This window comes from Salvelinus alpinus, chromosome 6 (assembly GCF_045679555.1).
Source record: "Salvelinus alpinus chromosome 6, SLU_Salpinus.1, whole genome shotgun sequence".
In the NCBI taxonomy this organism is placed as follows: Eukaryota; Metazoa; Chordata; class Actinopteri; order Salmoniformes; family Salmonidae; genus Salvelinus; species Salvelinus alpinus.
In genome coordinates this window covers 53,609,717-53,681,805 of record NC_092091.1, presented here as the reverse complement: position 1 = coordinate 53,681,805, position 72,089 = coordinate 53,609,717, and the positions used below count along the sequence as shown (strand labels likewise).

Here is a 72,089-nt window from a genome sequence, read left to right as displayed (position 1 = left end):
GGGGAATAGAGAGATGGAATAAACCAACGCATCTGCTCCACAAAACAAGTCTCCCTTCAACTTCTACATTGTGATCGACCTCATTGGTATCATTTATCAAACCAGAAAAAAATACATTTCCTGAAGAAAATGTGTGTGCTTGCTTCATCTTTTTAGTTGTCTTAGATGTATAGTCTAGTTGGAAGTGTAGTTAACATAATTGGTTTAGATCGACAAGTCTAGTTGGTCTACATCGTCTCCATTAAAAGTAGTTACAAGCACAATACCAAACTGGCTGACATGGTCTGAGAGATCTTGTATATCTGTTGACACTTAACCCTGCGTCTAATCCTACCAGCACCACCACACCCGTATCGCTATGCCTCTCAAACATGCTCTCCCAAGGGCTACTTTCAAGAGATCCTCCACCTACGTCAGGAAGTCCAACTGTGGGAGTAGTGGAGCACAAAGCACAGTGGGGAAGCTGCTATCTGTCCCCTAACAGCACTCACACACACACACACACACACACTCACATGCACACACAAACACACAAATGCAGGAAGTGCAGCTTAAGGGCATCTTCTACTAGGGACACTCCTGTAGGCGCTAGAGGCACTCATACTCATGTAGGAACATGCTGTGAACACATGGTGAGGCTTGTGGGGGAATATGAACGTCCCCAAGCATTTCATGCAGTAGACCTACATAAAGAACATCACTCTCCCACCACTTCACGCCAAGACTATATGGATTTAGTACTTAATACTTTAGGATTTAGTCGCTGTTTTTCCTTTGTTTTATATCAGGTGGTACAACAGCTGATGAAACCAAAACATAGACATGTGAAGAAACTGGATCCGTGCTATTTCCTGATAGTTGCTGATTGAAAATACATTCTACACAGGACCCTCTAATCAGTAGGTTTGCATGGGCGGGAGTTTCGGCATTCTATGGTGACATCAACATGCGGTAAATTGGTTAATAGACCAAAAACAAAGAGAGTTCCAATAACAGCTATTTTTCAGATTTCCTCTCCCCACTCAGACCACTCCCAGACAGTCCTAGCTAAATTATTGCTTGAGAAATAGTGTTTTGTTAAAAAGCCATTTTTGCCTATTTTAATGGAAATCTGTTACAGCAAGGTTAGCCAGAAGTGATTTGATATTGACATAAAAACTACTGCATTAAAGTAATACTCCCACCTGTGTATCAGCTATTCAGTGGTAAACAGACATGGGCTTCATTCTCTGTAATTTTTGGGATAAGCACTGCTGTTTCCAAACAGCACCAAATAAAAAGACACCAAATGTACGCAAATCGCAACAGCCAATCAGACTCCAAAGGAGAGAGCGATACGATTGAGCTACATTGCCAGAAATCAAATTTATGAAAATGAAGGCATAAATGCATATATAAACGTATATAAATCACTGGGTAACCTTTCGATCAAAAAAAGGGAGAAATGACAGCCTGAACAATATATCTTTATCAAAGCCCATCAATACATCCTGTGACACAGACACACGCCAGTGTAGGTTGAAAGATATGCAAATTAGAATAGATAGTTGGATAGCAGGCGAGGAAGATGAATGCAAATGATAGAAGGGCTGTTATTGTATTGATGATCAAGGGTACGTTCGCAACGGATAAAATACATCTAAGAAATGTGTGTGTTGCGTGTGTGTGTGGGGCGATCATTTCCATGGACCCGTGAAAGTAAATGGTGGGAATTCTGTGTTACGGACTCCTCAATAATTCATAGGAAATATCATCATAAAGTCATCAAACACTTTCACCATTTCTTTTTATTTGAAAAAGAGAGTTTGTCACTTTACTGAGGTCTTGAGTCTCTGCCTTGATAAAAGTCAACAGAATGCATCTTACATAATCAAAATCCTTCGAGAAGAGGCCTGGCTCAATATCAATGTACACAAACTAGATATTGTGTCTCCAGTGTAAATCTCTGGGATTTTCCACCTCACACACTATATTTCATGAGCGACATACTTTCAGAGAAAGCTTTCAACTTTTAATGTACTCTGGAGCGAATATGAAAGCAATCTCTTTAGGATTGCAGGTTGCAATGTCAAGATGGGCTGTATGGAATACTGTATAAGAAAAGTTTATGACATGACTAGTAAGATGAAAGATCTATGTGCTTGACACTGAATTCGTAATACAAACATGCAAAGGTGTGCAGGTTTGCAAGTGCAGTTGATAAAATAAAAATATAAGATTTATCTGGACCACCCAGGGGCCCAGAATGTTTAAACCACATCTTAAGGATTGTGGGTTGTGTTGAATTCTATTCCTCCCTTCAGATGTGGTCCCTCATTGCTTTCGGATGAAATTGAAGAAAAAAAAGGAAACCAAATCATTATTAAACCACATATATTGTGTTTATTCCCATTGTTTCTTTTAAGAATGAACATAGGGGAATGGAATTAAGACAAAACAGGACCTTCTTGATCAGATAAACATTCTGAAAAACAGACCCCTGAATATAGGATAAACAGGATAGTTGAGAGGCTCAGGGAACTGTCTTTTAAAAGACAGGAAAGTGTTCATTCCATTGTCTGGGGAAACATTCTAAGGAGTGAGGCGACTCCAGTGGTGAATGAAAGTGGATATTTCCAATACATCTCTGCCAGCCCACCCCTTTTAAAGCGAAGAATCTCGCTTGAGAAGAAGAAAAACACATATTTTCTTATATAAAAAGGGACTTTGATTTCCACACCAGTGCTCCCCTCTGATTCTTGTTGTACGTCTCACGAAAATGGGTCTTATTTCGAAAAGGAAAAAAAGATTGTATACCTATGTTCCCTTTTGAATTTCAAATGTTTTTTCTTGTAAAAAATGTCCAAGAAAGACTGTTCATTATGAGTCAAACACGTGTATAGGCATATCAAGCTATGCTGCCTTGCTAGCTGCCATGGAACTAAATTGACAGGTATGTGAAATTTTCCACATCTGCCTTTTGGCAGTAAGGCCTGTCTGTATACCTTAATACTTAACCTGACAAGAGCACAGACACAGAACAGCCACAAGCTGTCGCGCGCACATGCACACGCTGCTCTGCCATGTAGTGAGTTGGTGGTAGGATATATTGCTAGGCTGTTACAGTAACAGTACCCTCCAAAGAGCCTCTGCATGCCAATTGCCTTATTTAGTGGTGTGATTCCAACCATGACTTGTGTGAGTTTGAAAGAACACTTCCATGGAATCACAGTAGCTGCTATCCAAGATGACATCAGGGCCCGTATCCACAAAGCTGCTCAATGTAGGCGTGCTGATCTAGGATCAGTTCTGCCTTTTAGATCAAAATGAATCATTTTATAAAGACAGACGGGGACCTGATCCTATATGGATAATCAAATTTGTCACGTGCGCCGAATACAACAGGTGAAATGCTTACTTACAGGCTCTAACCAACAGTGCAAAAAAGGTATTAGGTGAACAATAGGTAAGTAAAGAAAAAAAAACGTAAAAAAAAGTGAAAGATAACAGTAGCGAGGCTATATACTGTACAGTAGTGAGGCTATATACAGGCACCGGTTAGTCGGGCTGATTGAGGTAGTATGTACATGTAGATATGGTTAAAGTGACTATGCATATATGATAAACAGAGAGTAGCAGTAGCGTAAAAGAGGGGTTGGCGGGTGGTGGGACACAATGCAGATAGCCCGGTTAGCTAATGTGCGGGGGCACTGGTTGGTCGGGCCAATTGAGGTAGTATGTACATGAATGTATAGTTAAAGTGACTATGCATATATGATAAACAGAGAGTAGCAGCAGCGTAAAAGAGGGGTTGGGGGGGCACACAATGCAAATAGTCCAGGTAGCCATTTGATTACCTGTTCAGGAGTCTTATGGCTTGGGGGTAAAAACTGTTGAGAAGCCTTTTTGTCCTAGACTTGGGAATCCAGTACCGCTTGCCATGCGGTAGTAGAGAGAACAGTCTATGACTGGGGTGGCTGGGGTCTTTGACAATTTTTAGGGCCTTCCTCTGACACCGCCTGGTGGATGGCAGGCAGCTTAGCCCCAGTGATGTACTGGGCCGTACGCACTACCCTCTGTAGTGCCATGCGGTCGGAGGCCGAGCAATTGCCGTACCAGGCAGTGATGCAACCAGTCAGGATGATCTCAATGTTGCAGCTGTAGAATCTTTTGAGTATCTGAGGACCCATGCCAAATCTTTTTAGTTTCCCGAGGGGGAATAGGCTTTGTCGTGCCCTCTTCACGACTTTCTTGGTGTGTTTGGACCATTCTAGTTTGTTGGTGATGTGGACACCAAGGAACTTGAAGCTCTCAACCTGCTCCACTCTGGGATACGATCGCAGATCTCTGAATTATGCATTCAATCAGTGGTGGAAAAAGTACCCAAACCTCATACTTGAGTAAAAGTAAAGGTACCTTAATAGAAAATGACTCAAGTAAAAGTGAGTCACCCAGTAAAATATTACTTGAGTAAAAGTCTAAAAGTATTTGGATTTAAATATTCTTAAGTATCAAAAGTAAAAGTAATTGCTAAAATATACTTAACTTCTTATGGCTGCAATCCCGTTAACGGTATGATATGACAACAGCCAGTGAAAGTGCAGGGCGCCAAATTCAAACAACAGAAATCTCATAATTAAAATTCCTCAAACATACATGTATCTTATACCATTTTAAAGGTAATCTTGTTGTTAATCCCACCAAAGTGTCCGATTTCAAATAGGCTTTACAGCGAAAGCACCACAAAGATTATGTTAGGTCACCGCAAAATCAAAGAAAAACACAGCCATTTTCCCAGCCAAAGACAGGAGTCACAAAAAGCAGAAATAGAGATAAAATTCATCACTAACCTTTGATGATCTTCATCAGATGACACTCATAGGACTTCATGTTACACATACATGTTTTGTTCGATAAAGTTCATATTTACATCCAAAAACCTCAGTTTAGATTGGCGCCATGTTCAGAAATGCCTCCAAAATATCCGGAGAAATTGCAGAGAGCCACGTCAAATAACATAAATACTCATCATAAACTTTGATGAAAGATACATGTTTTACATAGAATTAAAGATACACTTGTTCTTAATGCAACCGCTGTGTCAGATTTCAAAAAGCTTTAAGGCAAAAGCACAATATTCAATAATCTGAGAACAGCGTTCAGCCACAAAAGGAAGCCATACAGTTACCCGCCAAATTGTGCAGTCAACAAAACTCATAAATAGTGTTATAAATCTTCACTTACCTTTGCTGATCTTCGTCGGAAGGCACTCCCAGAACTCCCACTTCCACAAGAAATGTTTGTTTTGTTCGGTAATGTCCATCATTTATGTCCAAATAGCTATTTTTGTTAGCGTGTTTGGTAAACAAATCCAAAGTCAGGAAGCGCGTTCACTAAAAGCAGACGAAATGTCAAAAAGTACCGTAACAGTCAGTAGAAACATGTCAAACGATGTATTGAATCAATCTTTAGAATGTTTTTAACATAAATCTTGAATAACGTTCCAACCGGAGAATACCATTGACTTCAGATGTGCGATGGAACAGAGCTCCCTCTCATGTGAATGCGCATGGTCAGAGCATAGTCAGGTCATGGTAGACCTTACTAATTCCTGTCTCCTTCGGCCCCACTTCACAGTAGAGGCATCAAACAAGGTTCTACAGACTTGACATCTAGTGGAAGCCGTAGGAAGTGCAAACAGATCCATATCCCACTGTGTATTCAATAGGGGCTGGGTTGAAAATCGACCAACCTCAGATTTCCCACTTCCTGTTTGGATTTCTTCTCAGGTTTTTGCCTGCCATATGAGTTCTGCTATACTCACAGATATCATTCAAACAGTTTTAGAAACTTCAGAGTGTTTTCTATCCAATACTAATAATAATATGCATATATTAGCAACTGGAACTGAGGAGCAGGCAGTTTACTATGGGCACCTTTCATCCAAGCTACTCAATACTGCCCCTGCAGCCATAATAAGTTTCAAGTATCAAAAGTAAAAGTATAAATCATTTCAAATTCCTTATATAAAGCAAACCAGATGGCATCATTTTCTTGTTTTTTAAATTTACGGATAGCCAACACTCATACATAATTTACAAACGAAGCATGTGTTTAGTGATATCTCAAAAAACTACTTATGTAGTACTTTCAAGTATTTTTACTTAAGTACTTTACACCACTGCATTCAATTTAGAAGAAAATGTGTTTCTTATTTTTGTCACGCCCTGACCTTAGAGAGCCTTTTTATGTCTCTATTTGGTTTGGTCAGTGTGTGATTTGGGGTGGGCATTCTATGATTTTGTATTTCTATGTTTTGGCCGGGTATGGTTCTCAATCAGGGACAGCTGTCTATCGTTGTCTGATTGGGAACCATACTTAGGTAGCCCTTTCCACTCCTTTCAGTGTGGGAAGTTAACTTTGTTTGTGGCACATAGCCCTTAAGCTTCACGGTTGTTTTGTATTGTTTATTGTTTTTGTTGGCATAATTTCTTAATAAAAGGAATATGTACGCTCACCACGCTGCACCTTGGTCTTCTTCCAGCAACGGCCGTGACAATTTTGTTTTCTTTTTATCTCGCTAACCAAGAAGACATCTAACCTTTGAAATACACATTACATTTTCAGTTTTTCGTCTTTTTTTTTTTTAGAGAGTCTATCTAATATAATATTATGGAGTAAGTTTAGTGGCAAAAAAATACTTATCAAATACATTATAATTAATTCCACGTTGTGAAACAAGAAAATGGGGGAAAGTCCAAGGGGGGGCAATAATTCCTGGAGACACTAATGTAAAGGGCTCAAATGAAACATTCATATGACCAAAAACATATTCAAGCAAGAGCAGATGCTGGGGGGTGAAGTGTGGGAAGATGAGAGCGAACGGAAGGACGGAGAAATAGCTTTATTGTGCTTCATTACTTCTGCAATAACAACAACAGCTTCAATGACAGCAAGAGATAAACAAGATGGCCCTAGTACAATAAGTCTCTTCGCTACATTAGTAACCATGTCACTTTAGACTGCGGTAATGGCACTAATGTAATGAGTAACGCCATCAACCCTGCATCATCCCGTGGCTTCATTCTACCCTCTTCAGGGAATCACCACACAGAGAAATATTGAAATGATGTTTGAGGACAATTATACTGTCAATGCTAAGCATATAAAACCGAGAGACAGGGAGAGGCAAAGGAAAACTAAAAACATCTGATTACAACAAAATCGTCTTCAAAATGTAACAATGTCGAAGGAAATTGTATGTAAGTTGGAAAAGTAAGTAGAACAACCATAGAGTGTATCTTGTTCCAACCTTTTTCTGTGTAGTTACCTTTCTTTCAAAAAAGAATTCAACACAAACGCTTCCACCTCAGCTCATGGTCATGAACAGTGAACACCCAGCTGATACCAAGTGAGGCATGCCTAAACATTCAGTCTGTCAATTTACCTACTACTATGTACTAAAAGGAAAGGATGTAATAGCTTTACAGGGAGGTAATAGTACATGTCGATGCAAATATGTGGGCAATTAGCTTAAAGTCATGTCCGTCAGTCTGTCTGTCTGTCGATCTTGTAAATAGCTCTCTAAGTAAAGACAATTGAATAAGGAAGCTTATATGAGGAAGAGGCTGAGTCTGAAATGGCACCCTATTCCCTATATACTGCATTACTTTTGAACAGAGCCCTATGGGCCCTGGTCATGAGTAGCGCACTTAATAGGTAATAGGGTGCCATTTGAGATACAGACAGGGTTTGAAGTGAGTGGCGATTACGACTGAGTTAGTTTTGGTTTCATTTGGAGTGCAGACAAGTGAGTCGTCCGATTGTCGTGTGAGGGCTTCGAGGCAAGGCAAGTCATGGTGTTGGTTCTGCTTCTTGAATATCAATACACATTCACAAGTCTCTGAACTAAGGGGTAGACAGTAACAGCACAACAGTAGCCTAACCTCTGGCATTTCAAAACCAAAAAACATTATATTTCTGCTTGACCATGTGGAAAAACCGACCAAAGGTTATCATTTTTTTTCTTCAAATATTGTACTTTAACTGAGACTGCTTGCGGTGCCAGCTAGGTGGTATTTGCCTTTTTGGGACTATTTCATTGGTTCCACTGTGCCTGGCAAGCTCGATCGAGCAAACTGCAGCTAAATTATTTGGAAGAAAGTAGAGACACTACAGTCAGAATGTTTCTTCCACAGCTCGTCTGCTGTCCTTCCATAAAGTTGCATAAAGGATGCACATGGAAGATGCAAAGATGAGTCCTCTATCCTATTGTATGCCTCCTTACAAATCCATAGAGGAATGCCCAGACAAGTTTCACATGAGGGTTAGTCACGTCTGACTGGGTTCCGATTGGACGAGCGATTGACTAATATTCCCTTCCACATGCACGACTGCTCCTAGTAGGAAAGCATATGTTTGACTTTGGTTAGATATCTGCTTTGTTTTGACAGTCCCCCACGCCACTTTAACAATAGTTTAAATTCAAGGGAAACCCCAATAGCTAAATTCTGCAACACCATGGTAATGTAAATACTGTACCACAGAATGTTGACAGAGCATCCACAAGAAGTATTAGGGATGACAAAACGTGGTGGGGTGTAGTGGGGTGAACACTTTGCTGTTGTTTGAATCCCAGACCCATTTCTTTGTTGGAAAACTGCAGTAGCTAAATTCTGCTACACAATGGCAGTGGTGTAAATTACCAAAGTAAAAATACTTTAAAGTACTACTTAAGTCGTTTTGGGAGCGTCTGTTTTTTACTTTACTTTTTACATTTGACTACTTTTACTTCACTACATTCCTAAAGAAAAGAATGTACTTTTTACTCCTTACATTTTCCCTGACACCCAAAAGTACTTGTCGCATTTTGAATAGGAAAACGGTCCAATTCACACACTTATCAAGAGAACATTCCAGACACTGATCTGGCGGACTCACTAAACACAAATGCTTCATTAGTGTGGAGTCTTGGAGTGTACTCCTGGTTATTCTTAAATAAATAAATAAACAAGAAAAATGCCAACTGGTTTGCTTGGGCTCCCGAGTGGCGCAGCGGTCTAAGGCACTGCATCTCAGCGCTAGAGGCGTCACTACAGACACCCTGGTTTGAATCCAGGCTGTATCACAACCGGCCGTGATTGGGAGTCCCATAGGGCGGCGCACAATTGGCCCAGTGTCGTCTAGGTTTGGCCGGTGTATGCCGTCATTGTAAATAAGAATTTGTTCTTAACTGACTTGCCTAGTTAAATAAAGGTTCAGTTTAAAAATGTACTTTTTGTCACGTCCTGACCATAGTTCTTATGTGTGTTGCTTGTTTTAGTGTTGGTCAGGACGTGAGCTGGGTGGGCATTCTATGTTGTGTGTCTAGTTTGTCTGTTTCTGTGTTCAGCCTAATATGGTTCTCAATCAGAGGCAGCTGTCAATCGTTGTCCCTGATTGAGAATCATATATAGGTGGCTTGTTTTGTGTTGGGATTTTGTGGGTGGTTGTTTCCTGTCTTTGTGTTTTCTATGCACCAGCTAGGACTGTATCGGTTTGCCACATTTTGTTATTTTTGTATTTGTAGTGTTCACTGTTTATTCGTTTAATTAAACATGTTGAGCACTGGCTACGCTGCGTGTTGGTCTGATCCCTGTTACACCCCCTCTTCTAGTAAAGAGAGGGAAGGCTGCCGTTACAGAACCACCCACCAAACTCGGACCAAGCAGCGTAGCTACGGGCAGCAGCGGCAGCAGCAGCAGCAGCGGGACCAGGAGGAATGGACTTGGGAGGACGTGTTGAACGGAAAAGGTTGTTACACATGGGAGGAGATCCTGGCTGGAAGGGATCGCCTTCCATGGGAACAGGTGGAGGCAGCTAGGAGAGCGGAGGCAGCTGCGAAAGGGAACCGGCGTTATGAAGGTACGCGGCTAGCAAGGAAGCCCGAGAAAAAACACCAACAATTTCTTGGGGGGGGGGCTAAAGGGTAGTGTGGCGAAGTCAGGTAGGAGACCTGCGCCCACTTCCCATGCTTACCGTGGAGAGCGGGAGTACGGGCAGACACCGTGTTATGCGGAAGAGCGCACGGTGTCTCCTGTACGTGTGTATAGCCCGGTGCGGTACATTCCAGCTCCACGTATCGGCCGGGCTAGAGTGAGCATTGAGCCTGGTGCCATGAAGCCGGCTCAACGTATCTGGCCTCCAGTACGTCTCCTCGGGCCAGTGTACATGGCACCAGCCTTACGCATGGTGTCCCCGGTTCGCCAACACAGCCCAATGCGGGTTATTCCACCTCCCCGCACTGGGCGGGCTACGATGAGTATTCAACCAGGTAAGGTTGGGCAGGCTCGGTGCTCAAGGGAGCCAGTACGCCTACACGGTCCGGTATATCCGGCGCAACCTTCCCGCCCCAGCCCAGTACCACCAGTGCCTACACCACGCACCAGGCTTCCAGTGCGTCTCCAGAGCCCTGTTCCTCCTCCACGCACTCTCCCTGTGGTGCGTGTCTCCAGCCCAGTGCCTCCAGTTCCGGCACCACGCACCAAGCCTCCTGTGCGTCTCCAGAGCCCTGTACGCACTGTTCCTTCTCCCCGCACTCGCCCTGAGGTGCGTGCCCTCAGCCCGGTACCACCAGTGCCGGTACCACGCACCAGGCCTATAGTGCGCTTTGAGAATTCAGTGTGCCCTGTTCCTGCTCCCCGCACTAGCCTTAAGGTGCGTGTCTCCAACCCAGTACCTCCAGTGCCGGTACCACGCACCAGGCCTACTGTGCGCCTCAGCAGGTCAGAGTCGGCCGTCTGTCCAACGCTGCCTGCACTGCCTGCCTGCCCAGAGCCGTCTGCACTGCCTACCTGCCCAGCGCCATCTGCACTGCCTGCCTGCCCAGCGCCGTCTGCACTGCTTGCCTGCCCAGCGCCATCCGAGCCATCCGTCTGCCCAGCGCCATCCGAGCCATCCGTCTGCCCAGCGCCATCCGAGCCGCCCGTCTGCCCAGCGCCATCCGAGCCGCCCGTCTGTCCCGAGCCGTCAGAGCCGCCCGTCTGTCCCGAGCCGTCAGAGCCGCCCGTCTGTCCCGAGCCGCTAGAGCCGCCAGCCAGTCAGGAGCCGCCAGAGCCGCCAGCCAGTCAGGAGCCGCCAGAGCCGCCAGCCAGTCAGGAGCCGCCAGAGCCGCCAGCCAGTCAGGAGCCGCCAGAGCCGCCAGCCAGTCAGGAGCCGCCAGAGCCGCCAGCCAGTCAGGAGCCGCCAGAGCCGCCAGCCAGTCAGGAGCCGCCAGAGCCGCCAGCCAGTCAGGAGCCGCCAGAGCCGCCAGCCAGTCAGGAGCCGCCAGAGCCGCCAGCCAGTCAGGAGCCGCCAGAGCCGCCAACCAGTCAGGAGCCGCCAGAGCCGCCAGCCAGTCATGAGCTGCCCTCCAGTCATGAGCTGCCCTCCAGTCATGAGCTGCCCTCCAGTCATGAGCTGCCATCTGTCCGGAGCTGCCCTTCAGTCCGGAGCTACCTCTCTGTCCGGAGCTACCTCTCTGTCCTGAGCTACCTCTCTGTCCTGAGCTACCTCTCTGTCCTGAGCTACCTCTCTGTCCTGAGCTACCTCTCTGTCCTGAGCTACCTCTCTGTCCTGAGCTGTCTCCTCAATTTAGTGGGGACTTTGGTGAGGATGCCTAGGCCAAGGTCGGGGGCGAGGGTCGCCACTCAAAGGACGCTAAGGAGGGGGACAATGACACTGGTGGAGTGGTGGCCTCGTCCTGCGCCGGAGCCGCCACCGCGGACAGATGCCCACCCAGACCCTCCCCTTGAGTTTTAGGGGTGCGTTCGGAGTCCGCACCTCAGGAGGGGGGTACTGTCACGTCCTGACCATAGTTCTTATGTGTGTTGCTTGTTTTAGTGTTGGTCAGGACGTGAGCTGGGTGGGCATTCTATGTTGTGTGTCTAGTTTGTCTGTTTCTGTGTTGAGCCTAATATGGTTCTCAATCAGAGGCAGCTGTCAATCGTTGTCCCTGATTGAGAATCATATATACTGTAGGTGGCTTGTTTTGTGTTGGGATTTTGTGGGTGGTTGTTTCCTGTCTTTGTGTTTTCTATGCACCAGCTAGGACTGTATCGGTTTGCCACATTTTGTTATTTTTCTATTTGTAGTGTTCACTGTTTATTCGTTTAATTAAACATGTTGAGCTCTGGCTACGCTGCGTGTTGGTCTGATCCCTGTTACACCCCCTCTTCTAGTAAAGAGAGGGAAGGCTGCCGTTACACTTTTACCTTTGATACTTAAGTATATTTGAGCAATTACATTTACTTTTGATACTTAAGTATATTTAAAACTAAATACTTTTAGACTTTTACTGAAGTAGTATTTTAGTGGGTGACTTCTACTTTTGCCGGACAAATTTTCGATGAAGATATTTTTACTCTTACTCAAGTATGACAATTGGGTACTTTTTCCACAACTGCACAATGGTCATGTAAATACCACAGAATGTTGACACAGCATCAACAAGAAGAATTAGTAGGGACACCTAATAAAGAACATAAAACTATTTTATTTACAGGATCACTTTCCATTGACAATGACAAAGTCCATGTTGTGACGAAAGTCAACCAAAACTCCACCAGTTGGTCATAAATAACTAACACAAAACTGTTCACAATGTACAGAATTGAATGTATTGATTACACGTCTTAAATTGGAAGGGCCTGTGCTACTGTTATCACTGTGAAACACTGCAAGTTACACATATGCTGCTTGTCACTGTTCATATGCCGCTTGTAAATATACATGTAACTCATAACCACATAAAACACTTTTCAATCTAAGCAAACAGGATTTCCCAAGTGTATGTTTCTTCAATTTGGAATGTATTACAATAAAGTGTTTGAAATTCGATATTTTTGGTTGTGTAGATGTAAACATTCATGATAAGACCATAGACAGACCCTTGACATTAAGCTAAGACAGAATTTTGTACATTGATAGCTGATACCTAGATTAAACCTATTCAAAGCAAATTTTGAGGCCATTAATAAACTTAATCTGGGTACATGAAACTGGCCCATAAAAACAAACTTTAGAAGAGGTTATGCAGAAATACTTTGTACCACATGCATAAGCATCACATTACAACTTTATAAGCACTACATGAACATTCATAATATCTTATGCCAATGTTAAGTCACTACACAGCATTGGTCAACTGGGAGTTTGTTGCATACTGTATGCTGCCATTAGCACTGTGAAGGTGTTATGACTGATGACCCTGTGGTATATCTTTATTCAGTGCTTTTTACATTTAAGTGTTATCAAATCAGTTCATCTGGACAACTGCAAAGCAAAAAGACCTACCATTTGATAGAGGCACCATTAGTTATACATTAAACCTAAAACATTGTCTTCAGTAACAAATATACAAAGGACGACTGACGTCACAAAAAAAAAATTTCATAGCTGTATTTTGTTTCTTGTAGTATCAAACCATATCTTAATGAATACCAACACTGTATCAAAACAATTGGAGTACCGATGAAAAGCTTGATTTGCCATTGAATGATAAATACTATAGCTAAAACACATCATGACGACACGTAATGAAATACACAACGCAAATATAGTATTTCTTTACATTCTTGAATCATAACGTCTCTAAAGTTTCTTTACATTCTTTCATAAAGGCATAGAACATTCTATTGGCATTCTCCAGCAACACTACACCAGACATACCTCATTAGAAATATGTCAGAATGTTGACGTTATAGGACAACCTGTCCCTAATCTTAGACAATGCGTCTTTACAATGACATAAGAACAATAAGTGACACACAAGTAATACATCAGATTAGGTAAGTAATGTCATTGTAAGTGATATACAACTAATACGTACGCTTAAGTGGCATATAACTACAATGGTTTAACGTCACTATCTTTACATATTCTGGTAAGACCATGTTGACTTCACGTCTAGGGTAAGGAAACGTTGGAAAGAATCCTCGCGGAGAAGATGAATGGCAATCTCAAACTGAATCTAGTCTGATTTCACTGTAATATATGCATTTACATCACTATCAAATGGAAGGGTCACATTAGCTCATATCAAAACAAGCAAATGAAAGTGCGTGTCATGAAAAGAACATCTAGAAATGTCTTTGTTCAAAGTTATAACGCTCTTAATATCTTTTGATTAACCTGCTCACTGCCGTTACAACATCGTGCCTCTATATCACCATAGCATTTTCTATAACGACTCCAATCCTCACATTTCATTGCATAAATGCACTGCTTTAAAATGAGGTATCATGCTCAAGTATTACACTAACTAACTACATTCCATCACTTGTGATGCAACCTGTCACTGCGATGCAACCCCACTGATATTTGATAACGCTATTGAATGTGACTTGTTGTGCGTACAGTTTGTTACCTTACTACCGGCTGTTTTTTTTTTCTTCATCCACACAGCTGTTATTTTAATGTTATCTTTAAGTCAAGCTGAGGGCCACAGGTGGGTAGTCTGTCATCTGGGGGAAAAAAACATTACATTTCAATTCAAACTGTGACAAAATACAACACTTCACCGGCTACAAGGGCCTTGGGGGGGCCAAGGTAAGACCGGTGCATCAGGCTTTGAATTATCTTCGCCCCCTGAGGGAGTTGGCAGGAGACCCCCTAGAGACCCCATATCAGACAGCTATGGAACCTGAGCTATGGCATGTAATGTCTTTATACTGCGCTGGGCTGTTGGGTATAACACGGCTCGTTGGTCAGCGGAAGAAATATCCTAAACCAAATGTGGTTGTTCTCTTGGAGTGTCGAGCCAAAAAAGTCAAAGGCTGAAGAGACGCCTGGTGCTAGTGCCAGCACTTGATTTAAACCCAGAAGGATTACACACACACACACACACACACACACACACACACACACACACACACACACACACACACACACACACACACACACACACACACACACACACACACACACACACACACACACACACACACACACACACACACACAGAGGGGAGAAATACCATCCCTCTAATTGATGGCCCAAGGGTTTACCTGACATCTCGATTCTAAACACTGTGGTCATATCTAACCACTGTACTGTGGACGCACCCACACACACATTGTGATCATGAAAACTCTGCTCCGTGGGCGCACGCACGCACGCACGCACAAGCACACACATCTAAACACTGTGATCGTATAAAAACCTCATTGTGGCCATTTCTTTCAAAGCTACAGTACTATATGTAAGTACAATGCGGGAGGTGATATTATTCTCAATGGGAATATGAAGGCAAAATAATAGTAGGTGGGCAGCTAAAAAAAACGCTATTTTCATTCCATTCCACATCAGTTGTCCTTGCACTTGTTTTCTTATTTGAAAGCGTGTATCAACCACAAAGCTACCCAAACATAGAAAAACATGGACACTGCTTTAAAACATTAGCAGTAACAAATAGGCATCTATTTACGCTGTTCTAAGCATTCGGATTCAGATCAATGACGCCGCTTTAAATAAACAATTAGCTAGTTATTTATGTGCACAGTTGTGTAATCGTTAGTTTGCTTTGTTGCCAATGGTGGTCTAATGTTGACCATGTAGGACTATGGAGGAAAAACAATGTGCATACACACTAACACCTAACACGCGCACACACACAAACGTGCACTCTCACACGCACTCACACACAAGGACACACACTTGCACACGCACACACACGGGACTATGGGAAAAAGGTTGAGGGACCATTAGGTAATCAAACCAGATTCACTGCAGCGATGGAATGCCATCAAAACTCAATTAACAAAGATATTTCTTACTGGCGAGTTTAATCAACAGTGTTTTCCATTGGAAATCACTAAGTGGCTATAGAGGTTACAACTGGGGCATAATGGAGGGATAGACGGATACTTTGGTCATTCTATACATGATGTAACTACATGACATAAGACTTGACATGTAGAATCTGTGCAGTGCTTACGAAGACCATATGTATGCCATATGAAGCCTTTATAAGTTGTAGTTTGTTTAAACTAGGACAAGTCATTCTATACATTACGTAAGACTACAGCTAAAAGCCACAAATGGTAACTACGGACACACTACCTAAAGATATCGGTTGCTCCAGAAAACACAGGTCAATCAAATGTGCTGATGTTAGAGCGTCACATGATGATCTGGCACACGGTAGTCTAGCCTATACAGTTTACAATAGCATGACCCAGAAACTAACACGGCAAGCCCAGTGTTCCAATCATAGCTCCGTAAGCAAAAGATCAAAGGAGGGAATGTTTAGGTGTACTCCAAGGTGTCCGTGTATATTTTATGGGCCCCTCCATGACATGTTAATTGTAAATTTCCCACAGTGTTGAGTGTGTGTTTGTGTGTGTGTGTGTGTGTGTGTGTGTGTGTGTGTGTGTGTGTGTGTGTGTGTGTGTGTGTGTGTGTGTGTGTGTGTGTGTGTGTGTGTGTGTGTGTGTGTGTGTGTGTGTGTGTGTGTGTGTGATGAGAACGGATCATTCAGCTCAATGAGGACCGTGCATACAGAAGAACAGTCGTCAGCGAGGCATGTATTCTGCCTGTTTCCCCCCAGCACATCATTGTAAATGGAGTACTGGCCAACATTATTGCGTAAACAATACATTGATGACGTAGAATGCGGTCGCTGTTGTAGCTCTTCACATGAACTCTGTACATTGTTTCAAATGTATACGGTATTTCATAATATGCAATATGTTATATACAGTGAGCTCCAAAACTATTGGGACAGTGACACATTTGTTGTTGTTTTGGCTGTGTACGCCAGCACTTTGGATTTGAAATTATACAATGACAATGTTGTTAAAATGCAGTCTATCAGCTTTCATTTGGGGGTATTTTCATCTATATCAGGTGAATCGTTTAGAAATTATAGCACTTCTTGTACAGTACATACCCCCCCCCCCCATTTTAGGGGACCAAAAGCATTGGGAAAAATTTACTTAAGTTTAGTATTTGTAGTGCTGAGAGAATAACCGAAATGTAGATACTTTTTCCGTTTCTAAAACCACTAATTGACCAAAGTCAGTTAAATTATTTGAATTCCATTTATTTCTGAGGTTTTCTGTGAGCTCAATGTGCACATTCCACAGTTTCTCTAAAGATAAATAAGATCTAGCCTGAACTGTGCAATATAGTAGGGAGTTGTAGTTTCCAAAATGCCAATATTCTACATAGTTTAGCGCATAAAAGGTGGTAATTAACTACAATGACCATAAGCCATTGCTCAGCTACTTGTCCGCTCTGTTTCTTTTAAGCCTGCTACTGAAGACAGAGAAGAATGTGCAATCATGAGGGGATATAGAGTAGCTGTTGCTTCGGAGGTATCTACCTGAAAATAGATGATCTAAGTGATTGATAGTTGGTATTCAGCAGTCATAAAAGTATGCCTCATTTACTTTGAAGAACTACAAAATAGTGATTTTGTCAGACAGCATAGGCAGCAGCTCTATAGAGATGAGACTCTTTTGGTTGTGTTGTGTTTTGGTGGTGTTTCAGATTGTTTTGTGCCCAATGTAATGTATTGTGTCCTTTTGGAGTCACTATTATCGTCACTAAGAATACGTTTCTAAACACTTATACATGAATGTGGATGCTACCATGATTATGGATAATCCTGAATGAATCGTGAATAACGATGAGTGAGAAAGTTTAAGAGACGCACAAATATCATACCCCAAGACATGCTAGCCTCTCACCAATACAATAACAGGGGAGGTTAGCATTTTTGAGGGGTATGGTATTTGTGCATAATCAAACAGTGCTGTAATTTCTAAACAGTTCGCCCGATATGGATGGAAATACCCTCGAATTAAAGCTGACAGTCTGCACCTCAGTATGCTATATGAAGTCTTTATAAGTTGTGGTTTGTTTAAACTGGGACCAGTCATTCTATACATGACATAAGACTACAGCTAAAACCCACTGCTACAAATGGTAACTACGGACACACTACCTAAATATATAGGTTGCTCCAGAAAATGTTCTCTCTCTGGTATCTACTGTAGCAGAGATAATCTAAAAGTGCTGTAATGTCTAAACGGTTCACTCGATATGGATGAACATACCCTTAAATTAAAGCTGACAGTCTGCACGTTAACCTCATATCATTTAAAATCCAAAGTGCTGGTGTACAGAGCCAAAACAACAAACACATTTTCACTGTCCCAATACTTCTGAAGCTGAGTGTACAAAACATCAAGAACACCTTCCTAATATTGAATTGCCTCAATTCATCGGGGCATGGAATCTGGGTGTCTCAAGGTGTCGGAACGCATTCTACAGGGATGGTGGCTCATGTTGACTTCGATGCTTCCCACAGTTGTGTCAAGGTGGCTAGATGTCCTTTGGGTGGTGGACCATTCTTGATACACACGGGAAACGCTGAGCGTGAAAAACCCAGAAAAATCCTTCTTTAACCTTTCTCCTCCCTTTCATCTACACTGATTGAAGTGGATCAATAAGGGATCATATCTTTCACCTGGTCAGTCTATGTCATGGAAAGAGCAGGTATTCATAATGTTTTAAACACTCAGTAGCCATTGCATTCAGGATGTTACTTGACCAGGCATTTTTTGTAAATCTTATTTTCTTATGCATGTTTTTATATACAGTACACTTCAGTGATGTTCATAGTATTACAGACCGTACAACAATATGCTATCTGATGGTTATATTTGACAATTAATTCCTGCTTCTCATCTAAAATGTGTTTTCAGCGATATTCTCTGAACTCTTTGAAAAGTGTGTGTTTGCATGTGTGTGTATTGACAGGGACAGCATGTATGTATGTTTGCAATGTCTACCTGTCTTTGCATGTACTGTACCCAGTATATGTTACCACTCTATACATGCTTGCGTGTGTGAACACATGCCTGTGTGTTTGCTCATGCCTGACAGTGTGTGTCTGCATCCAGTATGGCCTCCTTTAGGAGAAGTCCTCAGCCTCAGCATTGGGGGCGCAGCCTGCCTTAGCCTTGGCCCCGTTCCCATTGCAACCAAGCCCGTTTTCCATTCTCTGGTTGACGTAGCTCTTCTTCCTGGCCTGGTTCTGGTTGTTTGTTCCGCCTACAGGGTCATACGCCACTACCACGGAGGTATCCATGCGGGACAGGGTGTACATGCTGCTCTGGCGGGCCGGGTGGAGGCGGGTGGCCCTCAGCTCCAGCTCATCATAGCTGGACACCTGGACGAAGGGGCACCAGCGGAATGCCCGCTTGAAGCCAGCCCGGAACCTGGGGGGAAAAAGGGGTGTATAGAGAGGGGGGGCGGGGGTGTGAATGACATTTGATTTTGCGAACGGGGTAGTGTTCAAGGCCACGCTGTTTGTAAAATGTTTTCCAACAGAAAAGGAAATTCTGTGTTCTTATTGGACGAGTTCAAGTAAGACAGCACCAGTGTCACTACATTTCAAAACGTTTTCTACCTACTGAACACAACCCAGGTTTCATATAATGATCTGATTTTCATAAAGGCAGCAGCAAACAAATGACATACCAATGTGTACAGTGCAGTGAGGTTGAAGAGTCGTATAATGACATAAAACCTCAACCGAAAGTACACAGCAACAAATAAACAATTAAAACAGGAAACTAAACCTAATCGACTGCAACATACACAGCCCTGTGTTCTCCATCAATTTAAAAGTCAACTAATGACCCAGATAATAAACAACAAAATACAGTACTTAAATAAATACATAAAATAAAACATTTGTAATATAGAGTCCTGTCCAGGGGTATACTTCAAACTCTACCAAAACGTGAGATTTTGGCTCGGACAAGGCTTACTTATAATAGCCAAGAAGGATTTACTTGTCGTTTTTATATATTCACATCATGAAGGGGGAAAAGCAACCACACATACCACACAGCACATCCTTCCTGAATAGCCTGATTGTGTCGATGGTAAGAGTGCTATGTGCTTTAGATAATTGCCTGTGTGTACCTAAGTGCACTGGGGAGCTTCATTCACAAGCTAGCGTTCATCAATGCTCAGAGTCTGGATTCAGAGCACTGAAGCTTCTTCAAGGAGGTCTTGCTCTGTGTTTAATATGGTTATGAGATTCCCGAGGCCGGGCAAAGGACAGACTAAGGCATAGAGCTTGTCAAGATGGATATACAACTTCTATGCTCTTTTCATGCCATTAGGATTCATTGACCATGGAAATACAGATACAGTATGTGTGTGTAGGTTTGTGGGAGGGTTTTTGTGTGCGTACACGAGGTGACACTGAGAGGGTCTTATATGACTACACCTGACGTCATACCTCCAGGTTCTGTACCTGCATTGTTCCTGTTTGCAGAAAGAATGAGTCACACAGGTACCGAACTACCCGCCTAAGCACCGAGTGGCTTAAAGAACATGTTCAGAAAGCATGCAATGGCAACCAATTGAAATTATGCTTTGATTTCCAGGTCTCTTTCAGCATTTCTCAGTGATGTCCTTGAAGTAACTTTACTTTCAAGCCTCAGTCCTAAAATACCTAATATGTTGTTGTTTTTTTGCATTTTCAAGAGGGCATGAACATCACAAAAGGACCTATTATCAGGGTTGCCATTGCCTGGACCTTTGTTGAAGCACATCTCTCGTGTGCTCTGTTCAGAGGATTACAGGATATTCCGATAGGAGATTCTGCACTTCAGTTGTTTTTCAAGGATTGTTATGAACCTATACAGAGGCAGGCCAACAGCATATTCTTTCCACGCCCTTTTCAACCATCGACCATGAAAATGTGTGTATGTGCCTCCGCCCGTGCATGCTCCCATTTCTGCTTGCCTAGCTGTCTGCACACGTGTGTATTCTCCTTACCTGCTGTTCAGGCAGCAGTAGATGATGGGATTGTACATGGTGGAGCTCATGGCCAGCCACATCACTGACAGGTAGACCTGTTGGATAGACTTCCACCTCATCAGAGCCTTGTTGAGCCCCGTCACGATGAAGTAGACGTGGTACGGCAGCCAGCAGAGGGCGAAGGTCACCACCACAATGATCATCATCTTGACCACCTGGAGGTGAGGGAGGGAGGCGGGGGGGGGGGGTAATATTAGTTCAATTCTCGTTCAACCCTGTGAGGCGAGCTGTCTGGACACTGTGTGGCGTCTGCTGATAAAGAGGCAAATTCCCCTGCCACTCGATCAGCCAGACAACTGAAGCTAATTAGGTTGTGAAGTGCGCTCTGCAGTTATTATTCAAGGGAGAGCAAAGAGAGCTGTCTCTCCTTCCTTTGGAGAAGATAAATGAAGCTTCAGCCTGTTTCCTTCTTCCACATCACCTAGCTGCATTAGCTTTAATGAGTGTGTGTGTGTGTGTGTGTGTGTGTGTGCTTTAGTGAGCCTGGTAAGAGCTGTATGTTACTGTAGACATAGAGTGGCAAGAAAAAGTATGAACCCTTTGTAAATACCTGAATTTCTGCATAAATTCGTCATAAAATTTGATCTGATCTTCATCTACATTTTACATTTTAGCAGACGCTCTTATCCAGAGCGACTTACAGTAGAGTGCATACATTTTTATTACATTTTTACATACTGAGACAAGGATATCCCTACCGGCCAAACCCTCCCTACCGGACAAACCCTCCCTAACCCGGACGACGCTATGCCAATTGTGCGTCGCCCCACGGATCTCCCGGTTGCGGCCGGCTGCAACAGAGCCTGGGCGCGAACCCAGCCCAGGCGCGAACCCAGAGACTCTGGTGGCGCAGCTAGCACTGCGATGCAGTGCCCTAGACCACTGCACCACCCGCCATCTACGTCACAACAATAGACGAACACAGTCTGCTTAAACTAATAACACACAAACAATTATACGTTTTCATGTCTTTATTGAACACATCGTGTAAACATTCACAGTGCAGGGTGGAAAAAGTATGTGAACCCTTGGATTTATTAACTGGTTGACCCTCCTTTGTCAGCAATCAGATCTGCACAACGGTCAGGAGGAATTTTGGACAATTCCCTTTACAGAACTGTTTCAGTTCAGCAATATTCTTGGGATGTCTGTTGTGAACTGCTCTCGAGGTCATGCCACAGCATCTCAAATTGGGTTGAGATCAGGACTGGGCCACTCCAGAACGCGTATTTTCTTCTGTTGAAGCCATTCTGTTGTTGATTTACTTCTGTGTTTTGGGTCGTTGTGCTGTTGCATCACCCAACTTCTGTTGAGCTTCAATTGGCGGACAGATAGCCTTACATTCTCCTGCAAAATGTCTTGATAAAGTTGGGAATTCATTTTTCAGTCGATGATAGCAAGCTGTCCAGGCCCTGAGGTAGTAAAGCAGCCCCAAACCATGATGCTCCCTCCACCATACTTTACAGTTGGGATGAGGTTTTGATGTTGGTGTGCTGTGCCTTTTTTTCTCCACACATAGTGTTGTGTGTTCCTTCCAAATAACTCAACTGTAGTTTCATCTGTCCACAGAACATTTTGCCAGTAGTGCTGTAGAACATCCAGGTGCACTTTTGCAAACTTCAGACGTGCAGCAATGTTTTTTTTGGATAGCAGTGGCTTCTTCCGTGGTGTCCTCCCATGAACACCTTTCTTGTTTGATGTTTTACGTATCGTAGACTCGTCAACAGAAATGTTAGCATGTTCCAGAGATTCCTGTAAGTCTTAAGCTGACACTAGGATTCTTCTTAACCTCATTGAACATTCTGCGCTGTGCTCTTGCAGTCATCTTTGCAGGACAGCCACTCCTAGGGAGAGTAGCAACAGTGCTGAACTTTCTCCATTTATAGACAATTTGTCTTACCTTGGACTGATGGACATCAAGGGTTACAAAAGAGATACTTTTGTAACCCTTTCCAGCTATGCAAGTCAACAATTCTTAATCTTAGGTCTTCTGCGATCTCTTTTGTTCGAGGCATGATTCACATCAGGCAATGCTTCTTGTGAATAGCAAACTCAAATTTGTGTTTTTATAGGGCAAGTCAGCTCTAACCAACATCTCCAATCTCGTCTCATTGATTGGACTCCAGGTTAGCTGACTCCTGACTCCAATTAGCTTTTGGAGAAGTCATTAGCCTTGGGGTTCACATATACCTTTTCTAACCTACACTGTGAATGTTGAAATTATGTGTTCAATATAGACAAGAACAATACAATAATTAGTGTGTTATTAGTTTAAGCAGACTGTGTGTCTATTGTTGTGATTTAGATGAAGATCAAATCAAATTTGATGACCAATTTATGCAGAAATCCAGGTAATTCCAAAGGGTTCACATACTTTTTCTTGACACTGTATATCAAAGTGTTGGTTAGATATCAAAATGCCTTTCTTGCTTTAAAAAAAAACACTCCAGATCCAGGTCCTTTGCTCAAAGATGAAGCAAAATACAAAAAAAAACACAAAAAAACGACCAATTTTAACGCCACACACAAATTAAGGTTTAAATTGGCCATTTAAACCTTAATTTTTCATCAGGGAGAAACTGGTGACAAAAACACAGTTTCTGAAAGACACATCAACAGCACGTTTGAAAAGGGAAGAAGTGAACTCCAGCGTTCAGTCTCTTATCACCAGTTGGTGGTATTTGTTAGTCTGCACCACAGTCCCAGAAGTATTTCAGAAACTGAAGACGTTTTTCAGGTTCGATCCTCTTCACAGTAAGGGGTGATCTTTGCTCCAGGTGGGCGTCAGATCCGACAGCCAGGAGAGAATAACAGAGCTTGTGTGTGTGTCTGTGTGTCCATTGCGGAAAGACTGCTATTATGATTGCACATATCTCTCTTCTCCTCAAAAGGACCTGTGGCCCCGAAGATTAAAGAAACGGAAGCTGACCATTCGGCCTACCGAGAGACTGGCAGGAAAGCTGAGAAAAGACTTCCGCTCCTTTTGTCTTCTTTGATCTTAGTTACCCTTTGAATCCCCAGGACATGGCTTCACTTCTGAAGAGAGAGCTTGGATTGTCCAAAATGTCACCATATTCCCTATATAGTAGTGCACTACTTTTGACCGGAGCCCTATGGGTTAGGTTAAATAGGGAGCAATTTGGGATTAAGCCCTTAGCTTAGGCTGCACAATGGTGTGGATGCTAGATGGTGGTAGGAGTTGTTAACGCAAAAGCAAATATGGTCATGTTCAAGGTTGAATGGACTTACTCAAAAACGGAATAACAGCAAGGAAAATCTACATCTAAAGACTTACTCGATCAGTGTTAATGCAAAATAGAAGGATGAGCAAATGTATGGTACAAAAGCAGCAATGTCACTGTCAAATTAAAAATAATACTGAAAACTGTTGAATATCAAAAGCATCTAGGTAGAAAGATTTCTTTATTCTGGAAATATACCCATCTTCCCTGTCCTGTTGCATTGTGGATACAGGTAGTGTACACACGACACACGCACTCTCTCTCTCAACCTTGCTGTCTCTCTCTCTCTCTCTCTGACAGCAACAAGTGGACGGTGGACGAGCATGGGAAAAGAGTCGGCTGTCTTCTCACAGTGGGTGATTCAACAGAAGGGATTTTCATAAAAGCTCAGAGGCTCAGAAGAGCAAAGTTCAGAGCACGCCACACGACTGAGCCCAGACAGGCAGAGAGCAAAAGAGCAAAAAGAAGTGAAGGAAAACAACCCGGAGAGAAAACGAAAATATAATGTTCCTCATCTCTATTTCTGGCAGCCAATATGGAGTGACAGAAAAGTTCACGGATGCCTGCGCAATAATTGAAACAAGGCAAGACAATCTTATATTTCTCATGTCCATGACGTGGATAGTACTTGTTTTCTTTCTGTCCTTGATTGGAACCAATGGCATAATTCCAAAAGTGCAAACCCTAACCTACTTGGCACTCTCGGCAATGCCCAATCAAGCTCTCAAAGTATTTAATTGAAAACAAATGCTACTTAAACCCAGGTCTGGCTGGCATATCGACGGTATTGTACAAAAGGACAGTACATGGAATGTGTTGTTTTCAGTGTTTCTTGGGAGGATACGGAAGCCATACTAGCATACCTAGTAAAATGCCAGTCACTGCCTGTGGCTACATGAGGTCATGTCCTATAATAACCAATAGAAACAATGGTCAGGTAGTCATGTCACAGACAAACTTGGTGTACCAAATGGCACCCTATTCCCTTTAAAGTCGACTACTTCTGACCAGTTGAGGACTGCTATAACGAGTGCGCTGAGGGGGGGAGTGTTTTAATAAATAAAAGTAACAATCCAAAACAAGAAACCACGAACAACGTACAGCAATGACACAGAAACAATAACGCCTGGGGACGGAACCAAAGGGAGTGACATTTATAGGGAAGGTAATCAGGGAAGTGATGGGTCCAGGTGAGTCTGATGATGCGCAGGTGCGCGTCACAATGGTGACAGGTGTGCACCATAACGAGCAGCCTGGTGACCTAGAGGCCAGAGAGGGAGCACACGTGACAACAGCAGATAAGTCAGGGTTTTTAAGTTTTAGTAAGATAAGCGGACAACTGCTATTTTCGATCACTTATCTCAGATTTTTCCAGGACAATCTGTTTTTTTTATCTGAAAGAAATGTTTAAGAAGTGTTACTCCTAGCAAATAACAGCAACACATGCCTTAAAGAAGCGTTTACACTTTAAATCTCAGGAAATGTAGATAAAAACAGACTCAATTATTTTCTCCTTTTCCATGTCAGTAAGTGAAGGGTGGTTGTTCTCTGACAAGGAGAAAAGACATGTCCTTGCTAGAGGACACTTGTTGCTAAAATGAATGGACAGCTCAACAAAACAAAAGCCTGTGGGTGGGAGAAAACTAGAGAGGTCGCAGAATGTGTTAGTAACACTACTGCTGGCCTGGTCAGCTAAGGCCATATGGATTCTGTTTTAGCATTAATTGGGGGGGGGGGGGGGGCGACTAGAGCGGTCACACAATGTGTTAGTAACACTACTGCTGGGCTGGTCAGCTAAGGCCATATGGATTCTGTCGGTCTGCGTTAAGTGTGTTGGTTCCCTGTTATTGATCTGTACGCCATGAAAATAAAGAGCTAGGGGATCTATTGACCACTGGGTAAAAGAGACACAGACACAGTCACAGCAACAAACACACACACACACACATGAGAATGCATACAAATGTGCACGCACGCAGACACACACAGCAGATCAAAACTAAATGGAAAGGACAGTATAACCCCGAACCAGCTGAATGAACCACGAATAAACCATCATCCATCCCAATGACTATCCTAGTAAAAAGCGAATTAACGGGCATCTCGCTCAACACTCGAGCACACACATTGAAGAGCAGTGGAGCTAGAGACTCAAAAACAAGCAAGAATAAATACAACCTAAAAGCCGAGCGGAGCTATCAAGAATGGATCAGGTATGCATTCATTCATAGGGAGAGCAGTGGGATGTATTTACTCATAAGTGTCACTCGCCGTAGGGGGGCAGGGAAGGAGCGATGTGTCCCGCAGAAAGAGTAACTGTCTGATTAGGTAGGTGATGAGGTGGGTTGATTACGCCCAATTTGCCAATTTTTTTTGCCCTCCGCATTTACGCAATCCGAAGCAACCGCCTGCTGTCAGCAATCATTAGTGTTGGTGGTGACTCAGTTATCTGGACCGTATGACCCCTTGCAGGTAGGCAGGCACACACACCCCATACAGGGTTTTGACAACCTGGTGGTTCTGTTTTTTCTTCCTGCTAGACCTGGGTTCAAATAGTATGTGTTAACTTTCAAATAAAGCACTTCAGGTGCACTTGTTTGAGTCTTGTACAATGGAACCAATAGTGTAGTCCCAAACACCGCCCATCTCATGGCACTCCAACTATGATTCAACCAGTGGGCCCAGTGGGTTTCTTCTAATGGCCTCTATCGATGCCTCCGGAACTCTGATGGAAATGTTCGGAAATAGTGTTTTCCACGCAATCCTCTCTGAAGGAAGAGACTTTGTGGTTTTAGGGTTCACTGATTGCGAGGTAAAACACAACACCGACCTCATCACTCTAAGCTGGGTAAGTTAAAGGGTGTTTTCAAACCTCAAAAAGGAGTCTTCTGTTGAGATGAGCACTTTCCAGGCCATCTGTTTTGGAGAGTTTAGGAAAGTCTTAAGAGAGGAATGTTCAATGCAGTCCATTTTCATGGTTTTCTTTCCTTCGCACATAAGAGAACTAAGAGAATGGTTATTAAATTAAATTACGAAAATAAATGGCCAACTCTCATTCCCTGAGGCCTTCAATAGCAACTGACCAATTTTGTCTTTTTGGTTTCAAAGGCTCATTTGTTCAAAGAAAAAAAAAATGTACTGAGAAATGCTCTTTCAAAAACATCAATACAACTGATGTGAAAGAGTGTACAGTACCTTCTGCTCTTTGAGTGACATTGTGACAGACATTTATGAATGTGACATGCTGATTACAGCTTCAAGAAAATAGGAGACAAAAAAAGTTTGGAAAAAAATACTGTATGTTAACCAAATGTACTGTTTAATGTGGGATCAATTCATTTCCAAGACAAGTCCTGGTAAGGACATGAAATCCTTCAAAAGTCCAAAATAAATACAGTATATTTAATTCACCCTGGCTCAACCCAAAGAAACTACAAATCCTTTGAATTCAGTCCTACAGAACACCTACTGATTTGAATAGACAGTCTACTCAAATAACCAGAGAAAATATATTTACACACCCAGAAGCTACAATGAATAAACTGTCTATCCTTTCTTTTTATTCCTATTATTGTCAATTTTACCATATTATGCCCCCTTTCACAATAACCACTTGGAAGCAGATAGAAAACAAACGTCAGTTGATTTAAACTAACACCGGGGGAGAAACCTTGTGTTATAAATACTGAATGTTAATGAACATTTAAATTTGGATAATGGATATTGAATTATTCAGTAAGAGAGCTGAACGGTCTTGGGGCATGTCGTCCCCGACATAAGATTGATATTGCATGGTAATGTCGGTAAGTGACTAACAATAAGTTAGACTAGAGGAAAACCAGAGGATGTAGCGCTACTAACAACGATGAGATAGATAAATAGTGAGAGAAAAAGATAGAGATAGAGAAAAGAAAGATACAGAAAGAGCATTTTAAAGTTTTGTGGTGGAAGCATCATGTTATGGGTATGCTTGTCACCGGCAAAGTGAGTTTCAGGATCAAAAGAAAAATGAAAGGAGCAAAGCCTCAGTAAAAAGGTAGAGGAAACCCTGCCTCAGTTTTCTGAATACCTAACCCTGGGATAGTTTGATTTTTCAGCGGAACAATTATATACATTGAATGCCCAAGGCTTTCCAAGAGGTGTTGAGTGTTCCTAAATGATCCAGCCTCAGTCCTGACTTAAATCTGCCTAAAAATCTGAGACAAGGCTAGAATATTGCTGTCCGACAATGGTTCCCAACCAAATATACTGAGCAATGTTGACAAAAACAATGGATAGATGTTGTCCTAAGAGTTGTGCCAAGTTGATAGAAAGGCAGAAACATGTGAAGACTATGCAACGGATGTGTAGACTTTCGCTGGGCACATTATATAGGGAATAGGGTGCCATTTGGAATGCAGGAAACAGTCAGACTGGGAGGATTACACCTGCCCTCCTATCTGCCCAGCTCAGAAGGAGACCGTGTATCACATGTGTGTGTACCATGGGGATTACCAAACAGTCTTATTGGATTTTTTAAAAGGCAAAAATCCAGGTCTCCCCAGGTAATCCATCTATCCACCACCCACACGTCAACAGCAAAATGCATCCAACTGCTTTCAAATTCTGCTTCGCTGCCAGACACTCTGAATTCATGATTCTTCGAGCGACTCCACTCTTTACCCAGATGGGATAATGGATTCGCAGGTGTCATTACGAGGCATTTGTCAAAAGCCTTATGTCATTTTTCCCAGAGATAGAGCTTGTGTACGACACCAGACAGGGACCAAATATGACCTGGACTACCAGGCCTGGTCTGCACAGTGGACGTTCAAGCAACAAAAGGAGATGCAAGCCTCCTCCGACGTCATTTCAGTTGAATGGAGATGACGGGAGATAATAATGATGGGAATTATGGCTTTTATAGCTATTCAATGCTTCCTGACACACTTCCGACCTGACCTGCGCTCATGTTAATAATAACATGTCCATCTCACCTGGCTGAGAAAGCGAGAACGATCAATTAGGCTGCTGGTGACCCGAGATTAGTATTTAATTCACTGTATATACTGTTCACCTTTCTCATTGGCTCGCGATGGAATGCCCCTAAAAATACATCAGAATAAATTATCTATCATCAAAGCCTTTCAAACAAAGGCCCACAAAAAAACGGTAGCCCAGCCACTTGGTTTGCTATGTAACTGAGGGATGATAAACAAAAATATGACAGAGTGGGCAAGTCAAAAGATGTCCATTCGGGGACCCTATTGGAAGATCTTGAACTCTTGCGCCCATTATCTGTACCAATGCCTATTATATGTACCACCCTACTTCAATGGTAGAACACGAACAGCCTCTGGTGTCTGCTGAGGTAAAAGAAGTAGGCTTCCACTTTCAACAAAACATAACGGAGGATATTGCTTTTTCTCCATTCTAATTATTGACAGCTGCTGCTAACTATTTAAAAATTAGAGGACATACTATGGAGAGAAATAGTAAAGGCCTCTTTTTGTACGCACTAACTCCGCCATGGACAAAGCAAATGTGGAAACTAATGCCGATTTTGGACGTTACTTGGATAACGGCAAAAATTATTTAAGAATTTATGTACACTGAATAAAAATATAAATGCAACAATTTCAAAGATTTTACTGTGTTACAGTTCATATAAGGAAATCAGTCAAATGAAATAAATTCATTAGGCCCTAATCTATGGATTTCACATGACTGGGAATACAGATATGCATCTGTTGGTAACAGATACCTTTAAAAAAAAAAAAGTAGGGGCGTAGATCAGTCAGTATCTGGTGTGACTACCATTTTCCTCATGCAGCGCGAAGCATCTACTTTGCATAGAGTTGATCAGGCTGTTGATTGTGGCCTGTGGAATGTTGTCCCACTACTCTCCAATGGCTGTGATAAGTTGCTGGATATTGGCGGGAATTGGAACACGCTGTTGTACACGTTAATCCAGAGCATCCCAAACGTGCTCAATGGGTGACATGTCTGGTGAGTATGCAGGCCATGGAAGAACTGGGACATTTTCGGCTTCTAGGAATTGTGTAAAGATCCTTGCGACATGGGGCTGTGTATTATCATGCTGAAACATGCGGTGATGGCGGCAGATGAATGGCACAACAATGGGCCCCGGGATCTCGTCACAGTATCTTTGTGCATTCAAATTGACATCGATAAAATGCAATTGTGTTTGTTGTCCGTGGATTATGCCTGCCCATACCATAACCCCACCACCACCATGGGGAACTCTGTTCACAACGTTGACATCAGCAAACTGCTCGCCCACACGACGCCATACACGCTGTCTATCATCTACCCGGTACTGTTGAAACCGGGATTCATCCGTGAAGAGCACACATCTCCAGCGTGCCAGTGGCCATCGAAGGTAAGCTTTTGCCCACTGAAGTCGGTTATGACGACAAACTGCAGTCAGGTCAAGACCCTGGTTAATACGACGAGCACACAGATGAGCTTCCCAGTGATGGTTTCTGACAGTTTGTGCAGAAATTCTTCGGTTATGCAAACCCACAGTTTCACCAGCTGTCCGGGTGGCTGGTCTCAGACGATCCCACAGGTGAAGAAGCCAGATGTGGAGGACCTGAGCTGGCATGGTTACACGTGGTCTGCGGTTGTGAAGCCGGTTGGACATACTGCCAAATTCTCTAAAACGACTTACGGTAGAGAAATTCACATTTTATTGTCCCCAGCACAAGGTGCACCTGTGTAATGATCATGCTGTATTATCAGCTTCTTCATATGCCACACCTGTCAGGTGGATGTATTATCTTGGCAAAGGAGAAATGTTCACTAACAGGGATATAAACTAATATTTGCACAACATTTGAGAAAAATAAGCTTTTTGTGCATATGAACAATTTCTGGGATATTTTATTTTAGCTCATGAAACATGGGAACATCACTTTACATGTTGTGTTTATATTTTTGTTCATTATAATAAAATAAAACACATAAAGCCTTCATAATTCATAAAGGTCATGTTAACTGACTGATATTACCTCAAAGAACAAAATGTATAATATCTCCTAAGCTTGTGTTAAACGGCAAAAATAAGGTCTGAGGTTATCCCAAAACCCTATTCTTTCCCCATTAATTTTCACCATAGGATTGGCTGAACGAACCAGAGGTAAGTCATTTCTGGGTTTTAAGACTACAAGCTGGCGAACTCTATAGAGAAAGTGGTATTAGTTCAGCTAAAAGGTTTATGATTGGGCTCTATCTAGCCTGTATAAAACCATAGAGCAATGACATGACATTGATGTAGCCTACTCTTACTTTTTTATTCGATTCCAATTGATGTAATCCATTAAAAACAACTGTCTTTAACTGAAAAAAATTCTGGTATGGTAATTTACTATCAAGATCGGGAGTAAAATATCCCTTGACTGTCCATATTTGAAATGTGTAACTAAATCATGTCAACCGTGATTGAGTTATACAGCCTGTACTTTTTTATCAAATGAAAATGTAGGCTAATAAAGTTATTTCAAATGGCATATATCATATTATTTTGCCATTTAAGGTGAAACATTTGAATGAAAGATAGGCCTATTATACTCCAAGCCTTAAAGTTTCTGATGCTCCTAATAGGTCGACATTTCATTGGGGGCGGGAGTAGAGAACCTAGATGCAGATGTCTGGTATCATAATCACTTGACACGGTAACAACGAGAGATCAACTTTTTCCCCTGGCTTATTCTTGTGGGTTTTTGGTTGCAAGCAAGTTTGCTTTAACACGCAGATGCATGTAATCTCCCGTTAGTAGCATTTTAAGAAACACAGGGCTAGTGGTATTGCTTAGCACAGTGCTGCATACTGCCTGTTGGTTCTAGTTGAATAGAATAAAAAGTAGTGTTGGAGCTTGATTCATAGCTTCAGCACTGCTGGAGTAAATGTGCATAATATTAAGCTGCAATACTTTACATGTATATCAACATGGGGTATGTGGATCGGGGTGAGGTGCGAGTGGGGGTGCTGTAGGATTATTTAAGATACTCGTTGAAGAGGTAGATACTCTGCTGTCCTAGCTTCAGGGGGAAGCTGGTTCCACCATTGGGGTGCCAGGACAGAGAAGAGCTTGGACTGGGAGCTGCCCTCCCGTAGGGGTGGAGGGGTCAAGAGACCAGAGGTGGCAGAATGGAGTGCTCGGGTTGGGGTGTAGGGTTTGAGCATGGCCTGAAGGTACGGAGAGGCAGTTCCTCTTGCTGCTTCATAGGCAAGTACAATGGTCTTGTAGTGGATGCGAGCTTCGACTGGAAGCCAGTGGAGAGTGCTGGGGAGCAGGGCAAAAGGGGAGAACTTCGGAAGGTTGAACACCAGGCGGGCTGCAGTGTTCTGGATAAGTTGCAGGTGTTTGATGGCACAAGAGGGGAGCCCAGACAACAGCAAGTTGCAGTAGTCCAGACGGGAGATGACAAGCACCTGGATTAGGACAATGGAGTTGTCAACCGTGATGGAGAAGTGTTGGAGCGGACAGGCCTTCGCCGGGAGGAAGAGCAGCTTCGTCTTGTCGAGGTTGCGCTTGAGGTGGTGGGCCAACATCCAAGCTGATATACAGTGCATTCGGAACGTTTTCAGGCCCCTTGACTTTTCCCGCATTTTGTTGCATTACAGCCTTCTAAAATGGGTTAAATAAAAAAATGACCTCATCAATCTACACACAATACCCAATTTGTTGAAATAACAGAAATACCTTAGTTACATAAGTATTCAGACCCTTTGCTATGAGACTAGAAATTGAGCTCAGGTTTATCCTGTTTCCATTGATCAACCTTGAGATGTTTCTACAACTCGGGTGAGAAGGGCCTTGATCAGGGAGGTGACCAAGTAGATGGTAAATAGTTTCCTAGGGTTAGAGGCAGAAGCTTGACATTTAGAGTGATATAACGCGGCTTTGGCAGTGGATACAGAGGTAGAGAAGGTAGAGAGGAGGGAGTGAAAGGTTGATAGGTCCTCTGGAAGTTTTGTTTTCCTCCATTTTCGCTCAGCTGCCCGCAACCTTGTTCTGTAAGCTCGCAATTAGTCACTCAGCCACGAAGCAGGAAGGGAGGGCCGAACAGCCTCTAGTAAAGATGAGGTCAAGCGTATTACCTGCCTTGTGAATGGAAGTGGACTGGGAAAGGGTGAGGTCAGAAGAGGCAAGAAGGGGAAAGAAAGAGTAAGAAATAAATTATTTGAAGGCAGATGTCGGGAGGTTGAAGTCGCCAAGTACAAAGAGCTGTGACCATTGTCAGGAAATTAGTTTATCAAGGTGTCAAGCTCATTGATGATGAAAGATGACAACAATGTCAATCTTGAGTGCACAAGTTACAGTGACAGCATGGCATTCAAATGAGTAGATGAGCGAGGGAGAAAATAAAAAACCTCCACTTACGAGAAATGAGTAGCCCTGTGCCACCACCAGAATCTCTCAGACTATGAGAGAAAACATAGTCAGATGAAGAGAGCAGCTGGAGTAGCAGTATTCTCTGTGGGGATCCATGTCTCCGTCAGGGCCAAAAAGTCAAGGGACTGAAGGGCACAATAGGCTGAGATGAACTCTGCGTTTTTGACAGCAGATCGGCAGAGACCAGGAATTCCACATGGGTTGTGCACACAGGGTACACTAAATTTGAAGGGTTGCAGCCAAGGGGTGGGGAGGATCTGGACAGCTTACAGTGAGATGAGTGAACAGGTATAAAAAAAACACACACGTCTGAAAATAACTAGGTAAGATACTCAAGTGAGAGAGTGGTGTGGAGCCTTCCTCTCTTTCCTACCTCAAACAACTCTGCAGAACCGTCTTTGTTTCGGTGATGGTCTTAGTTTTGCAACGAGATCATCGGTTTCAGCTGCCGCTGAGGAAACAGGGGAGACTGGAGAACTAATACTAATTGCTAATTGCCTTGCAAAGGTGAAGACCATACCTCCTAGTCGGTACGAATTGCCTAGGAGAGGAGAAACCACTCCCCCTCTAATACATCCACTGATTACCAAAACAACAACAGTCACAAATTGCCCTGCCCCTTAATCCTGGTTGACGGGTCAACAATCATCTGCACATTAACCACCAAGTAGGCTGCTGGGAAGACAGGCAGCACTTAAAGCAGAACGACAGTTAAAAAAAGACAGTACCAGACAACAAAATATAAAGACAAAAATTATACTTATCAATCCTGGATATCAGGAGTCCTCTAGCTAGAGAATGACCCAGAATAGAGGAGTCCTTTAGACCGCGCCAGTTCAATTCAATATATGTTTTATGCCCAAAGAACATCCACAGTCCCTATTGATCACCACCATGGGTGCACCCACAATTGTTCATGATTCAGGCATTCGCCTAACAGTACCTTAAGCTTGTAAAGATAATACAGTCTGTACGCATCAAATGGATCCAGATTATGACAATACAGTGCTCTCTACTCCTCAAGCAAATTTGGATTTCATTTTGGAAAACAGGAAAATAAGAAAGTTAGAGGAAAACAGTGCTGGCGCTAAGCTAGGCTCAGTGTGGCCTGACAGAGCAGAACAGTACCTGAGGCCACTAACGCCCTACTCAGACTGAGCACCTAACCTTATCTGAACCCCATTCACCTGGGCCCGTATTTATACAGCGTTTCAGAGTAGGAGTGCTGATCTTCTACTTTTTTAAATAAACAAAATATATTTTATACTTTTTAACCTTTTCACACGTACCAACAAACAGGTGTGATCATTCTACAGTGGTCCCTGCAGCGTACGCTCAAACCGGTGTGATTAGAATGCTTCTTTAGAACGTCCAGTTTCGATTGATGCAACAGTCAGAGTTTGAGCTGGCCACACTGTTTTTTCACAGAAACATTTTGCACGAACACAGTCCTTACAAAGTTATGTCCTGAATGTGACCAGTTTATTTTGGGATGTAATGTTCAGACATTCAGAGAAGTAGAGACAGCCTTACACACTCCTCCAAACCGCAAAATGTAGGCTACATGTGTCCTAGCGCTAACTGAGAAAAGATTAACATAACACCAGCAGTCATATTTAGATAACTCTCGGCTGACAGAAACCACAATATGAATTAGGCAATAGGAATTACTATTTATAATTCATCACGTCACGGGTGAGCTCACCATTGATCGAAATAATTGAGTAAAACACTTTGTAGTAATCTAAAGTTATCCGACGATGGGTAGTTTGTGCGCGCCGCCATGTTTGTTTTTTACTTGAAAGATGAGAGAACCATTCCTTCACCTCAATTTAACATCTTTGGTCTGAGAGACGTTTACGTGACACCCACTTTCCCAACAAGTTCGACAAAAAGTTAGAACATATGAAATCTTACACTACTTCTCTACTATTCAAATCGTAACAAAAATATCTGCTAACAATCAAAAGTTACAGCAGTTTGTCGGAGTTTAAAGTGATGTAAAGTAGCTAGCTAACGTCAGCTAACAGCTCTCTCATGTCTCTTCACTGAGGTCCCAAACAGAGCCGTTGCTATTAATACTCACACACACAGAGGAGCCCATGGGACAGCGAAGGCAAAAACCATGAGGAGGGTGAAGAGAGTGATTGAATTTAGAACAATAGTGTAATGATGATGAAGAATTGTGAACACCAAGAAATAAGCTACAAGGAGGCAGCCAAGCCAAGAGCGCGTCGTCTTCCTTCTCAGAATCGTACACCATGCTACTCAACTGGCTAGTTTTCCTGTCTTTAAAGAGAAGAGTGGTTTGTACATTGATCCTGCTACCCTGATTGGATAGATGGAAGCCATTTCCGTTCACTCGCTTCATATTTCACCTAATCACTTCTGATCGCATGTGTCGGTCTAATCATTTAAATTACTGCGGCCTCCTGTCAGCCTGCTACTATGATAAATCAATAGGCGAGGACATTTGCTAGCAGCTACCAATGTGAATTGTATCTAACAAGCGAAGTGAGAGTAGGGAAAGAAGAAGAAACGCTGATCTGCATGCGGACTGAGTGACAGCAAACTTGTCTGCCAGCTTGCCCTCCAAGTTTGGAGGACAAGACACACAGTCACACACACACATCCGCATGCTGCTGCTAATCTGCAGCTGTTTTGTTCTATAAACCTGCAGATATATATTTTTCCAACATCTATTTAGGCATAATAAAACACTTTTCCTTTCACGAATATCAACTGTCAATTTATGGATAACAACACACTAGAATCTGATACTTAGGCTAAAGGGGGGGGAAAAATCCATTGTTTTTTATTGCGTGTGAAAACTTCTTTCAGTTTTTACACGGGTCAACATAGACATTTTAATATGAAGGAGAGTTCGGTTCAGTCAGTCAGCATCAGTGATTTGTATTTTCCTGCAACTTTCTGAAACGGCACAGGAATGTCCCTGTGTGTGTGTGTGTGTGTGTGTGTGTGTGTGTGTGTGTGTGTGTGTGTGTGTGTGTGTGTGTGTGTGTGTGTGTGTGTGTGTGTGTGTGTGTGTGTGTGTGTGTGTGTGTGTGTGTGTGTGTGTGTGACTACACTTTGTGTAGCCAATAGTGATGATGCTAATGATAAACTACTTCTGGTGGAAATGAAAAACCTTTTCAATGAAATGTTAACTACGAGGTGGCCTATGCATACTGTACCTGGTAGAATGATATCAATCTAATGGCCATTTGTTTAGCAAACTCTTGCAAAACACACCCAAAATCTAAATGTATATTTTTTCCAGACCTCAAAAGCAGCCCTTGATGTGGTTTACGCATTGTTGTGGACTTAGAACATCCAATTGTGTTGTTTTTCTCTTTACAAAGTGTGGTTTTGAGAGCAAAAACTTACAAAAAAATGAGGGGGAAATTAAACCTGAAAAAACAAATTGGAGAAGACGGAATATGGGAAGAAACAAGACGAATCAGGCAAAAAATAAAATAGATTTATAGGGCCCTATGTATGCTATGCTCAGTTAACATGTGTGTCCCCCTTGGGTTTAAAGCTGCTCAGAGGGAAGGGGTTCCCCTTTTCTGGCCAGTGGGTCCCTCTTCCAACTGATCTCCCTCCAGTCCAGAGAGGACTGTCATCCAAATACATAGTGATTTTTGGGGGGTTTATTTGTATAAAACTTAAGCAATGCCTCATTGTCTTCTGTGTTCTATTATTACAGTTTACATATACTGTCGTGTTCTAGTAGCAGAGTGTATACAAGTGTAGTAGTCCTAGTATAGTTATTTCTGATTAAATGTGTGATCTAACTGCCGCACAGTCCAAAGTAATACGATTGATATATAGTAGTATATCAAAGTAATCAGACCAATTATCTTTCTACATTTAACTTTGACTATATGTACAGTAACTGCTTTGCTTTAAATAGTAAAGTAAAACTTCTTCCACTACCACAAAAATACTTTTAAAGAGCTAAATCAAGCCCAACTACTTTACTTCATGTAAAGTTACCATGTAGTTCATTGTGATCTTACAGGCAAAACTTATACTAGATCAGCACTCCAACTCCGAGATGCTTTATGAATATGGGCCTGGGGGTGGAGGTGACCTTCTCACTGTTGAAACTCTATGGTTTATCCAGAGGTATTGTTCTGATACATAGAAAGGTCTCTTCACATACAATAGCCTAGCATGGTGCTCCAGTCCGTTCGTGTTTTAGCCAACTTCACACTCCATCTCTCTTGTCTCTGTGGTCTGTAGAGTGTGGACACTCTAGTGCCTCCAGTCCAATCCTTATCACTCATATTAATTCCCAGTGGAGGTGCATCTCCCATATTTCCTGTCGGCCTAAGGCCATTTACCCAGCAGGGCTCCCAGTTTAAAGGGGCAATCTGGAATTAGTACAAACATGTTTTAACTCAAATGGATGGCCAGTTCTTGCATCCATATCTTCATCTATGAATTTGAGAGTGGTTACATTTATCCAGCCCCATACCTTAGCTGTTTAGCAAAAAAGTGGTAGGGTGACAGCTTTGCTGTTGTTTGAATCCCAGATTCCCCCTTTAAGGAGCCTCTTAGTCTTACTGCCAGGATGGACAGGGCCTGATCCACCCACTGTGGTCGATACTGAATCGCATTGGCACAAATTTCTAGAGAGAAAATGGGTCAAAATCCCAAAGAAAATGTAATCTGTTTATTGGAGTGTGTACCAACAATCTGGGACAGTTTCCAATTAATTTTTCCGGTTTCTGTTTAACACAACTACTTTCTTAGGAAGCACATTTTATTCTCAAAACCAGAAAACAACACTGACAAGTCAACTGTTCTGACTGTCTGAGTATGCCTGTGACTCACAGAGTAGACAGTCCGGAGAGTATATCCAAGTGTTGACTTTTGACATCAGTACGAGATGGCGGGCCAAGCTCACAGTGCCTCGGGAGTCCATTAGCATTCAAAGCTAGCGCTGCATGTCAAAAAGCAACTACGTCAAAAAAACAAGGTCGACGGAGGAACGGCGACCACGAGTCAGAAAAAACTAACGTCTCAAATTCGTTTTTCATAGACTTAAAGGTCTGTGCTGTGTTGCAGCGATTAGGTTGTGTTGCTAGGTTTTCCTCTGCGGAGATTGACCAATGTGCCGGATTAGGTGACCCAGACTGTAACGTAATAGTTATTGTGAATGTCGAAACACATAAAGACACAGTAAATCCTCCATTATCGTGTTATAAACACACTCTGAGTTTGTCCCCATAGTACAGTATGTGTGTAGTATGTGTGTTTTGATGTATTGTATGTCGCCGTAGTACACTAACCCTTTGCCAACTCACTTGAGTGATTTTTGGGCACTTTGAAGATACAGTCAAAAACTCATTACACAATAATTAATCTCTCTGTCTGTGAAAATCCTAGTGGATGGCGTATATAGCATTGCTACTGCCTTAAAGTTCATGAGACCTGAAGCGCTGTCACCCCAGAACCAGAGATGCCTTTTCTGGGTCAGTGGTACTGACAGAGCATCGTAAATACATTGTGTTTGTTGTGTTGTGGGTTATTATCCAGGGTCTGCTCTGGATTTACCTTCCTCTTGGCCCGGAGCTGGCCGTGGTAGTTGTCAGATGAATCCCCCGGGATCTCTCCCCCCCACAGCGTCACCCCGACGATGGTGTAGGTGATGCCCATTACCATTAGGGGCAGTAGGTAAACCAGTAGCATCACAATGATATGAAACCTGGGCACGACAGGGAGAAGAAGAAAACCAGAATGTAAACAAAGATGATTGATTAGAAACAACAATGAGCAAAATGGCTCTGGCCCATTTTTAAAGAGGATATGCGGGCAGAGAAGTAAGGGATGAGAGGAGGGAGGAAAATAAGGGTTAGGTAAACTAGACATGATAAAAAGAGCAGTTCAAATCTCAGAGAGAGGAGAGAGAGAGGGAGAGTTAGGGAGAGAGAGGAGAGAGAGAGAGAAAGAGAAAGAGAGTGGAGAGAGAGAGAGAGAGAGTTAGGGAGAGAGAGGAGAGAGAGAGAGGAGAGAGAGAGAGAGAGAGGAGAGCGATAGAGAAAGAGAGAGAGAGTACCAGTGTGCACTTCCAGAGAGGACAAAAGCAAAGGGAAGAGAGAAAAGCCAACTGTAGGTGCTAATAGGATGACGCGTTTATACTGTAACACAACAAAAGGAATAAGGTGAGATAACACATTGACTGGTAGAGAGACGATTGAAAAGAAGGGCTATGCTAAGCTAGCCTAGAGAGGGCAAGCTAATCATCTCTATCTCAACTGGTACAGTCACATCTTTCCATTGTCACAGCCAATGTGTGATGAGCGCTCCGGCACAATATGGCTGCCATAATGCATCATAATGCTGCCATATGCATCCCTGAAGAAGGCCACGGGCTGAAATAACAATAAATACGCTTTTCTATCAACTTCCACTGTCCTCCAAGAGTTGTTGAATATCCTCCTCACTTCAGTTGGCTCCTCAATTCATGCATCCCATAATGCATAAGCTACCATAAAGTGTAACCATGTAAAACTGGTGTTAAACGGGTGTTAAACGTGTCTCATGTGAAGTAGTCGTATAGACGTCTAGAATGAGGTGGCCTGGTACGATGTACCGCGGCCAACATGAGTTCAAATCTGACATACTGCTTTTTCAGCACTCTCTCTCCTACCTTTCACCTCTATCTCTCTCTATCCAATAAACAAATAAACTTTAAAGATACAGTTGAAGTCAGAAGTTTACATACACTTAGGTTGGAGTCATTAAAAGTCATTTTTCAACCACTCCATAAAATTCTTGTTAACAAACTATAGTTTTGGCAAGTCGGTTAGACATCTACTTTGTGCATGACACAAGTAATTTTTCCAACAATTGTTTACAGACAGATTATTTCACTTATAATTCACTGCATCACAATTCCAGTGGGTCAGAAATGTACATACACTAAGTTGACTGTGCCTTTAAACTGCTTGGAAAATTCCAGAAAATGATGTCATGGCTTTAGAAACTTCCGATGGGCTAATTGACATAATTTAAGTCAATTGGAGGTGTACCTGTGGATGTATTTCAAGGCCTACCTTCAAACTCAGTGCATATTCGCTTGACATCATGGGAAAATCAAAAGAAATCAGCCAAGACCTCAGAAAAAAAATTGTAGACCTCCACAAGTCTGGTTCATCCTTGGTAGCAATTTCCAAACGCCTGAAGGTACCACGTTCATCTGTACACACAATAGTACGCAAGTATAAACACTATGGGACCACGCAGCCGTCATACCGCTCAGGAAGGAGACGCGTTCTGTCTCCTAGAGATGAACATACTTTGGTGTGAAAAGTGCAAATCAATCCCAGAACAACAGCAAAGGACCTTGTGAAGATGCTGGAGGAAACAGGTACAAAAGTATTTATATCCACAGTAAAACGAGTCCTATATCGACATAACCTGAGAGGCCGCTCAGCAAGGAAGAAGCCACTGCTTCAAAACAGCCATAAAAAATCCAGACTACGGTTTGCAACTGCACATGGGGACAAAGATCGTACTTTTTGGAGAAATGTCCTCTGGTCTGATGAAACAAAAATAGAACTGTTTGGCCATAATGACCATCGTTACGTTTGGAGGAATAAGGGGGAGGCTTGCAAGCCAAAGAACACCATCCCAACCTTGAAGAATGGGCGTGGCAGCATTGTGTTTGGGGGTTGCTTTGCTGCAGGAGGGACTGGTGCACTTCACAAAATAGATGGCATCATGAGGATTGAAAATTATGTGGATATATTGAAACAACATCTCAAGACATCAGTCAGGAAGTTAAAGCTTGGCCGCAAATGGGTCTTCCAAATGGACAATGACCCCAAGCATACTTCCAAAGTTGTGGGGAAATGGCTTAAGGACAACAAAGTCAAGGTATTGGAGTGGCCATCACAAAGCCCTGACCTAAATTCTATGGAAAATGTGTGGGCAGAACTGAAAAAGTGTGTGTGAGCATGCAGGCCTACAAACCTGACTCAATTACACCAGCTCTGTCAGGAGGAATGGGACAAAATGCACCCAACTTATTGTGGGAAGCTTGTGGAAGGCTCCCCGAAACGTTTGACCCAAGTCAAACTATTTAAAGGCAATGCTACCAAATACTAATTGAGTGTATGTAAACTTCTGACCCACTGGGAATGTGATGAAAGAAATAAAAGCTGAAATAAATCATTCTCTCTACTATTATTCTGACATGTCACATTCTTAAAATAAAGTGGTGATCCTAACTGACCTAAGACAGGGAATTCTTACTAGGATTAAATGTCAGGAATTGTGAAAAACTGATTTTAAATGTATTTGGCTAAGGTGTATGTAAACTTCCGACTTCAACTGTATATACTGTATATTTTGTATAAGGCTTGAAGGAGGCTAGTCTACAAAGGAGGCTACTGGGCTAAAGGTGCCGTTACTCACATGAAGGGGTCGTCCTCCTTGCGGGGCCAGGCCACATAGCAGATGGTCCGGCGGGGCAGGATGCGGATGGTGGAGTAGAAGCAGAGGGGGAAGGCCAGCACCACAGCCAGCGCCCAGATACACAAGATCACCACCTTGGTGGCTGTGGCCGACAGCCGTGGCTTCAGAGGGTGGATGATGGCCATGTACCTGCAGGGATCAAGATGTCGAAATGGGGTTGAAGGTCAAACATAAGGAAAGGGAAAGGGGGATACCTAGTCAGTTGTACAACTGAGTGCATTCAATTGAAATGTGTCTTCGCATTTAACCCAGCCCCTCTGAATCAGAGGAAGTCCGCTCATTAATTTAATTTAGGAGTCAGGGAATTAATTGGAAGTCCAATTCATTAATTTAGTTTTTGTAGTGGCAAATTACATAAATGAATGTGTGAAGGTTATATAACATGTTTGACATGCAATTTGAATGATTTAATTCAATTCCTGTACTGAATTGAGAAGGAATTGACTGCAACCTTGCTCCTGTCTTGGTCTTCTGTGTTTCCAAAACACAAAGATGTTCCACTTGAGGTCTGGCGGTCTCTATTGTAACATGGATTCATTCATATCCAACCAGATGCTTTAGAACAAAGCCACGGACAAAGTTGAAACAATGGATCGTCCAAATTAGTGGGAGATTACTCTAAACACACTGTAAGCCTGGGGACACACTTTATTATGCTGCTGTGTCCTCTGATTTGCCTCGCTTTATGACTGTCCATTACTGAGAGCCACGGCTCGTTGATGCTAATGCTAATTATCATCTCCTATCCTTGAATGAAGCGCCTCGCTAACAGACAAGTTCCCTTCAGGACTCTGTTTCTGATAACTTTCAGAGCCCTGGCTGCCACCTCAATGACAGTCCGAAATCCCCCAAAGGGCCGTCGCTAGAGAGCAGTCCGTGCAGTCCCTTAACTCGTCTGTAATCACTTGGCATTTAGTCTGAGTGGCACTTGGGCCCTGGTATTGAGATGAGAGGAATTCAGAATTTGTCAATTTAACTTCAGTAGTAGTCCAGGTGTGTGTGTGTGTGTGTGTGTGTGTGTGTGTGTGTGTGTGTGTGTGTGTGTGTGTGTGTGTGCGTGTGCGTGTGCGTGTGCGTGTGCGTGTGCGTGTGTGTGTGTACGTACAGTGCTACTGGTTGATTAAAAGAGCCGAACTACGCAGGGGTCTGCTCTTTCAGGGCTTCATTGTATTTCATCACAGACATCTCATTATGGTGTTTTCCTGAGGTCTTTTCTTAGGCGAAAGCAATACCCAAGGGCCGCCAAGACCAAAATTGATACTTGCAATGAAGCATTTCGTAATTTCTTTAGGCAATAAAAGGAATAAAGGGTGGAAGTAATGCATGAAAAGGGTAGAGGGTGAAAATCCTGCAGTAGCCTACACATCAGTCTTCCAAAATGTCTTACTCTCCCTTTGCATCACAAAATTGGCAATGAAAGAATTTGAGCATTTCATTCATTAAACCTCTCTGGGATATTTGGGACGCTAGCGTCCCACCTCAACAACAGCCAGTGAAATTGCAGGGCGCCAAATTCAAAACAACAGAAATCCCATAATTACATTTCCTCAAACATACAAGTATTTTACACCATTTTAAAGATAAACTTGTTGTAAATCCAGCCACAGTGTCTGATTTCACAAAGGCTTTACGACAAAAGCACACCAAACGATTATGTTAGGTCAGTACCTAGTCACAGAAAAACACAGCCATTTTTCCAGCCAAAGATAGGAGTCACAAAAAGCAGAAATAGAGATAAAATGAATCACTAACCTTTTGATGATCTTCATCAGATGACACTCATTGGACTTCATGTTACACAATTCAGGTATGTTTTGTTCGATAAAGTTCATATTTATATCCAAAAATCTCAGTTTACATTGGCGCGTTATGTTCTATAGTTCCAAAACAGCTGGTGATTTTACAGAGAGCCACATCAATTTACAGAAATACTCATAATAAACATTGCTAAAAGAGTGTTGTGCATGGAATTTTAGATCCACTTCTCCTTAATGCAACCGCTGTGTCAGATTTTTACAAAAAGCACACCATGCAATAATCTGAGTACAGCGCTCAGACAACAAAACAAGCCATACAGATATCCGCCATGTTGTGGAGTCAACAGAAGTCAGAAATAGCATTATAAATATTCACTTACCTTTGATGATCTTCATCAGAATGCACTCCCAGGAATCCCAGTTCCACAATAAATGTTTGATTTGTTCGATAAAGTCCAAAATTTATGTCCAAATACCTTCTTTTTGTTTGCGCATTTAGTACACAATCCAAACTCACGAGGCGCGGGCAAGTCCAGGCGAAGGTTCAGACGAAAAGTCATATTACAGTTCGTAGAAACATGTCAAACGAAGTATAGAATCAATCTTTAGGATGTTTTTATCATAAATCTTCAATAATGTTTCAACCGGAGAATTCCTTTGTCTGTAGAAATGCGATGGAATGCAGCTAACTCTCACGTGAGCACGCGTGATCAGCTAATGCCAGACCCCTGATTCAATCAGCTCTCATTCCCTCATCCTTCACAGTAGAAACATCAAACAAGGTTCTAAAGACTGTTGACATCTAGTGGAAGCCTTAGGAAGTGCAATATGACCCCATAGACACTGTATATTTTATAGGCAATGACTTGAACAACTACAAACCTCAGATTTCTCACTTCCTGGTTGGATTTTTTCTCAGGTTTTTGCCTGCCATATGAGTTCTGTTATACTCACAGACATCATTCAAACAGTTTTAGAAACTTCATAGTGTTTTCTATCCAAATCTACTAATCATATGCATATTCTAGCTTTTAGGACTGAGTAGCAGAAAGTTTACTCTGGGCACCTTTTTATCCAAGCTACTCAATACTGCCCCCCACTCCCAAAGAAGTTGGCCCAGTGCAGTCAAAAACTGGATTTATCTGTGTTCTATATATATTTCCACACTATGAGGTTGGAATGATACTGTGAAATTGTGAAAATTATGATAATGACCTTTAAGTGTAAGAGCTGTTTGAAAAGATCGCCTAAACTCAGCCTGTTTTGGTGGGATGGAGTTTTATCCTGCCTGGTGACACCACCTCTCTGCCAGCTAACGTACTTGAGAAATTGCTTTTTCCTAAGAAGCTATTCTTGTTTCTTTTTGACTATTTTAATTGAAAACAATCACAGTAAGGTACTTAATTTTTATGCAGAAATTGTTTGATATTGAGATAAAAACGTCTGCATTGGAACTTTAATGATTTTGTAACTTGCATAGTCTCAGCCGGTAACATCAGTTATGGGCTGCTGTGCCTAACATGACCGTCTAAGAATAACGAAAAATAATGAAGTGAGGGACTTGCTTGAAGAGTGTCAACTACCAACAATGGTAAATCTAATCAGTCCCATCTCAAAGAATACACTCGCTGACAGACTGGCACCTCGTCACACTCTTCCCGCTAAACGTGAGTGTGTGTGGGAAGATGTCTTGCCGTTTTTATTTTAATAGGTGTGTGTAGGAGTCTTATCTGAAGTGCTGTTCACACAGGAAATTCGTTTTACTTCCACATGAAATAGGGATGGAGGGGTGGAATGGGGGCACATTCTGCCCTTAATAGAAGGGGGGCACATTTACGGTTGGCCACCACATTGCAACCCTGTGCCATTTCCAATGCGACAGACTGTCTGAATTGCGCTGCACATCAGTTCAGCCATGCAACAAGTAGGACTGGAGGTTATGTCTTTCAATCTGGGTCAAATCTATGTTCTCTGGTCCTCTTGTTCTCTTCATCTCTGGCATGGGGTGATCAAATTGAAGGGACACCTAAAAATATGGAATTGTCTGCCTCGGCTGCAGGAAGGTCATGGAGAGCAGAGCCTAAAGGGTGCTCCTTTTGTGTTGTCGCAGCCCTGCAGGAGATACCAGTGGCTCACACTCACTACTTCTCCTCCATTATCACACCATAGCTCTACAGTATATAATGTAACATGGGGATATTGATCAATATCAAATCAGCCAGAGTCCCATTTGAAATGATAATCTCATTAAGTGACAAGAGAGTCATTGGGGGATGTGTGTGTGTCTGTGTTTTGTGTGTGCCAAGCCACTTGTGTTTGATGCAAGGGTGTGTGTGTGTACATGCATGCCTTTTATGGAAGTGCTTGTGTGTGTGTGTGTGTGTGTGTGTGTGTGTGTGTGTGTGTGTGTGTGTGTGTGTGTGTGTGTGTGTGTGTGTGTGTGTGTGTGTGTGTGTGTGTGTGTGTGTGTGTGTGTGTGTGTGTATGTGTGTGTGTGTGTGTGTTTCTTGTGTGTGTCTATGCGTGTGTGTGTTATTTTTACAAACCAAGTCTGGCATCTGGCTTTGACTAGGGTATAAACAACCCTTCAGGCCTGTGGTGTCGGGAAACAATTCACTTTGAGGTCAAAACAACAAGTCCTGTCTTGTCTGTCTCATCTCTTTAGCAGACTATCGGAGAATGGTGTCAACAGTAGGACAGCAACTCATAGTGTTTGACTGACACCCCGTTGAGTGAATACTATTCAGTTAAAATGCCAATTCCAATCAATCTGCTGTCAAATTAGTGAATCATTTAAATTCACTGCAACCAATCAACCAATCAATTTCTTATAGAAATAAGAGAGCCGAGATGACTCTCTATGTATACAGTGCATACACAGTATATCAATGCACTTCATAGTTAACACCAGATTCGTTTGTGCTATAGCCAGCTCCTATGATCATAATCAAGCCATGTATTGGCATGACAAGGCATAATAATGACCATAGGAGTTGGCAAGGCAGCGCAGATCCAAGCATACTATCAATATTTAACTACACATTTATCTAATGGGTAGCGTTTCTCTGAACGGTCAACTGATGTGAAGTGGATGCACACTAACACAACCCTCAGAGGCACCTCCATCACCGGAATGGATGTGTGTAGGCTTCCCCAGTGACACCCCCTGAAGACGCCATAAATAAGATATTAGTGTCTAAAAATGTCCAATAATAGTGCGGGCTTGTGCCAATTTGTCAAACGACTGTAATTAGGGGTGTTGTCCAAATGTAGGTTTTATTTTCCTCGAGTGTAAGTAAAGCCCAGTGAAGAGTGGTTACTGGCGTTTCTGTATTTCTATTTGGTCATACCTACACACACAAACACACGCTAAACTGCCACACCCTACACAGATGCAAGCATATGATCGCCCGTGCACGCAGGCATGCACACTCACACACACACACACACACACACACACACACACACACACACACACACACACACACACACACACACACACACACACACACACACACACACACACACACACACACACACACACACACACACACACAGTACTCTGCCACCCCACATGCAAGCAGGCCATCAGTGTTGTGTCAATGTGACGTTCTACCTGCTACACAGAGCGTGTTGTTTTGAGAGCAGAGGAGCAGAGGGGAAGAGGGGAAGAGCGTCCTTATTCCATTTTTCCTTATCGTACCATATTCATTGATTATGCATAAGTTATATGCAATAGCTTTAGTCCAGTTTCTCACAAGTACTCATTAAATTGTTGCTAGTGGTTGTACTAAATGATCCTCTAATTACACAAGTTGCTTTTGTATACAATGTGAAAAGTAATCTATGTAGCTAGCTAGAGTTTCTTCTCGACAGTATCTTCTTGGCTTCATAAATCTTAGTAAAATAACCAATGGTGTCTAGTGGAGGCCATATGCAACCAAAATCAACTTTATTTCTAATGATGATTCACAAGATAGAATTAACACGTGTGTCAGCCATCGAGAACTGAACCTCAGAGATTCTTGAGCTTGGACGCTGCCATTGGACGTGACGCAACGCGAGCACAACATGGACAGTATAGCAGCTTTCAGTGATTTCAAAGGAAGCATTCCCCCAATGGCTGATGACTGACGGCAATACCAGATGCCCGATGGCTATAGTGTAGCAGACAAACCTGCAGTTACTGATATGCCAGAACACGCTACAGAAACCTGACACCGGCTCCGTCTAGATTTACAGTGTGAATCACAAGGACATTTCCAACATAGAACCTGTAATACAGCTGTGCTCTGATGGTCTGGATAGGTGGCAGTAGTCTGGATATTCCATGTCTCTTGATATGACTGCCAAGGTAAGTTAAGAATATGTTTCACCTCCCCTGACCTCCATCAAGAAGATGAAAAGCATTGCTAATTTCACGGTTACTAATCTTTTTTTATCTTTTCATTTTTTCACTTTTCAAAGGCATAAATGTACACACATGCATGTACGCAGGCATCCACATACACAGACACACAGGCACGCATCATTGGACACACGCAAACTCATGATTACACATGCAATAGACTGCCCTCCCCAGCATAGACACACGTAGGCATGCACACACACAAATTAACATTCATGCATGCATGCACAGACACACGCTCACACACAATATATACCCTACACACACACACACACAGGCATACACACACACACACAGGCATGCACACACACACACACACACACACACTGTATCTCACACAACACACTGTCATCCTACACATGCAGGTGTGCACACACACACACACACACACACACACACACACACACACACACACACACACACACACACACACAACCTACTGCCTAGATAGAATGAACAAAGAAACATACATTTCCTTAAACTGGAAAAAATGCAGCCATGGTGTGTGATCTCCATTCAATAACTACTTGAGGGAGATGGGGGAGGGAGGGTGGGGGGAGAATACCAGTCCCCTACAACCTCATCAGCATCACCATGAAGAGTGAATCCTATGTTTTTTTTACTGGTGGAAAATGCTTGTAAAGAATCATGAGAAGTGCTGAATAATAAAGTGTATAGATCACCATCATAATAATTCATAATTAATCATAATACATAAATACCATTATTGATTTAAAAAGTAGGCATGATCAGCATCAGTTGCCTACCTATCAACGGCAATTGCAGTCATCGAATAGATGCTTGCGAACACGGAGGTGACGGGGAAAAAGTTGTGAAACCTGCAATAAGCCTCTCCGAAGTACCAGTCTCCGTGGGCAGCATATATGAAATTAATTAATGTGTTGAAGGCGGCCATGGATGCGTCCGAAAATGCCAAGTTCAAAAGGAAATAGTTGGTGACTGTCCGCATTCGTTTGTGGGCGAGAATGATCCATATGACAATGAGGTTTCCGAACACAGCCACCGCCAAAACGGAGCTGTAGGCGACCGACCACAGGGCAACTTGCCAAGGCGGCTGAACAAACTGATTCGTAAAGTTCCCCGTTGTTATGTTCGATCCATTGAGTGCCACGGCTGCCATTGTGACTTCAATTGTCACTTCCTACTGTGGAATAAGTAGTTTTTTCAGGCTGTGTCCTTGAAATCTTTAGAGAAGAGTAGATATTTAGAGAAGATTAGATAGCTGCACCACCGCGCGCAACGCACCTCTCCGCAATACGCCAGTAAAAATTATCTCAACTTTGAATAAAAAGACCTGTCAGCTTCGACTCCACCGCAGTCGCCTGAACGCATCCCATTTAGAATTTTAGCTTTGAGTGCATGCCTCTACTTCGGTGAAGATGGCAAATACGAAGTATAAGTTTCCATCCGCATCCACCACTTGCCTCCTGTTGAATGTGAGCGCGATGGCACCGCGGGGCCCCCAAGCATATGCAGTATAAACTGTGCGCGCATATAATGACGTACCACCAGTAGAAGCTGGCACAAATAGGCTAGAAAACTCGATTGATTCTGGCACTGCTAATTTTAAACTCGGTGCGGGACAAATAGGTCGGATCAGGCGTCTGCCTACACTCAGTAAACCTAAAAACACAATCCCCAGTGACAACATGATGTTTGAATATTTGGGAATCCCCCGCATGCATTCAAATATCAGACAGCATATCCATATTTTTCATGTTTTATCTTCTTACCACAGTTGATCAATTCTGTCAAACAATTAGGGCTTTGATTTGTTACTGATATCTTTGCAAATATTTACTTTTGAGAGATATGTTTAATGTTTAAGTGCAAACAGTAGCCTTTTAGTCATATACCTTAAATGTTTCCACCATGGCATGATGGCATGCATCTCATGTTAGGTTGATGTAGCCCAAGCCTTACAAAAATAACGTCAACAAAATCAGCAGGAAAAAAATGCATGCGGTTTTCAGATACAGGTATGAACACATATGTTTGAATAAATCACATGTGAAAAATGTCACCAATCAGACAGATGATTTTTGGACACCTGTGAAGTTTCACATGACTCAGAGGTTGTTTCCCAACATTTCACATGTGATATTCTAAATTTGACATACTGTATGTGCTTTGTAAATGGCAGGATTAGCACCCAGGTCTCCCACTGGGTTTCTCTTCCAATGTACTGTATTGGAGTTAATGGAGTTAATTCCAAATTCAGAATTTGCTCGAATTGAGCTGTAATTAAGATTTTTTTATATCAAAAGCATTACAAGAATATGTCTTGATTTTGTGTAAAGTATCTGTTTGCAAATTTTGGTAAATTGATAAAGCACACTTTCTTTAGACTCAATGTCAAAAAAAATTCCATTGCATCATTGTTTTTTGCTCTATAGATTATGTATTTTGGATGTTTTCAGTGTCTTTTAAATGCTTTCAGACCATGTGATTAATCACGATAAAAAAAAGAGTGCACTAAAATTGAGTGCTGAGCAATTACCCGAAATGTTGGTTATTTTTTGTTTTTTAAACAACTAATGGACCGATGTCGGTTCTATTATTTTAATTCCATTTCGCTAGTTTTTTTTTCAGTGACCGCAATGCGCAGTTTCTCAAGAGATAAATCAGATCAAGCCCAAACTGTGCGATGTAGTAGGGAGTTGTAGTTTCCAAAAGGCCAATATTCTACATAGTTTAGCCCAGAAAACATGGTAAGTAATTATTTTATTTATTTATTTTATTTCATCTTTATTTAACCAGGTAGGCAAGTTGAGAACAAGTTCTCATTTACAATTGCGACCTGGCCAAGATAAAGCAAAGCAGTTTGACACATACAACAACACAGAGTTACACATGGAGTAAAACAAACATACAGTCAATAATACAGTAGAAAAATAAGTCTATATACAATGTGAGCAAGTAATTACAATGACCATAATCCATTGCGCCCCTACTTGTCCAGTCTGAGACAGAGAGAAGAAGCTCAATCGAGAGGGATAGAATAGTTGCTTCGTGAGGTATCTCTACCTGAAATGACTTGATCTAAAAATGATAGTTGGTATTCAGCAGTCATAAAAGTATTTCCTTTAAAGAACTACTAAAATAGGACATTTTTGTCAGGCAGCATAGGAAGCATCTCTATAGAGATGAGATGATGACTTGGAATGAAATAACGTCATCAAACAGGCCTAAAACAAATGTAATATACACAACTGACATTTTTTATTAAAGTAAAGTCATCTGAATAAATGATGGTTGATAAGCAGACAGTAATGTGCAGTCACTACCATCATGGGACTGTTAATAATAGTTTTATTATGTGTAACGGCTTTCGTCGGTGGAAGAAGGAGAGGACCAATGTGCAGCGTGGTAATTGTTCATCTTGTTTAATAAAAGTGAACACTCAAAATACAAAAACAACAAATGTGAAAAACCGAAACAGTTCTGTCTGGTGCAGACACACGAAGACTGAAGACAACCACCCACAAAACCCAACACAAAACAGGCTACCTAAATATGGTTCCCAATCAGAGACAACACAAAAACACCTGCCTCTGATTGAGAACCATATCAGGCCAAACACAGAAATAGGAAAACATAGAAATACAAACATAGACTGCCCACCCCAACTCACGCCCTGACCATACTAAATAAAGACAAAACAAAGGAAATAAAGGTCAGAACGTGACATTATGTGATGTTGCAGCATTCAACCCACGTAATGCATAGGGCATTTAATGTAAAAAAAAAAAATGTGAATACCGTGTTTATTTTCTTTTAATCGAACCGAAACCGGGCCGACTTCAAAAAGCACTTATCGCTTAGCACTAACTAACTTGAATTAACAGATTAATTCTGACAGCCATAATTCAAAATTATTTATTTGTAGAAAAGTATCTGTCACATTAATTCCAGTAGCAAACACACATTTTCAAATACATTCAAATCCATTTTATGCCTGAATATTAAATATAACAAAAAAAACAATGGATAGCTAACAATAACAGAAGCTAAAAATAGCTAGCCTGGACGAAATGGAAGACTAGCCGTCGCCTATCACAAAGCTAGCTAGCAGTTAGCAATTAGCATGCGACCACTAGATACACATTTCTTAAAAAGTAACCTTCTAAAATACATATCATTAGCGTGGTTCATATGTGCACATGTAAATACACTCATACAAAAGTGAGCTAGCTAGTTAGCGTAGCTACACTCAAGTACAGTGCATTCAGAAAGCATTCAGGCCACTTGACGTTTTCCACATTTAGTTACGTTACAGCCTTATTAAAAAATGTATTAAATACTTTTTTCTCTCATCAATCTACACACAATACCACATAACGACAAAGTGAAAACAGGTTTTTTTTCCCACAAATTAACTTAAGAAAAATGCATTCCAGGTGACTACCTCATGAAGCTGGTTGAGAGAATGCCAAGAGTGTTCAAAGCTGTCATCAAGGCAAATGGTGGCTATTTGAAGAATCTCAGATATAAAATATATTTTGATTTGTTTAACACTTTTTTGGTTACTACATGATTTCATATGTGTTATTTCATAGTTTTGATGTCTTGACTATCATTCTACAATGTAGAAAATAGTAAAAATCAAGAAAAACTTTTGACCGGTAGTGTAAGTATTCACACCCTTTGCAATGAGACTCGAAGTTGAGCTCAGGTGCGTCCTGTTTCTATTGATCATCCTTGAGACGTTTCTAGAACTTGGAGTCCACCTGTGGTAAATTCATTTGATTGGACAGGATTTGGAAAGGCACACACCAGTTTATATAAGGTCCCACAGTTGACAGTGCATGTCAGAGCAAAAACCAAGCCATGAGGTCAAAGGAATTGTACGTAGAGGTCCAAGACAGGGGCAGGGTAGCAACACATTTCTGCAGCATTGAAGGTCCCCAAGAACACAGTGGCCTTCATCATTCTTAAATGGAATAAGTTTTTCAACCACAAGACTCTTCCTAGAGCTGGCCGCTCGGCCAAACTGAGCAATCATGGGAGAAGGGCCTTGATCAGGGAGGTGACCAAGAACCCGATGGTCACTCTGACAGAGCTCCAGAGTTCCTCTGTGGAGATGGAAAAACATTCCAGAAGGATAACCATCTTTGCAGCACTCCACCAATCAGGCCATTATGGTAGAGTGGCCAGACAGAAGCAACTCCTCAGTAAAAGGCATGACAGCCCACTTGGAGTTTGCCAAGAGGCACCTAAAGGACTCAGACCATGAGAAACAAGATTCTCTGGTCTGATGAAACCAAGATTGAACTCTTTGGTCTGAATGCCAAGCGTCACGTCTGGAGGAAACCAGGCACCATCCCTACGATGAAGTATGGTGGTGGTAGCATCATGTTGTGGGAATGTTTTCAGAGGTAGGGACTTGGAGACCTGAAATAGCTGTGCAGCGACGCTCCCCATCCAATCTGACAGAGTTTGAGAGGATCTGTTGTGAAGAATGTGAGAAACTCCCCAAATACAGGTATGCCAAATTTGTAGCGTCATATCCCAAGAGGACTCGAGACTGTAATCGCTACCATAGTTGCTTCAACAAAGTACTGAGTAAAGGGTCTGAATATGTAAATGTTATATTACAGTTTTACATTTTTAATACATTTGCAAAAATGTTTAAAAACCCGCTTTTGCTTTGTCATTATGGGGTATTGTGTGTAGATTGATAAGTAAAAAATACAATTTAATACATTTTACAATAAGGCTGTAACGTAACAAAATGTGGAAAAAGTCAAGAGGTCTGAATACTTTCTGAATGCACTGCAAATGGGAAAATCTGACAATTTTTTCACCCTGTGGAAACAAATAAGTTATACACCAAAATGACCAGGAAACTCAACACAGTTTAGTTAAACATGCTATATATAGATTTTTAAAACGTAATCATATGCACAAACCGGAAAACAGGATAAAAAACAAGAATAACATGTGAACGTGAGGTTTTCATATGGAAACTGCAAATGAAACTGCAAATGAAACTGCAAATGTGATTTTCACGTGATTGTTTTACACACGTGAACTTGCAATTTCACATTGAGGAGAATCAAACATGTGATTCTCCTCACATAAGAAAAGGTGATGTTAAAACTTCTTGACGCACGGATCCCTTTAGCGGGATCATTTTCATCAACAACCGCTGAATTGCAGAGCGCCAAATTCAAAAATAATTGCTAAAAATATTTATATTCATGAAATCACAAGTGCAATATAGCAAAACACAGCTTAGCTTGTTGTTAATCCACCTGTCGTGTCAGATTTTGAAAATATGCTTTACAGCGAAAGCAATCCAAGCATTTGTGTGAGTTTATCGATCCACTTGTCATTCCAATCTCCTTTGCATTAGCGTAGCCTCTTCTGTAGCCTGTCAACTATGTGTCTGTCTATCCCTCTTCTCTCCTCTCTGCACAGACCATACAAACGCTTCACACCGCGTGGCCGCTGCCACTCTAACCTGGTGGTCCCAGCGCGCACGACCCACGTGGAGTTCCAGGTCTCCGGCAGCCTCTGGAACTGCCGATCTGCGGCCAACAAGGCAGAGTTCATCTCAGCCTATGCTTCCCTCCAGTCCCTCGACTTCTTGGCACTGACGGAAACATGGATTACCACAGATAACACTGCTACTCCTACTGCTCTCTCCTCGTCTGCCCACGTGTTCTCACACACCCCGAGAGCTTCTGGTCAGCGGGGTGGTGGCACTGGGATCCTCATCTCTCCCAAGTGGACATTCTCTCTTTCTCCCCTGACCCATCTGTCTATCGCCTCCTTTGAATTCCATGCTGTCACAGTTACCAGCCCTTTCAAGCTTAACATCCTTATCATTTATCGCCCTCCAGGTTCCCTTGGAGAGTTCATCAATGAGCTTGACGCCTTGATAAGTTCCTTTCCTGAGGATGGCTCACCTCTCACAGTTCTGGGTGACTTTAACCTCCCCACGTCTACCTTTGACTCATTCCTCTCTGCCTCCTTCTTTCCACTCCTCTCCTCTTTTGACCTCACCCTCTCACCTTCCCCCCCTACTCACAAGGCAGGCAATACGCTTGACCTCATCTTTACTTTGCTGTTCTTCCACTAATCTCATTGCAACTCCCCTCCAAGTCTCCGACCACTACCTTGTATCCTTCTCCCTCTCGCTCTCATCCAACACTTCCCACACTGCCCCCACTCGGATGGTATCGCGCCGTCCCTCTCTCTCCCCCGCTACTCTCTCCTCTTCCATCCTATCATCTCTTCCCTCTGCTCAAACCTTCTCCAACCTATCTCCTGATTCTGCCTCCTCAACCCTCCTCTCCTCCCTTTCTGCATCCTTTGACTCTCTATGTCCCCTATCCTCCAGGCCGGCTCGGTCCTCCCCTCCTGCTCCGTGGCTCGACGACTCATTGCGAGCTCACAGAACCGGGCTCCGGGCAGCCGAGCGGAAATGGAGGAAAACTCGCCTCCCTGCGGACCTGCGGACCTGGCATCCTTTCACTCCCTCCTCTCTACATTCTCCTCTTCTGTCTCTGCTGCTAAAGCCACTTTCTACCACTCTAAATTCCAAGCATCTGCCTCTAACCCTAGGAAGCTCTTTGCCACCTTCTCCTCCCTCCTGAATCCTCCTCCCCCTCCACCCCCCTCCTCCCTCTCTGCGGATGACTTCGTCAACCATTTTGAAAAGAAGGTCGACGACATCCGATCCTCGTTTGCTAAGTCAAACGACACCGCTGGTTCTGCTCACACTGCCCTACCCTGTGCTTTGACCTCTTTCTCCCCTCTCTCTCCAGATGAAATCTCGCGTCTTGTGACGGCCGTCCGCCCAACAACCTGCCCGCTTGACCCTATCCCCTCCTCTCTTCTCCAGACCATTTCCGGAGACCTTCTCCCTTACCTCACCTCGCTCATCAACTCATCCTTGACCGCTGGCTACGTCCCTTCCGTCTTCAAGAGAGCGAGAGTTGCACACCTTCTGAAAAAACCTACACTCGATCCCTCCGATGTCAACAACTACAGACCAGTATCCCTTCTTTCTTTTCTCTCCAAAACTCTTGAACGTGCCGTCCTTGGCCAGCTCTCCTGCTATCTCTCTCAGAATGACCTTCTTGATCCAAATCAGTCAGGTTTCAAGACTAGTCATTCAACTGAGACTGCTCTTCTCTGTGTCACGGAGGCGCTCCGCACTGCTAAAGCTAACTCTCTCTCCTCTGCTCTCATCCTTCTAGACCTATCGTCTGCCTTTGATACTGTGAACCATCAGATCCTCTTCTCCACCCTCTCCGAGTTGGGCATCTCCGGCGCGGCCCACGCTTGGATTGCGTCCTACCTGACAGGTCGCTCCTACCAGGTGGCGTGGCGAGAATCTGTCTCCGCACCACGTGCTCTCACCACTGGTGTCCCCCAGGGCTCTGTTCTAGGCCCTCTCCTATTCTCGCTATACACCAAGTCACTTGGCTCTGTCATATCCTCACATGGTCTCTCCTATCATTGCTATGCAGACGACACACAATTAATCTTCTCCTTTCCCCCTTCTGATAACCAGGTGGCGAATCGCATCTCTGCATGTCTGGCAGACATATCAGTGTGGATGACGGATCACCACCTCAAGCTGAACCTCGGCAAGACAGAGCTGCTCTTCCTCCCGGGGAAGGACTGCCCGTTCCATGATCTCGCCATCACGGTTGACAACTCCATTGTGTCCTCCTCCCAGAGTGCTAAGAACCTTGGCGTGATCCTGGACAACACCCTGTCGTTCTCAACTAACATCAAGGCGGTTCCTGTAGGTTCATGCTCTACAACATTCGCAGAGTACGACCCTGCCTCACACAGGAAGCGGCGCAGGTCCTAATCCATTAATGGCACAGGCTCCCTGCCTGTGCCATTAAACCCCTACAACTCATCCAGAACGCCGCAGCCCGTCTGGTGTTCAACCTTCCCAAGTTCTCTTACGTCACCCCGCTCCTCCGCTCTCTCCACTGGCTTCCAGTTGAAGCTCGCATCCGCTACAAGACCATGGTGCTTGCCTACGGAGCTGTGAGGGGAACGGTACCTCCGTACCTTCAGGCTCTGATCAGGCCCTACACCCAAACAAGGGCACTGCGTTCATCCACCTCTGGCCTGCTCGCCTCCCTACCTCTGAGGAAGTACAGTTCCCGCTCAGCCCAGTCAAAACTGTTCGCTGCTCTGGCACCCCAATGGTGGAACAAACTCCCTCACGACGCCAGGTCAGCGGAGTCAATCACCACCTTCCGGAGACACCTGAAACCCCACCTCTTTAAGGAATACCTAGGATAGGATAAAGTAATCCTTCTAACCCTCCCCCCTTAAAAGAGTTAGATGCACTATTGCACCAATTTGTAAGTCGCTCTGGATAAGAGCGTCTGCTAAATGACTTAAATGTAAATGTAAATGTACTAGACAAAACATTAAGAACACCTAGCAGCAATGTAGATTGGTCACGAAAGTCAGAAAGGCAATTCAATTAATCGCTTACCTTTGATGATCTTCGGATGTTTGCACTCACGAGACTCCCAGTTACACAATAAATGTTCCTTTTGTTCGATAAAGATTATCTTTATATAAAAAAAACTCAATTTGTTTGCCGCGTTATGTTCAGTATTCCACAGCCTTAGGCAGGTCATCAAGGCTTGACGAAAATTCCAATAGTATTCATAAAGTTCGTAGAAACATGTCAAACGTTTTTAATAATCAATCCTCAGGTTGTTTTTAACATAAACAATCGATAATATTTCAACCGGACTGTAAACTATTCAATACTGGAGAGAAAGAAAATGTCTAGCTACCAGTGTTGCGCGCATGAACTAATGGAAGGACATCGGCCATCCACTGACGCGATTTGATAAATCTCTGTAGCAGTTTGGGTCTAGAGTGTCACCCCTTTGAAGAGGGGGAGGACCGCGGCAGCTTTCCAATCTTTGGGAATCTCAGACGATATGAAAGAGAGGTTGAACAGGCTAGTAATAGGGGTTGCAACAATTTCGGCAGATAATTTTTGAAAGAGACGGTCCAGATTGTCTAGCCCGGCTGATTTGTAGGGGTCCAGATTTTGCAGCTCTTTCAGAACATCAGCTATCTGGATTTGGGTGAAGGAGAAATGGTGGGGGCTTAGGCGGGTTGCTGTGGAGGGTGCCGGGCAGTTGACCGGGGTAGGGGTAGCCAGGTGGAAATTATGGCCAGCCGTAGAGCAATGCTTATTGGAATTCTCAATGATAGTGGATTTATCGGTGGTGACAGTGTTTCCTAGCCTCAGAGCAGTGGGCAGCTGGGAGGAGGTGCTCTTATTCTCCATGGACTTTACAGTGTCCCAGAAATTTTTGGAGTTAGTACTACAGGATGCAAATTTCTGTTTGAAAAAGCTAGCCTTAGCTTTCCTAACTGCCTGTGTATATTTGTTCCTAACTTCCCTGAAAAGTTGCATATCACTGGGGCTATTCGATGCTAATGCAGTACGCTACAGGATGTTTTTGTGCTGGTCAAGGGCAGACAGGTCTGGAGTGAACCAAGGACTATATCTATTCCTAGTTCTACATTTTTTGAACGGGGCATGCTTATTTAAGATGGTGAGGAAGGCACTTTTAAAGAATAGCCAGGCATCATCTACTGACAGGATGAGGTCAATGTCATTCCAGGATACCCCGGCCTGGTCGATTAGAAAGGCCTGCTCGCAGAAGTGTTTTAGGGAGCGTTTGACAGTGATGAGGGGTGGTTGTTTGGTCGCAGACTCATTACGGATGCAGGCAATGAGGCAGTGATCACTGAGATCCTGATTGAAAACAGCAGAGGTGTATTTGGAGGGCGAGTTAGTTAGGATGACATCTATGAGGGTGCCCATGTTTACGTATTTGGAGTTGTACCTGGTAGGTTCATTGATAATTTGTGTGAGATTGAGGGCATCAAGCTTAGATTGTAGGATGGCCGGGGTGTTAAGCATGTCACAGTTTAGGTCACCTAGTAGCATGAGCTCAGAAGATAGATGGGGGGCAATCAATTCACATGTGGTATCGAGGGCACAGCTGGGGGCAGAGGGAGGTCTATAGCAAGTGGCAACAGTGAGAGACTTGTTTCTGGAAAGGTGCATTTTTAGAAGTAGAAGCTCGAATTGTTTGGGTACAGACTTGGATAGTAAAACAGAACTCTGCAGGCTATCTTTGCAGTAGATTGCAACACCGCCCCTTTTGGCACTTCTATCTTGGCGGGAAATGTTATAGTTAGCGATGGAGATTTCAGGGTTTTGGGTGGTTTTCCTAAGCCAGGATTGAGACACGGCTAAGACATCCGGGTTGGCAGAGTGACTAGGTATCCCCCTTTCCCTTTCCTTTCCTTTCCAATCAGAGCAGCAGCATCAACGTACAGCCCGCCCTTCTGTTTACAGACAGGCAAATTAGCCAGTTGAGTTATTTAGATCACGTAGAGCCTCGCACTGACATGAGAAAGCTGCGTGCTTTCACCCAGAAATAAATGTTTTTCTCCATCATGGATAATTACAAAAATATTCAGGTAATAATCAAATCCAGAAAATTGCCCACATCCGTGACGATACAAATTTTGTCTGACTACTCGGCACACCCCTAGCTCCAACCTGCACAACCTGACTCCAGATTGAATCAGTCAATGAAGTAAAACAATAGTAAAACATGTGATATTCAAGGTGGAAACCAGGCCATATTACTGCACCTCCCTGAGAGAGTAAGGATTCTGAAAGCTCCAACCTGCACAACCTACTCCAGACTCAATCAGCAAATGAAGTGAAACAGTAGTTAAACAGAGCAATATTCAGGGTGGAAACTAAGCTGTAGTACTGCATCTCCCTGAGAGAGGAAGCATCATGTCAGCGTCAACCGGCACAACCTGACAGAGTCCCCTCTAGACACATCAACCTTTCACACCAGCTCAGTCTCACTCAACCACCTATGTGCCCTTTGGTACTACCAACACCACAGCAACAGCTGGAACTGAATATAATTTGCATATCAACTAAGTGTACAAAACATTAAGAACACCTGCTCCTTCCATATGACATAGACTGACCAAGGGAATCCAGGTGAAAGGTATGATCCCTTAGTGATGTCACTTGTTAAATCCACTTCAATCAAACCATGCAACCGGATGCTCCGAAAGACCTACGCTTGACAATCTCTGCCTCAGTATAACATGATCAACTGTATCAAAATCAATAAAAAGTGAGACACTGTGCTGTTTTTTGTCAAGGGCATCAGTGATATCATGTAAAACCTTCATGGCTGCTGTAATTGTGCAATGCTTCTTCCTGAAGCCGGATTGGTACATTGATAAATAGAGTTACTATATAAAAACTATTTTAGCTGTTCACTAACAAGGGTTTCAAGATGAAGGGGAGAAGACGGGTTAAAGAAGCATGTTTAAGCCTTGAGACAATTGAGACTCGGATTGTGTGAAATTAGAGGGTGAATGGGCAAGACAAAAGATTTAACATAACAGCCAGCTCGAAAAAACTGTGTGAAGCATTGGAGTCAACACGGGCCAGCATCCCTGTGGAACGCTTTCGACACCTTGTAGAATCCATGCCCTGACAAATTGAGGCTGTTCTGAGGGCAAAGGGGGAGGGGGTGGGGGGGGCTCCTAATGTTTGGTATACTCATTGTATCTCTCGTGTCGCCTTTTCCCCAGGCAAAGGATATATCAAATCCAATATCTGTCAGACTAATTAAACAACTAACACATAAAGCAAAAGGACATGGGCATGGCATAAAGAAAATACAGTTTGTAGCGTAAAAGTTAGGTAATAATTGGCCTATGGGCTGGTCTGGTTATGCATCCACCGTAGTTGCTGAAACTGTGCTGAAAAACTTAATAATCAAGCCTATAATCAAAAGTAAACCATCACAATCTCCCAAAGGGTTAGTACAACTAGCGTGTATAGATTTACAAAGCTCTTTGTTTCTTTTTGATTTGTAAAATAATGTTTTACTGCAGGGGGATAGCATACACGGACGTTGCGGCTAACAAGTCTCTTCAGTGTGTAGGTTCAGTAGTAGTTTGGTAAAAACAACACATTTGATATCGACTACTAGTGAACAACAGGTGAGCAACATGTGCTACAGTTAGCTGATTTAATTAGGATTAGGTCCTGTATGACATACAGTATTACAGACAAAACACAAAATACAACAAAAGGATACTGTGAAAAGAAATTACCCAAGCCAGCACAGTTTGGTTCAGGTTGTCACAATGGTTTGAAACGGGTATGATTAGAATTATTAAAATAATGGAAATAATAGGGGAGATTTATTATGAATATGATAATCAAGGCAATGATTAGGGCTGTGATTATACATTTTGAAACGTGTTTCTCAGTGCTCAATTCCGTGTAGGTATGAATATTATGGACTCACTAAGTCTCATGGTAAAGTGCTACCAATAATGTTTTACCATTGGAACAGAGAATCTTTAGTAGTCAGGAATCGTAACCTCACTCCCAAGCTTGAAATGTCTCCACCTGTGCTATGGAATAGCTATCTTTTTGGTGGCGCAGCTGGCTAGTGGCGAAGACGTTGTGAAGCGGGCAGTCACGTGTTTGCAAGACAGAGGATGTGAGATCATGGACAAGTGCGGGCATTGCCAAACTATCACACTAACACCAGCATGCTGGTATCTGTTTTATTTTTTGGTACTTTTTACCCCTTTTTCTCCTAAATTCCGTGATATCAAATTAGTAGTTACAGTCTTGTTCCATGCTGCAACTCCCATATGGACTCGGGAGAGGCAAAGGTTGAGAGCCATGCGTCCTTCTTGACACACTGCTCGCTTAACCCGGAAGCCAGCCGCACCAATGTGTCGTAGGAAACACCATACAGCTGGCCACAGAAGTCAGCGTTCATGCGCCCGGCCGCCACAAGGAGTCGCTAGAGCGCGATGGGACATCCTAGACGGCCAAACCCTCCCCTGACCCGGATGACGCTGGACCTGTGTCACGGCCATCAGCAACACAGCCCGAGATCGAACCCGGATCTGTAGTGATGCCTCTAGCGCTGCGATGCAGTGCACCACTTTTTTACACCACTTTTCGCCAGGCATAATGGGACCCATGTCGTCCAAAAGTTATACTTTTTACTCATCTGTCCATAGACCGTTCTTCCAAGAGTCTTGATGATCATCCAGGTGCTTTTTGTCAAACTTGAGTCGACTTTTTGGACAAAATGGGTCCCAGTATGTCTGCCAAAATCAAACATTGCATTCCACAGTAAGAACCTCATACCAATGTTAAAGCATGGTGGTGGTAGTGTGATGGTTTGGGGATGTTTTGCTACCTCATGACCTGTACGACTTGCCTTAATAGAAGGAACCATGAAATCTGCTCTGTATCAGAGAATTCTACAGGAGAATTTCAAGCGCAGCTGGGTCATGCAGCAAGACAAATAATCCAAAACACACAATCAAGTCTACATGAAAATGGTTAAAAACTAACAAATTTGAAGTTTTGCAATGGCCTAGTCAAAGTCCAGACCTAATCCCAATTGAGATGTTGTGGCAGGACTTGAAACGAGCAGTTCATGCTTGAAAAAGTCGCTGAGTTAAAGCAGTTCTGAATGCAAGAGTAGGCCAAAATTCCTCCACAGCGATGTGAGAGACTGATCAACAACTACAGGAAGCATTTGGTTGCAGTCATTGCAGCTAAAGGTGGCACAACCAGTTATTAAGTGTAAGGGGGCAATTACTTTTTCACACAGAGAAATTGGGTGTTGCATAACTTTGTTAATTAAATAAATAAAATAAGTATCCATTTGTTTTGTTATTTGTACACTCAGGTTCCCTTTATCTAATATTAGGTTTTGGTTGAAGATTGGATAACATTAAGCATAAAAATATACAAAAATAAAGAAAATCCGAAAGGGGGCAATACTTTTACCCGGCACAGTAAATGATGTGCTCTTCTGGCACGAGACTATCTAAAGATACAGTACATGCATATTTCATATATTAGTTAAATTATATTAATATGTTTTATGTTATGTTAAACTGCTTCCCATTCTACTAGGATAGCTGCAGCACCCCCTGAAAAATCTGTTTAAAAAAGGGTTTGCAAAGCTGTCATCAAGGCATAGTGTGGTTACTTTGAAGAATCTCCAATATAAAATATATTTTGATTTGTTTAACACTTTTTTGGTCACTACTTGATTTCACATGTGTTATTTCCTAGTTTTGATGTCTTCGCTATTATTCTACAGCGTATAAAATAGTAAAAATAAAGAAAAACCCTTGAATGAGTTGGTGTGTCCTCCACATTCGAGTATGAAGTTTCTCTAATCTAGGACTTCACATTAGTTTCACAAATATATTTGAGCCTATGAAATTTCTGCAATTAACTAGAGCAGTTAACTTTGTGAGTACGTAATTGTTCCTTTAGGAATGTTAAACCCAGTGGCGTCATGCACCAAAAGATGTGAAGGGGCCCAGATGCCAAAATGCAGTTCTTTGCATTCATTCTGTGTATTTCTTGTATGTCTCTAAAACAAAAATATACATGTATAACAAGGTGAGGGGCAACACTGATCAAGAGGTTTGGATATTGTTGCAACCTTAACCCAACACCTAGTGACATCATCATGAGGTTTGGATCTATTGGCATAATGGCCAAGGCAGAGGTGTCATGCCCCAAGGGGCATAGGGGCACGTACACCCATTAGATGTGTCCTGTTTACAAAATATATACAGTATACATTGAACAAAAATGTAAAAGCAACATGCAACAATTTCTAAGATTTTACAGAGTTACAGTTCATACAAGGAAATCAGTACATTTAAATACCTTCATTAGGCCCTAATCTATTGATTTCACATGATGTAGAATACAGATATGCATCTGTTGGTCACAGATACCTTAAACAAATGTAAGGGTGTGTATCAGAAAGCCAGTCAGTATCTGGTGTGACCACCATTTGCCTCATGCAGCATGATACATATCCTTCACATAGAGTTGATCAGGCTGTTGATTGTGGCCTGTGGAATGTTGTCCCACTCCTCTTCGACGGCTGTGCAACGTTGCTGGATATTGGCGGAGACTGGAACACGCTGTCGACCCAGAACATCCCAAAAAACATACTCAATGGGTGACATGTCTGGTGAGTATGCAGGCCTTGAAAGAACTGGGATATTTTCAGCTTCCAGGAATTGTGTAGAGATCCTTGCAACATGGGGCTGTGTATTATCATGCTGAAACATGAGGTAATGGCGGCAGATGAATGGCACGACAATGGGCCTCAGGATCTCATCACAGTATCGCTGTGGATTCAAATTGCCATTGATAAAATGCAATTGTGTTTATTGTCGGTAGCTTATGCCTGCCCATACCATAACCCCAGTGCCACCATGGGGCACTCTGTTCACAATGTTGACATTAGCAAACCGCTCGCCCACAGGACACCATACACGGTCTGCCATCTGCCCGCCACAGTTGAAACTGCGATTCATCAGTGATGAGCACACTTCTCCAGCATACCAGTCGCCATCGAAGGTGAGCATTTGCCCACTGAAGTCGGTTACAACGCCAAACTGCAGTCAGGTCAAGACCCTGGTGAGGACGACGATCACACAGATGAACTTCCCGGAGATGCTTTCTGACAGTTTGTGCAGATATTCTTCAGTTGTGCAAACCCACATTTTCATCAGCTGGTCTCAGACAATCCCGCAAGTGAAGAAGCCGGATGTGGAGGACCTAGGCTGGCATATTTACATGTGGTCTGCGGTTGTGAGGCCAGTTGGACGTACTGTCAAATTCTCTAAAACAACATTGGAGGTGGTTTATGGTAGAGAAAGGAACATTCAATTTTCTGGCAACAGGTCTGGTGGACATTCCTGCAGTCAGCATGCCAATTTCAGGCTCCCTCAAAACTTGGAACATCTGTGGCATTGTGTTGTGTGACAAAACTGCACATTTTAGAGAGGCCTTTAATTGTCCCCAGTGTCACGTTCAGGTCTGTCTACGTCGTTTGTTATTTTGTTAGTTATTCAAGTATAGTTCGTTTTTTGTCTTGTTCAATAAATTCATTATGTCCTATGACAACGCTGCGTTTTGGTCAAATCCCTGCTCCTCCTCTTCATCCGAAGAGAGGAATGCCGTTACAGAACCACCCGCCAAACCCGGACCAAGCAGCGGGACTACGAGCAGCGACCAAGTAATCAGGACTCGTGGACTTGGGAGGAAGTATTGGAGGGAAAAGGACACTGGGCTCACATTGGGGAATATCGCCGCGCTCGTGAGGAGATGGAGGCAGCGAGAGCCCAAGAGCGGTGGTATGAGGAGGCAGCAAGGAGACGTGGCTGGAAGCCCGCGAAGAAACCAAAATATTGTGGGGGGGCTAAGAGGTAGTGGGCCAAGGGCAGGTAGGAGACCTGCGCCCACTTCTCAGGCTAACCGTGGAGAGCGGGAGTACGGGCAGACACCGTGTTACGCAGTAGAGCGCACGGTGTCTCCTGTACGTGTTCATAGCCCGGTGCGGGTTATTCCACCTCCCCGCACTGGTAGGGCTAGATTGGGCATTGAGCCAGGTGTCATGAAGCCGGCTCAACGCGTCTGGTCTCCAGTGCGTCTCCTCAAGCCGGCATACATGGCACCAGCCTTACGCATGGTGTCCCCGGTTCGCCTACATAGCCCGGTGCGGGTTATTCCACCTCCCCGCACTGGTCGGGCGACGGGGAGCATTCAGCCAGGTAAGGTTGGGCAGGCTCAATGCTCAAGGGAGCCAGTACGCCTGCACGGTCCGGTATTTCCGGCGCCACCTCCCCGCCCCAGCCCAGTACCACCAGTGCCTACACCACGCACCAGGCTTCCAGTGCGTTTCCAGAGCCCTGTTCCTCCTCCACGCACTCTCCCTATGGTGCGTGTCTCCAGCCCAGTGTCTCCAGTTCCGGCACCACGCACTAAGCCACCTGTGCGTCTCCAGAGCCCTGTACACACTGTTCCTTCTCCCCGTACTCGTCCTGATGTGCGTGCCCTCAGCCCGGTGCCACCAGTGCCGGTACCACGTGCCGGTACCACCACCAGTGCCGGTACCACCAGGTCCATAGTACGCTTTGAGAGTCCAGTGTGCCCTGTCCCTGCTCCCCGCACTAGCCTGAAGGTGCGTGTCCTTAGCCCGGTGCCTCCAGTTCCGGCACCACGCACCAGGCCTACAGTGCGCTTCATCCGGCCAGAGCCATCCGTCTGCCCAGTGCCATCTGAGCCATCCGTCTGCCCAGTGCCATCTGAGCCATCCGTCTGCCCAGTGCCATCTGAGCCATCCGTCTCCCCAGCGCCATCTGAGCCATCCGTCTCCCCAGCGCCATCTGAGCCATCCGTCTCCCCAGCGCCATCTGAGCCATCCGTCTGCCCAGTGCCGTCTGAGCCATCCGTCTGTCCCGAGCCATTAGAGCCGCCCATCTGTCCCGAGCGTTAGTCAGTCAGGAGCCGCTAGAGCCATTCGTCAGTCAGGATCTGCCAGAGCCGCCAACCAGACAGGATCTGCCAGAGCCGCCAACCAGACAGGATCTGCCAGAGCCGCCAACCAGACAGGATCTGCCAGAGCCGCCAACCAGACAGGATCTGCCAGAGCCGTCAGTGAGCCATGAGCGGCCAGAGCCGTCAGCCAGCCATGAGCGTCCAGAGCCGTCAGCCAGCCATGAGCGTCCAGAGCCGTCAGCTAGCCATGAGCGTCCAGAGCCGTCAGCTAGCCATGAGCGTCCAGAGCCGTCAGCCAGCCATGAGCGTCCAGAGCCGTCAGCCAGCCCGGAGGTGCCAGTAATCCAGAACTGCCCCTCAGTCCAGAGCTGTCTCTCTGTCCGGAGCTGCCCTTCAGTCCGGAGTTGCCCCTCTATCCTGAGCTTCCTCTCTATCCTGACCTATCTCTCTGTCCTGAGCTACCTTATCCCGGTGCTGCCCCTTGTCCCGGTGCTGCCCCTTATCTTAAGGTTACCATTTAAATTAAGTGGGTGTAATATGAGGGTGGTCATTCGAAGGGGGAGACGTAAGCTGGGATTGACTATGGTGGGGTGGGGACCTCGCCCAGAGCCTGAGCCACCACCGTGGTCAGACGCCCACCCAGACCCTCCCCTAGACTTTTGGTGGTGCGTTCGGAGTACGCACCTTGAGGGGGGGGTTATGTCACATTCCTGACCGGTTTTCTGTTATTTTGTATGTGTTAGTCGGTCAGGGCGTGAGTTTGGGTGGGCAGTCTATGTTATGTGTTTCTATGTTGGTATAGGGTGACCTGATGTGGTTCTCAATTAGAGGCAGGTGGTTTTCATTTCCTCTGATTGAGAGCCATATTAAGGTAGGTGTTTTCACATTGATTGTGGTGGGTGGTTGTCTCCTGTGTCTGTGTTTGTCGCGCCACACGGGACTGTCTCGGTTTGTTTGTACGTTCGTTCTTTTGTGTAGTCATTTTCCTGTTCGTGAGTTCTTCGTTGTTTGTAAGTTCGCATGTCCAGGTCTGTCTACGTCGTTTGTTATTTTGTTAGTTATTCAAGTATAGTTCGTTTTTTGTCTTGTTCAATAAATTCATTATGTCCTATGACAACGCTGCGTTTTGGTCAAATCCCTGCTCCTCCTCTTCGGATGAAGAGCGGAAGGAAAATTTCTAAGATCTTTTATTTCAGCTCAGGAAACACTTTACATGTTTATATTTTTGTTCAGTATGTATATATTTTTTGTTGTCATTTCTCTGTAATACTACTATAATACTATTACTATCCACCTAGCAATTTTATGAAGTTGGCTTTAGCTAGCCCAGATAGGGTCCCAATCTCCCAACCTCATAAGTACATTTACATTTACATTTAAGTCATTTAGCAGACGCTCTTATCCAGAGCGACTTACAAATTGGTGCATTCACCTTATGATATCCAGTGGAACAACCACTTTACAATAGTGCATCTAACTCTTTTAAGGGGGGGGGGGTTAGAAGGATTACTTTATCCTATCCTAGGTATTCCTTAAAGAGGTGGGGTTTCAGGTGTCTCCGGAAGGTGGTGATTGACTCCGCTGACCTGGCGTCGTGAGGGAGTTTGTTCCACCATTGGGGTGCCAGAGCAGCGAACAGTTTTGACTGGGCTGAGCGGGAACTGTACTTCCTCAGAGGTAGGGAGGCGAGCAGGCCAGAGGTGGATGAACGCAGTGCCCTTGTTTGGGTGTAGGGCCTGATTAAAGTAGCTACCAATAAGTAATTTCAGGCTATCAATCAAGTTAGAGTAGCTAGCTTGTATAACTATCTTAGCTGGCATGCCTACTGGTAGACTTACTGCTGGTAGACTCACTACTGTAAGTCGCTCTGGATAAGAGCATCTGCTAAATTATATATTTTTTATACTGAATAAGAGTCACATTCCTTTCAATATTTTAAACATATTTTAGCAGAGATGCAGAGAAGCATGTTTAGTTTCTCCCAAAAAATGACCACCAGTCAGGACGATACAGACAGCTCAAGAGGTATGCTTAGATATACAGAAAAATAAACATATTTCTGACATAGAATTCAGCATAATGATTATGGATCTAGATGCTGGTTCCGGTGTTTGAAAAATGTGAAATTCTCCAACTTACGGCAGGGGTGTCGTTTTTAGATGTGTAGTATATAGAGGTGTAGTTTTTAGCTGTGTATTTCTTAGCTGTGTAGTTTTTAAAAGGAAGGAACCTCTGACCTTCTTATCCAATGGGTTTTGAGGAGACGAGGAGAGAGGATGCGAGGAATCAAGGAAATGCAATTGAGAGTCTCCTCTTGTATATACAGGCCTGCATAAGGATGCATACTAAGTCACACTGAGGTCAGAATACTTATTTTACAAGAGACCTGGCCAAGAAGGCAGCTCAATAAAAAACTCATAGATCAAACAGATTTCAGTGCATGCACAGCACCCAAAACATATTAAACTCAAACTATTGAGTTGACAGTCGACTTGTCTGTCAAGTGTCTACATCCCAGTTGGCCTTCGATTGGCCCCTCAGCACAACCAAGGCCACTCTGCTGCTTAGCTACAGGAAGCTAATTAAGGTTGAGAAAAACTGAAATGTTTGTGTATCACAGGAATGCATTTCCTTGACTGTCTGCCTGGCTGCATGCCTCTGGTCAAACCCGCTGGGTTGTGGGTCAATTACTCAGGATTATTCCAACATCATCAAGAGGTCCAACAGAGCAGATATGGGAGGGGGGGGGTCTGATTTAGGATCACAAGGTTTGAGTGCACGTGATGAATATGATCTGGGTTCAAGTCGTTATTTGTTTTCTTTAAAATACTTAGAGAGTTTCAATGAGCCTGCCTGTAGAGCCAGATGGGAGGGGTTTGCACTTTTGGGAGGATTCAACTGGTTCAATTGCAGGAGGCATGCTCAACCAAATGCAGATATAGTGTTTGAAAGATAACCAGAACGATTTGAACCCAGGTTTAGACATATTACGGTTCTTTTCAATCATTTTGGTGTAATTTTTTACAAGTATGTGATACATTTTCACAACTCTAAGCACAAAAATCGAAACAAAATGGCATCAAACGAATTCACAAAGTCACTTTTTCACTGCACCATATCACTCTTTCAATTTGGATATATATTCAATAATAGGCTGTGTTTACACTGGAAGCCCAAATCTGAACTTTTTTTCAATTATTGGAAAAAGATCTGATCTGATTGGTCAAAAGACCAATTAGTGAAAAATATATTTAAAAAACTGGGCTAGTAGTGTCTGCTTTTCAAAATGCAATATTTCCTTTACTTTCGATATGTTAACAATACAATTAACTATCACTTAATCAAACTGCTCAAAATGTATAACTACTAAAGCAAAATGTAGTGCCTAGTTAACATATCTAGTTTGATAACTTCTGAACACTGTAAATGTCTATATTTTTACCATAAATGTATCAATTTGGCATAATTTATTTTGGAAGGTAAAACCAAATCATATATGGATATGGCAGTAAATACTACATCCATACAGTATATGCCAGCAGCATACCACCTGTAACGTACACGCAGGGAGTCAGGAAGCAGAAAGTAATAATAAACACGACGAAAATCCCAAACAGGAGAAGCGTACTGAACATAGCCAAAACCAATACTGCCTGATGACTGGATGGTGATGAAGTCCAGGTGTGCTTAATGATGGTGAGCAGGTGTGCGCAATGATGGTTGCCAGAACCTTTGGTTAGTAGACCGGCAACGCCAAGCGCCAGAGGGAGGGAGCAGGAGTAGGCTTGACACCACCCTGCATCCCACTGCTGACTTCCCTCTGAAGCTCAACAGGGTTGGTCCTGCTTGCTTCCTGGATGGGAGACCAGATGGTGTTGGAATTATAGTGTGGTGTACTGAAATGAAATGAATTTCAAGCAGAGAGACAGGCTATACTGCATCAGTTGACATGTAGAAAAGGGGATATTGTACAATGTTGCACAGGGCAGAAATGGCATACAACACTGTGTTATGTTTTTACAGTAGCCAACTGCTTTACAATACTCCTATTTCTGATGACTTGTCCTACGTTCAGTATGTATTGTTGGGTTCTGAGAATATGAAATATACTTATGCATGTCACTGAGGGTGAGAGGGTAATGTATAACGTTTACATTATGTCAGGATATGTTATTGTTAGCCATCAGGGATCCTATGGGAGGGATCCTCCCGGAGGAGAAGAGACACAGTCTGGGACCAGGCATCATGACAGCCGTGAGTTGGGGAGGAGTGAGCACTTTGGGGTAGAAGTTAGGTCAGATGAAGTGAGGAAGAACAGATATCACTAAGGTTCTGTCTAGCAACAGAGATGTGTTGGCTGTTCAGATGTGTAGGAGGAGACTCAGGAGGAAGGGTTAAATATCAGTGCGTGTGTGAAATGTCGTTGTCAAATGCAGCTGGTTTTATTTTTTTTACCAACAAGGGCTCATAGTGTGTATTTATTTGCCTTTACACTCTTCTTATATATTTATTTTCGAAGGTTAATTTTATGGAATTTTTATCTAATGGTTGCATGCTAATTGCTAACCACTAGCTAGCCTGCCATGTTGTCGAGCTAGCTTTTTTACCTTCTGATATTGTTAGCTGTCCATTGATTTTAATGCACATGCCTATTTTAATGTATTTTAAAATGTATGAATGTGTTTTCTATTGGAGTGAATGTAAACAAATACTTTCTACAAGAAGATTAACTTGAATTGAACAGTCAATATTCTGAGATTGAGCGAAATTGATATGTGATTTTTTATGTGAAAGATACATGTGAAAACCACACGTATTTATTTATTTTAAATCTGGAGATTTTTTTTAAGTTTCACATGTGATTGTTTCATGTGATGTTTTGTGTAAGGGCAAAAACATTAAACTCAAACTGTTGAGTTGACCTGTCTGTCAAGTGTCAACATCCCAGTTGGCCTTCTATTGGCCCCTCAACACAACACAACCAAGGCGACTCTGCTGCTTAGCTACCCGAGGATAATTAAGGACGAGAGTTACAACACTATATAGACATGACATTTCAAATGTCTTTATTCTTTTGGAACTTCTGTGAGTGTAATGTTTACTGTTCATTTTTATTGTTTATTTCACTTTTGTTTATTATCTACTTCACTTGCTTTGGCAATGTTAACATATGTTTCCCAAGCCAATAAAGCCCTTGAATTGAATTGAAACTGAAATGTTTGTGTATCACGGGAATGCATTTCCTTCACTGTCTGCCTGGCTCCATGCCTCCGGTCAAGCCCGCTGGGATGTGGGTAAATTATTCAGCCTTACTCCAACATCATCAATAAGTCCAACAGAGCAGGGGGTTACTGATTTTTATGAATACAAGGTCTGAGTGCACGTGATGAATATGATCTGGGTTCAAGTAGTTATTTGTTTTCTTTTAAATACTTTGTGAGAGTTTAATTGAGCCTGCCTATAAAGCCAGATGGGGGGTTTGCACTTTTGGGACGATTGCATTGGTTCCATT

General features: G+C 43.1%; 1 protein-coding gene across 1 annotated transcript; it reads right to left on the bottom strand.

Moving 5' to 3' along the window:
* Positions 1-12,470: 12,470 nt before the first annotated feature.
* Positions 12,471-49,594, bottom strand: LOC139578895 (neuromedin-K receptor-like). Its single transcript, XM_071407022.1, has 5 exons — positions 48,906-49,594; positions 41,914-42,102; positions 39,049-39,199; positions 20,800-20,996; positions 12,471-19,223 (listed from the first exon to the last, which is right to left on the bottom strand). Exons 1-5 carry the CDS (start codon positions 49,277-49,279, stop codon positions 18,917-18,919), a joined length of 1,218 nt encoding a protein of 405 aa, XP_071263123.1. The 5' UTR covers positions 49,280-49,594; the 3' UTR covers positions 12,471-18,916.
* Positions 49,595-72,089: the final 22,495 nt, after the last annotated feature.

Excerpts from the sequence above, each read along its gene's own strand:
- LOC139578895 (XM_071407022.1), bottom strand. The coding sequence starts at position 49,279 with ATGGCAGCCGTGGCACTCAATGGATCGAACATAACAACGGGGAACTTT. Across the intron at positions 42,103-48,905 it reads ACTGCAATTGCCGTTGATAG|GTACATGGCCATCATCCACC; the intron begins GTAGGCAACTGA and ends TGATCCCTGCAG. Across the intron at positions 39,200-41,913 it reads AAGGAGGACGACCCCTTCAT|GTTTCATATCATTGTGATGC; the intron begins GTGAGTAACGGC and ends TGTCGTGCCCAG.